The following is a 72,089-nucleotide window of genomic DNA, read 5'->3' as shown; positions in this document are numbered from 1 at the left end:
AACCATGCATACGTTCAATGAATGCACATGTATTCTGCATTAGGTTAGATCATTAGCCAGCTCTTGGTTAGCAAGCTGGCTAACCGGTTTAAGAAGTCTTCCAGTGCAGAGTCGGCATCATGGCCGAACAGCGAACACCCCTTCAGTTAGCGTCCCCCACATAGCATTCAGCCCGATATAACTCACCAGGACAACACATATTCACAGGTGACAAGTTCGAACAAAAAAGCTAAGGGCTATCTGAACATGAATGTATCGCTAATAAATCGGCACTTATTTACCTTTGTCCAGGGCCAGACCCCAGTTACACCTCCAACATTGGCAAACACTAAAGAGAACTGATGGATCTAGGAACAGACCACATCACAATTCCGGGCAAAATTATTATATTCGACACCGAAAATGTGATTTTTGCACACAGTAAGTACACCTGCATGTTGCGTGTTACTTTGTCACCATTGCAAGAGGTCGTACGCGCCAGGTAGGCACTGATAGAAGCGTTGTGATATGTTTGATGACACCCGTTTCTCCAGTGAGAATGGTTCAGTCTTGCTTCCAGCGGGGTACACAGCTGAGCTGAGACCATCACAATCAATGTAGTCATCAAGTTCATTTAGCCATGCATGTTACGGAATTACTATATTTATAGCAATGTCAGCTGAATGATTATAATAATATTGAATTGTGTTGGGGTTTATTAATGATAGGCTTAATGTAATTCATTTTAAGTTAGAAATTATCAACTTTGAGTGACTAGTGACTTAGCGAGAATGCAATGTTTCTGTTTCATATAACTTGTTTGCCTAATAGAAAGAATACTTGGAAATGTCAAATTTGGAATATGTCACAAGAACTTGATGCACTCTGTTGTTGTGCTTAATGATTACTTAGAAATGGGTTAAGCTTCCTCCTTAGACATTGAGGACTGGAGGAGCAGGTCAGCTCTTCATTGGAGCCTGTGCTGATCCGTTGACCATTGAGGAGCAGGTCAGCTCTTCATTGGAGCCTGTGCTGATCCGTTGACCATTGAGGAGCAGGTCAGCTCTTCATTGGAGCCTGTGCTGATCCGTTGACCATTGAGGAGCAGGTCAGCTCTTCATTGGAGCCTGTGCTGATCCGTTGACCATTGAGGAGCAGGTCAGCTCTTCATTGGAGCCTGTGCTGATCCGTTGACCATTGAGGAGCAGGTCAGCTCTTCATTGGAGCCTGTGCTGATCCGTTGACCATTGAGGAGCAGGTCAGCTCTTCATTGGAGCCTGTGCTGATCCGTTGACCATTGAGGAGCAGGTCAGCTCTTCATTGGAGCCTGTGCTGATCCGTTGACCATTGAGGAGCAGGTCAGCTCTTCATTGGAGCCTGTGCTGATCCGTTGACCATTGAGGAGCAGGTCAGCTCTTCATTGGAGCCTGTGCTGATCCGTTGACCATTGAGGAGCAGGTCAACTCTTCATTGGACCCTGTGCTGATCCGTTGACCATTGAGGAGCAGGTCAGCTCTTCATTGGAGCCTGTGCTGATCCGTTGACCATTGAGGAGCAGGTCAGCTCTTCATTGGAGCCTGTGCTGATCCGTTGACCATTGAGGAGCAGGTCAGCTCTTCATTGGAGCCTGTGCTGATCCGTTGACCATTTTCAAATCAAATCAAATCAAATTTTATTGGTCACATGCGCCGAATACAACAGGTGCAGACATTACAGTGAAATGCTTACTTACAGCCCTTAACCAACAGTGCATTTATTTTAAACAAAAAAAGTAAGAATAAAACAACAACAAAAAAAGTGTTGAGGAAAAAAAGAGCAGAAGTAAAATAAAGTGACAGTAGGGAGGCTATATATACAGTAAAATAAAGTGACAGTAGGGAGGCTATATATACAGGGGGGTATATATCATTTTACCAAGTAGAATGTGCTTTATACATACACAAAAGTACTGTCCCCTGTAGCTCAGTTGGTAGAGCATGGCGTTTGCAACGCCAGGGTTGTGGGTTCGTTTCCCACGGGGGGCCAGTATCAAAAATATATGCACCCACTAACTGCTCTGGATAAGAGCGTCTGCTAAATGACTAAAAAATTAAAAATATGTGGACACCCCTTCAAATTAGTGGATTCGGCTATTTCAGTACCACCCGTTGCTGACAGTTACAGTTGGTTGGAGTCATTAAAACTCATTTTTCAACCACTCCACAAATTTCTTGTTAACAAACGATAGTTTTGGCAAGTCGGTTAGGACATCTACTTTGTGCATGACACAAGTAATTTTTCCAACAATTGTTTACAGACAGATTTTTTCACTTATAATTCACTGTATCACAATTCCAGTGGGTCAGAAGTTTACATACACTAAGTTGACTGTGCCTTTTAAACAGCTTGGAAAATTCCAGAAAATGATGTCATGGCTTTAGAAGCTTCTGATAGGCTAATTTACATCATTTGAGTCAATTGGAGGTGTACCTGTGGATGTATTTCTAAGGCCTATATTTCGGCGTGGAAGAATTTGACTGACCTGCACAGAGCCCTGACCTCAACCCCATCGAACACCTTTGGGATGAATTGGAACGCCGACTGTGAGCCAGCGCCTAATCGCCCAACATCAGTAATGCTCTTGTGGCTGAATGGAAGCAAGTCCCCGCAGAAATGTTCCAACATCTAGTGGAAAGCCTTCCCAGAAGAGTGGAGGCTGTTCTAGCAGCAAAGGGGGGGGACCTACTTTATATTAATGCTGGTGACTTTGGAATGAGATGTTCGACGTAGCAGGTGTCCACATACTTTTGGTCATGTAGCGTATTTAAAGACACATGTTTTTTTTATACGTTTTCTCTGTAGAGAATCCAGGTCCGCAGTCCTTCATTTCACAGGACATAGACATACATTTCAAGTAACATGTCTTATCCTGCCGTTGTGCCCTTGAGCAAGGCACTTAAACCCTCACACTGCTTATAGAGCGCTGCCCTCTGCTCCAACCTGTGTGTGTGTCGTTCGGAGCGGTTGGTATCAAATCAGGAGACACTTTTTCTGTGGACTGCAAGGAAAATGGATAAATAAAGTATTTTTATTCTAACAAACTGCAGGCTATTTCAATAAAAAGGCAGTACATATCTCATACTGGACTGATGGGTGAAAAAGTGAATCAAAGACATTAGCTGACAATAATGGCAAGCTGAAATGAATGGTTGGTCTTAACCTGGGGACTTTCTAGACATGTCTGGAGGCTAAAGAAATGCACACCTGTTTAGGTGAGGTGCTGGCTAGCGGAGTAGAACACCTGTTTAGGAGAGGTGCTGGCTAGCAGAGTAGAACACCTGTTTAGGAGAGGTGCTGGGTAGCAGAGTAGAACACCTGTTTAGGAGAGGTGCTGGCTAGCAGAGTAGAACACCTGTTTAGGAGAGGTGCTGGCTAGCAGAGTAGAACACCTGTTTAGGAGAGGTGCTGGCTAGCAGAGTAGAACACCTGTTTAGGAGAGGTGCTAACAGAGTAGAACACCTGTTTAGGAGAGGTGCTGGCTAGCGGAGTAGAACACCTGTTTAGGAGAGGTGCTGGCTAGCGGAGTAGAACACCTGTTTAGGAGAGGTGCTGGCTAACAGAGTAGAACACCTGTTTGGGAGAGGTGCTGGCTAGCAGAGTAGAACACCTGTTTAGGAGAGGTGCTGGCTAGCAGAGTAGAACACCTGTTTAGGAGAGGTGCTGGCTAACAGAGTAGAACACCTGTTTAGGAGAGGTGCTGGCTAGCAGAGTAGAACACCTGTTTAGGAGAGGTGCCGGCTAGCAGAGTAGAACACCTGTTTAGGAGAGGTGCTGGCTAACAGAGTAGAACACCTGTTTAGGAGAGGTGCTGGCTAGCGGAGTAGAACACCTGTTTAGGAGAGGTGCTGGCTAGCGGAGTAGAACACCTGTTTAGGAGAGGTGCTGGCTAGCGGAGTAGAACACCTGTTTAGGAGAGGTGCTGGCTAGCAGAGTAGAACACCTGGTTAGGAGAGGTGCTGGCTAACAGAGTAGAACACCTGTTTAGGAGAGGTGCTGGCTAACAGAGTAGAACACCTGTTTAGGAGATGTGCTGGCTAGCAGAGTAGAACACCTGTTTAGGAGAGGTGCTAACAGAGTAGAACACCTGTTTAGGAGAGGTGCTGGCTAACAGAGTAGAACACCTGTTTAGGAGAGGTGCTGGCTAGCGGAGTAGAACACCTGTTTAGGAGAGGTGCTGGCTAGCAGAGTAGAACACCTGTTTAGGAGAGGTGCTAACAGAGTAGAACACCTGTTTAGGAGAGGTGCTGGCTAGCAGAGTAGAACACCTGTTTAGGAGAGGTGCTGGCTAGCAGAGTAGAACACCTGTTTAGGAGAGGTGCTGGCTAACAGAGTAGAACACCTGTTTAGGAGAGGTGCTAACAGAGTAGAACACCTGTTTAGGAGAGGTGCTGGCTAGCAGAGTAGAACACCTGTTTAGGAGAGGTGCTGGCTAGCGGAGTAGAACACCTGTTTAGGAGAGGTGCCGGCTAGCGGAGTAGAACACCTGTTTAGGAGAGGTGCTGGCTAGCGGAGTAGAACACCTGTTTAGGAGAGGTGCTGGCTAACAGAGTAGAACACCTGTTTAGGAGAGGTGCTGGCTAACAGAGTAGAACACCTGTTTAGGAGAGGTGCTGGCTAACAGAGTAGAACACCTGTTTAGGAGAGGTGCTGGCTAGCGGAGTAGAACACCTGTTTAGGAGAGGTGCTGGCTAGCGGAGTAGAACACCTGTTTAGGAGAGGTGCTGGCTAGCGGAGTAGAACACCTGTTTAGGAGAGGTGCTGGCTAGCGGAGTAGAACACCTGTTTAGGAGAGGTGCTGGCTAGCGGAGTAGAACACCTGTTTAGGAGAGGTGCTGGCTAACAGAGTAGAACACCTGTTTAGGAGAGGTGCTGGCTAGCAGAGTAGAACACCTGTTTAGGAGAGGTGCTGGCTAGCGGAGTAGAACACCTGTTTAGGAGAGGTGCTGGCTAGCAGAGTAGAACACCTGTTTAGGAGAGGTGCTGGGTAGCAGAGTAGAACACCTGAAAAAGAAATGGAGAGTCACTCTAGGAGCTCAGATGGAATAATTTATAACCAAAGTTTGGACACACAAGCTGTCTTCACCAGGGTATTAATGACAAACACTGCGGGTCACTAGTTTATATAGTGTCAAAGGACACACACAGGTGTCTAATCATGGCCGGGTGTGGCCTGATATCATTGGTTAATTTACAGATATAAATAGAACAAACAAAAACATGAATGGATAACGATCATAGATACAATTTGGCTACATAGGCCTACAAACAAACATTTACAATGAATAGCAAAACCACAAGAATGGCTTCAGATCAAAGTCTATGTTGAGACCGAAGGGAGCAATGGTCTTTAAAATTAAAGATCCAGGCAGCATCTCGTTTTAACAATAAATTGTAGAAGTCACCCCCTCTCCTAGGGAGGGTGACGTGTTCCATGCCGCAACTGGGTATGTCGAGTTTTTGCACCTAATGGTGCTACGATGCTCCGAGATTCGTACATTTAATTCACGCTTCGTTTTACCCACATAATTTTTACCACAAAGACAAGTTATAAGATAAACACCTTTGATTGGGATCTGTTTCCCTGTTTGGGGGTGTTTGAAGGATCTACATTTGTAAGTGCCATTGCATTGAGCGCAGCCATTACACTTGTAGTTTCCATCCGGTAGAGGAGCAAATAGACGTTGTGCAGGGATATTTTGGGGTGGTAAATCAGAGTTTACCAATTGATCTCTGAGATGTCTGCCCCGCGAGAATACGACCAAGGGAGGGTCCGAAAACACATTACCAATACTGTCATCGGATTTTACAACGCGCCAATGTTTGTGAACGATTCCCTTAATTTGTTCAGAGCACTTTGAATAGCGGGTAGTAAGAATGCTTCTTTTTGTGAGACTGTCCCTTGAAAGAGATCAGGTCTCGATTTGTTTGGAATTTTCTCAATGGCAGTATTAATCTGACCATTTTTGTACCCCGTCTCCTTGAATTTTCTTTCGAAATCTGATTGTTTTTGGCATATTATTTTGCTTCGACAGAATTGGCTGTAGGGAAAACAGTTTTTCAAGGGAAGCGGGTGACAACTATCAGCCCTCAACCAACTGTTACGATCAGTAGGTTTCCTGTAAAGATCAGTGTATAGAACATTATCCTCACACAAAATCAGAAGATCAAGGAAACTGATTTGACGTGTGTCAGATTGCACAGTAAATCTCAGGCGCTCAGAAGAAGAGTTTTAAATAAGCATGGAATGCCTGGAGCTGTTTTGCATCACCCCTATATAGAACAAAAATATCATGAATGTACCGTTTCCAAATAATAATGTTAGGCAAGAAAACATTTTTTAGAGGATTGAAGATTGACTGTTTCTCCATTTTTAAGTAACCCACATACAAATTATCATAGTTAGGAGCCATAGGGGATCTAGCTGTACCCTTCGTCTGAATAAAGAAATCATTAAAAAACATGAAGTAGTTGTGTGTGAGTACTATTTCAACCAATGTTATAATGCATGCACTGGAAGGACGTTCATTTGGGTCACGCTGCTGAAGAAAATGTTCCATGGCTTCAATAACGCTTTCGTGTGGCATATTAGTGTATAACGACTCAACATCAAAAGTAACTAACAATGTATTATCAGGGAGAGGATCGAGAGATTCAACAATAGAGATCATACTGCTGGTGTCCTTTACAAAGGAGGGGAGCTGTTCTGCGAGTGGTCTAATAAAAAAGTCAACAAAGGTTGATAAAGGGGCTGTTACTGCATCGATGCCTGCTACAATATGGCGCCCTGGAGGTTTTGTAACGTTCTTGTGTAATTTCGGCAAAGTATAGAATGTGGCAATTTTAGAGTGTTGAATTGTCAAAAAGTCGTGTTCCTTTTTGGTAATTTGACCAGAACTTAAATACTCATCTACGACAGTAATGATAGTGTTCTGAAATTGGGAAGTGGGGTCACTTCTGAGTTTCTTGTAAATGCTGTTGTCAAGCAGTTGTCTGTGACACTCATTTATATAAACTGTCCTATGCAACCGACCCACCCTTTTCAGCAGGGCGTGTAAGGACTGACGTATCGGATTGTAAATCAAGCAAAGCTTGTTTTTCATCCATAGGTAAATTATGGGGGGAAAAAATGATTTTCCAAAAAACTTAAAAAATGTCTACCTTAACATCGAAATCATTGCACTGAGTTGTAGGCACAAAATATAACCCTTTATTAAGCAAGGAGACATGGACTGGGCTCAATATCTTGCTTGATAAATTAAAGACACCGCGGCCACCTCCGCGCTTCTGTCGGCCCAGTCTCTCGTTGGATAAAAAAACTGGCACTGTAAGCAGATGAGGCGCTGGTTGTAGAGCGCTGGTCAGATGGGAGTGGATAGAAGTTAGCGGCCTCCCTCCTGCGTCTGTCATGGAGAGCAGGAGCAGAACCTCTTGTCAGGGTTTCTCCAGAAGTAGACTTTGTCCTCGGCCTTGTCTTTTTTTGTCTCGGTTGAATTTCTTGATTTTAAGCTCCTTTCCTTCTGTAGACAACGTGTCCTCCTGGAGCGCTTGGTTAGTTTTCATCAGTTCATAATGAACAGCTCCTTGCAGAGCTGTGCGTTTCTCTGCTGGTCATTTCTAGACATGACCAACAGATGGTGCCAATATATCACGTTTCCCTTATTGGGCCTACCCCGCCTTCAGAAAGTATTCAAGCCACTAAACATGTTGTGTTACAGCCTTCATTTAAAATGGATTAAATTTAGATTTTGTGTCACTGGCCTACACACAATACCCCATAATGTCAAAGTGGAATTATGTTTTTAGAAAATGTTCTTGAGTCAATAAGTATTCAACCCCTTTGTTATGGCAAGCCTAAATAAGTTCAGGAGTAAAAATGTGATTAACAAGTTACATAAGTTGCATCGACTCACTCTGTGTACATTAATAGTCTTTAACATAATTTTTGAACGACGACCTCATCTCTGCACCTAACCCACACATAGTATTATATGCAAGGTCCCTCAGTCGAGCAATGAATTTCAAACACAAATTCAACCAGAAAGACCAGGGAGGTTTTCCAATGCCTCACAAAGAAGGGCACCTATTGGTAGATGGAAAAAATAAATAAAAAAGCAGACATTGAATATCCCTTTGAGCATGGTGAAGTTATTAATTACACTTTGGATTGTGCATCAATACACCCAGTCACTACAAAGATACAGGCGTCCTTTAACTCAGTTGCCAGAGAGGAAGGAAACTGCTCAGGGATTTCACCATGAGGCCAATGGTGACTTTAAAACACAGTTTAAAAGGCTGTTATAGGAGAAAACAGAGGAATGGATCAACAACATTGTATTTACTCCACAATACTAACTTAAAATGACAGAGTGAAAAGAAGGAAGCCTGTACAGAATACAAATATTCCAAAACATGCATCCTGTTTGCAATAAGGCACTAATGTGCTAAATAAATTAACTTTGTCCTAAATACAAAGCATTATGTTTGATAAAATCCAACAACACATCACTGAGTACCACTCTTCATATTATCAAGCATGGTGGTGGCTGCATCATGTTATGGGTATGCTTGTCATCGACAAGGACTGGGGAGTTTATTAGGATAAAAAGAAACAGAATAGAGCTAAGCACAGGCAAAATCCTAGAGGAAAACCTGGTTCAGTCTGCTTTCCAACAGACACTGGGAGACAAATTCCCCTTTCAGCAGGACAATAACCTAAAACACAAGGCCAAATATACACTGGAGTTGCTTACCAAGATGACATTGAATGTTCTTGAATGGCCTATTTACAGTTTGGACTCAAATCGGCTTGAAAATCTATGGCAAGACTTGAAAATGGCCGTCTAGCAATAATCAACAAGAATAATTTTAAAAAGAATAATGTGCTAATATTGTACAATCCAGGTGTGCAAAGCTCTTAGAGACTTACCCAGAAAGACTCACAGCTGTAATCGCTGCCAAAAGGTGATTCTAACATGTATTGACTCAGGGGGTTGAATACTTATCTAATCAAGATCTTATTTTTATATATATATATATATATATATATATATATATATATATATATATATATTTTTTTTTTTTTTTTTTTTTTTTACAAATGTTAGAATTTTTCTTCCACTTTGACAGAGTATTTTGTGTAGATTGACCAAAAATTACAATTAAACCCATTTTAAATGTGGCCCGCATTGTGGAGTTTCCTATGATTCACTGACAGCAAGGTGCCATAATAACACTAAGTCTGTCTCACCCTATTCCCTTAATGGAATCAAATCAGATCAGCAAAGTGTGAGACAAGGATGAATTAAAAGTGAATCTCTGCTTTTTTTTTATTATTATTGTTTATTAAAATGAACAGACACCTCTGACAATGTACATCTCAAAATATATTAGAAATATAACATTGCAACCCTCATTGGTGTTGATTAATCACAACAATCTGCAGGCCAAGAATCCAAACCACATTAAAAAAGGAAAAAAATAGACCCTAATAAAACCAGTAAGACAAAAGAGAGACACATCCGAACCATGTTGACCCATCCACTCCTGGTTTTCGACATTTCCACTGATCTGTGGATGCAGGCTTTTTGCCCCCTGCACTAATACCATAATGTGACAGACTGTGGCTTACTTCCCAAATTGCACCCTATTCCGTACGTAGTGCACTACTGTTGACCAGGGCCCATACTCTGGTCTAAAGTAGTGCACTATGTAGGGAATAGGGTGCAATTTGGGAAGTAAGCCACAGTCTGTCACAATCAACTACTGTTTGTCAACACCAGGAAGCAGATAACCCTTCTGCAGTGTCATACATTGGTTAAATAGATAAGACGCCTTTATATAGTAATAAATACGGTTCCTAGATACCAAATGTACCCCGGTCATATCTACAACACATTCACTGACTCAAGAGGTTTCATATTGTGAAGAAATAACTCCTCTATAGACCCAAAGGAAAAGAGAACCAGATATAATACAAACAACCCGTGATGGGAGGAAGTATTTCTGAATGGATGGCGACAGGACACAACTATAGTAATGGAGTGATTGAAGTCAGAAACGACAAGAGATCTGCTGCAACACACAGGCTGGTCGCGTCCCAAATGTCACCCGATGATTCTCTTTATAGTGCACTACTTTTGACCATGGTACACATGGCTCTGGTCTAAAGTAGTGCACTATATAGGGAATAGGGTGCCAATCTCTGGTCTAAAGTAGTGCACTATATAGGGAATAGGGTGCCAATCTCTGGTCTAAAGTAGTGCACTATATAGGGAATAGGGTGCCATTCTCTGGTCTAAAGTAGTGCACTATATAGGGAATAGGGTGCCAATCTCTGGTCTAAAGTAGTGCACTATATAGGGAATAGGGTGCCATTCTCTGGTCTAAAGTAGTGCACTATATAGGGAATAGGGTGCCATTCTCTGGTCTAAAGTAGTGCACTATATAGGGAATAGGGTGCCATTCTCTGGTCTAAAGTAGTGCACTATATAGGGAATAGGGTGCCAATCTCTGGTCTATAGTAGTGCACTATATAGGGAATAGGGTGCCAATCTCTGGTCTAAAGTAGTGCACTATATAGGGAATAGGGTGCCATTCTCTGGTCAAAAGTAGTGCACTATATAGGGAATAGGGTGCCATTCTCTGGTCTAAAGTAGTGGACTATATAGGGAATAGGGTGCCATTCTCTGGTCTAAAGTAGTGCACTATATAGGGAATAGGGTGCCATTCTCTGGTCTAAAGTAGTGCACTATATAGGGAATAGGGTGCCATTCTCTGGTCTAAAGTAGTGCCCTATATAGGGAATAGGGTGCCATTCTCTGGTCTAAAGTAGTGCACTATATAGGGAATAGGGTGCCATTCTCTGGTCTAAAGTAGTGCCCTATATAGGGAATAGGGTGCCATTCTCTGGTCTAAAGTAGTGCACTATATAGGGAATAGGGAGCCATTCTCTGGTCTAAAGTAATGCACTATATAGGGAATAGGGTGCCATTCTCTGGTCTAAAGTAGTGCACTATATAGGGAATAGGGTGCCATTCTCTGGTCTAAAGTAATGCACTATATAGGGAATAGGGTGCCATTCTCTGGTCTAAAGTAGTGCACTATATAGGGAATAGGGAGCCATTTGGGATGCAACCCTACAGCCTCTTAGTCACAGTTGAGGGCTGCTGATTCCATCCCATAGTAACCATGGTAACAAGGTGTAGATGTGTTTGTTTCCCAGTACAGAAATAACAGCACAAAATTAACTGCATAAGTTTAAACTATTAATAATCAAGCAAAACGTCTGAAGTTCGAGAACAACTTGGAAAGCAAAGCATAAAACCCAATAGTACTGAGTGCAAAACATATATATATTGCAAGGAAATCATTTTGAAATGCGAACAAATGAATTTCAAAAAAGTTTTCAGTGAAACATTTTAAAATGATCACTTGATTGTGTTCAAACACCTCCGTCTTTGCCTGATGCCCCTACTGGCCCTCCAGCAGCATCTGGTCTCCCATCCAGGGACCGACCCTGCATAGCTTCAGAGGCAAACCAGAAGTGGGATGCAGGGTGCTATGTCGCTGCAATGAACGTGCCAAAACGTGAAAAAATTAATAAAATAACTGAATTCATTTGTTCGCACATTTCAAAATTATTTCCTTGCAATATATATATATATATATATATTTTTTTTTTTTTGCTCTCAATACTTTTGGGTTTATGCTTTGTTTGCAATATCATCATTTTAGTTTGCAAAACTAAGAATTTTGTTTTAGACTTCAGAAGTTTTGCTTGATTTTAATGGCACAAACGGGCATATAAACTCAGCAAGAATCTCTACAGTTAAACTACCAACCTGGTCAGAGAAACAGTAGTTGTGTTGTTGAAAACTAACCGTACACATCCTATTGACCAGAAACATCGCAGAGAAACTCAAAGTAATAAAGCGATCCTATTATAGTCACTCTAATTAGTAAAAATAAAAACATGAACGCACCCATTTCTAACTTCCGTAATACCGTCATCTCTACAATTTGTTAAGACATATATAGAATCGTTTCATACGTTGTGATTTCACAACATAAGTCTCTTTTTGGTGAAAATATAGTTAAATGCAAAATATCTGATAGGATATATTTTTCAGAGGTGATCTCGTATTGAAAAAGTACCTGAGCCAATCTCTGACCGGGGGAATCCGTGTAGCCTAGCCAATCTCTGACCGGGGGAATCCGTCTAGCCAATCTCTGACCGGGGGAATCCGTCTAGCCAATCTCTGACCGGGGGAATCCGTCTAGCCTAGCCAATCTCTGACCGGGGGAATCCGTGTAGCTTAGTCATTAACAACAGTTTTCACACTATTCCTTTCACCATTACTACCACTCTGGAGATGAAAATAGAGATTTTAAATTAAATACACAACTCCCCCTTTAAAAAGTGTCAGCTAGCTGTAAAACAGTACAAAAACAACTCAAGACAAACATCGTAAAAATCAGATAAATGTTTCTAGAAGATTAAAGCATTAATCTCATCAAAAACAAACCAAACCAAGGTATCATACAAATGGATCACAACAACAGACATACACCTCTGGGCTTTACATGGAAGTGATGTTTTCATACACCTCTGGGCTTTACATGGAAGTGATGTTTTCATACACCTCTGGGCTTTACATGGAAGTGATGTTTTCATACACCTCTGGGCTTTACAGAATGGACTAGCAAACACCATTAAATGACTTCAGCCCATATTATTCTAGAGAGGTACGTAACAGTCCTTCAGTGAACGAAATAGTTCTAACCATCGTTCTGGTGTCAACCTGTTCAGTACCAACACTTAGACCAGACAAATACACAACTTCTCAAATCAAGTCTGTCCTTGGAAGATGGAAGGCGGAGAGGAAGTACTGCTCTTGATTTTAAGGGTTAAAAGTAAAGCAACTTAAAACCCTATTATCCCCTGAAAACAGGAAGTGGTGATGTTTGTGGTTTTACAGTAGAAGTTAACTGCATGTCTGGAATAACTAACATTGAGTGGTACCTCTAGATTTTTTTCACAGTGCATTTAATTTCAGTAAAAACAAAAAGATGAAGCATTTTCTTGGGGTTAAGATGCTCAGATCCTCTTCCTGGTATAAGATGCTCAGATCCTCAGTCCTGGTATAAGATGCTCAGATCTCTTCCTGAAATAACGTCTTTGTAGGCCCAAGCATGCATCCACCATTGTTATTTTTACACAACACACGATGACAACCTTTAAATGTACCCAAACAAACACAAAAGGAAATAAGAATCTTCTTAAAACAATAATAATATAATATTAATCTCACTACAAAACCATTTCTATCGCTGGCCACATAACCTTTTTGCCAAAACAATCCATTGTTGGTACATATAAATATTCCTTTATTTTCTCATTTTGTATATTACAACTGGCTAAAACATGCACCCAACTGCCCAATGGGAAATGCAGTTCAAAAAGAGTCTCCGGCGCATCATGGTGTCCATTGTTCCAGTCAAAGGTCAGAGTTCAGTGACTGTATGATTAAAAAGTGCTTTATGTGGATCAGTATGACTTCTTTCTTCTAGGACGATTACAAAGTTAGTACATTAGCATGTATCATCTGGGAAAGAAAACACACACACACGCAAACACACACACACACACACACGCAAACACACACACAATTTCACTATCAAATACATGGACATTATTATATTCATTCATCCTAATAGAATCTGTAGTTCAGTGTTGGATTTTGAGTATTGGATTTATGTACATTCCCATTAACGAGACAGGATAACCATTCTAATAGGATTTATGAACATTCCCATTAACTAGACAGGATAACCATTCTAATAGGATTTATGTACATCCCCATTAACTAGACAGGATAACCATTCTAATAGGATTCATGAACATTCCCGTTAACTAGACAGGATAACCATTCTAATAGGATTTATGAACATTCCCGTTAACGAGACAGGATAACCATTCTAATAGGATTTATGAACATTCCCATTAACTAGACAGGATAACCATTCTAATAGGATTTATGTACATCCCCATTAACTAGACAGGATAACCATTCTAATAGGATTTATGTACATTCCCGTTAACTAGACAGGATAACCATTCTAATAGGATTTATGTACATTCCCATTAACTAGACAGGATAACCATTCTAATAGGATTTATGTACATTCCCGTTAACTAGACAGGATAACCATTCTAATAGGATTTATGAACATTCCCGTTAACGAGACAGGATAACCATTCTAATAGGATTTATGTACATTCCCATTAACTAGACAGGATAACCATTCTAATAGGATTTATGAACATTCCCGTTAACGAGACAGGATAACCATTCTAATAGGATTTATGTACATTCCCATTAACTAGACAGGATAACCATTCTAATAGGATTTATGTACATTCCCATTAACTAGACAGGATAACCATTCTAATAGGATTTATGTACATCTCCATTAACTAGACAGGATAACCATTCTAATAGGATTTATGTACATTCCCATTAACTAGACAGGATAACCATTCTAATAGGATTCATGAACATTCCCATTAACTAGACAGGATAACCATTCTAATAGGATTTATGTACATTCCCATTAACGAGACAGGATAACCATTCTAATAGGATTTATGTACATTCCCATTAACGAGACAGGATAACCATTCTAATAAGATTTATGAACATTCCCATTAACTAGACAGGATAACCATTCTAATAGGATTCATGAACATTCCCATTAACTAGACAGGATAACCATTCTAATAGGATTTATGAACATTCCCATTAACTAGACAGGATAACCATTCTAATAAGATTCATGAACATTCCCATTAACTAGACAGGATAACCATTCTAATAGGATTTATGAACATTCCCATTAACTAGACAGGATAACCATTCTAATAGGATTTATGAACATTCCCATTAACTAGACAGAGTAACCATTCTAATAGGATTTATGAACATTCCCATTAACTAGACAGGATAACCATTCTAATAGGATTTATGTACATCTCCATTAACTAGACAGGATAACCATTCTAATAGGATTTATGTACATCTCCATTAACTAGACAGGATAACCTTTCTAATAGGATTTATGTACATTCCCATTAACTAGACAGGATAACCATTCTAATAGGATTTATGTACATCCCCATTAACTAGACAGGATAACCATTCTAATAGGATTTATGTACATTCCCGTTAACTAGACAGGATAACCATTCTAATAGGATTCATGAACATTCCCATTAACTAGACAGGATAAACATTCTAATAGTAATAGGTAAACATAACGTCTGTGTGAGGATGGAATGGTTTAACCCTTTTACATATTAAACACGGTTATCTAAATAACTGGCTACAACAGAGGACGTAACCTAACTACTCACCGTGATACCACCATTTTGTCTTCTTTGGATTTTTGTTACATGTTCTTACGTAAAAGGAGTTATCAGGGGGCCGTCTCTGCAGAGAGACAATCATCATCATCATCATCATCATCATCAGAGAAGTGCTGGCATAAACATGGCATGTAGAGGACAACGTCATTCAGAGCGTGAAGTTGGCCTCTAAGACACTGGAAACTCCAGCGTGGACATTTAGATTGAGGTTCAAATAGTGCAGAGACGTCTTTATTCTGATTCAGCCTTTACTAAATCATCCCTCTACTTCACGCGTCAAACTCATTCCAGAGGGCCGTGTGTGTCTGCCGGGTTTTTGCTCCTCCCTTGTACATGATTGATGAATTAAAGGTCATTGATTAGTTAAGGACCTCCCCTCACCTGGTTCTAAAGGTGTTAATAGTCCACAGATTGAAAGGACAGAGCTTAAAGCCGCCGACACTGGGCCCTCCCATGGAGTGACCGTGACATCCCTTCTGTCCTATGGAGTGCTGTGTCAACGGGGCATGCTTAAAATGATGTATACTGAACAACAATAAAACGCAACATGCAACAATTTCAACATTTGACTGAGTTACAGTTCATAAGGAAATCAGCCAATTGAAATAAATTAATTAGGCCCTAATGTATGGATTTCACATGACTGGGAATACAGATATGCATCTGTTGGTCACAGATACCTTTAAAAAAAAAAAGGTTTGTGGATCAGAAAACCAGTCAGTATCTGGTGTGACCATTTGCTTCATGCAGCGCGACACATTTCCTTCGCATAGAGTTGATCAGGCTGTTGATTGTGGCCTGTGGAATGTTGTCCCACTCCTCTTCAATGGCTAAGTTGCTGGATATTGGCGAGAATTGGAACACGCCGTCGTACACGTCGATCCAGAGCATCCCAAAAAATGCTCAACGGGTGACATGTCTGGTGAGTATGCAGCCCATGGAAGAATTGTGACATTTTTAGCTTCCAGGAATTGTGTACAGATCCCTGCGACATGAGGCTGTGCATTATCATGCTGAAACATGAGGTGATGGCAGTGGATGAATGGCACGACAACGGGCCTCAGGATCTCGTCATGGTATCTCTGTGCATTCAAATTGCCATCGATAAAATGCAATTGTGTTCGTTGTCCGTAGCTTATGCCTGCCCATACCATAACCCCACCGCCACCATGGGGCACTCTGTTCACAACGTAGACATCAGGTCTGCGGTTATGAGGCCGGTTGGACGTACTGCCAAATTCTCTAAAACGATGTTGGAGGCGGCTTATGGTAGAGAAATTAAAATGTAATTCTCTAGCAACAGCTCTGGTGGACATTCCTGCAGTAAGCATGCCAATTGCACGCTCCCTCAAACTTAAGACATCTGTGGCATTGTGTTGTGTGACAAAACTGCACATTTTAGAGTGGCCTTTATTGTTACCAGCACAAGGTGCACCTGTGTAATAATCAGCTTCTTGATATGCCACACCCGTCAGGTGGATGGATTATCTTGGCAAAGGAGAAATGCTCACTAACAGGGATGTAAACTAATTTGTGCACAACATTTGAGAGAAATAAGCTTTTTGTGCATATGGAACATTTTCTGGGATATTTTTTCATCTCATTTTAACGTGGGACCAACACTTTACCATTTTGCGTATATATTTTTGTTCAGTGTATAATGAACTAACCCCTGTAACAGTAACATTATACCAGGCTTTTATAATATTATATGATTTGGCGTTCCCAAAGGGAAAGGCTGTTGCCCACTTACCTTTTCTTTGCAGCTGGACAGCATGCTGATAATGCTGAGACAGACTGATTGCACTGACAGGGCTGGTGACCAGTCTTCTGTTAGTATTGAAAGACAGATGTGACCGTTGCTATAAACGTGAGGATGGACAGGTATATTCTCTCCCATGAACATTACCTGAAATGGAAAACCAACAACGAGATTAGACACATTCCTAATCAATTTTCCTTGTTAAAGAGAGATCCATCTACTATATACAGTGTATTCGGAAATTATTCAGAACCCTTGACTTTTTCCACATTTTGTTACGTTACAGCCTTATTCTAAAATTGATTAAATAAATAAGAATCCTCATCGATCGACACACAATACCCCATAATGACAAAGCGAAAACAGGTTTTTTGAATTTTTTGCACATTGGCAGTAGGGACGGGGTGGTGATGGGGAGAGAGGAGAGGAGAGGAGAGGAGAGGAGAGGAGAGGAGAGGAGAGGAGAGGCCTCTACAGCGCTGCTGTACGTACAAAGGGTGCATTCAGTCAGGGATTTTTCTGACATTGAAATCCTTGGACTTTTTATTATTCATTTTTGGGATGGAAAAACGCTTTCAGTGTAAACTTAACCGACTAAAACCAGATATAAAGTATGTAGAAAGATAATGGACCTATATATTTTTTTATCATATAATCTTTGAAAACTAACAATCACCAAAATAAAAGCTAGACATTTAGTGAGAATTGAAAATTCCAAAAACAAGGAATTTAGCAGTATTGAAAAAGAACACAGAATTAGCCATGGCAAAATGCATAGAATTGCAGGAAATTAGCTTTAAAACTTCAAAATGTTCTCTCAACTCCATGGCAAATGTGTAGAATTGCAGGAAATGTGTTTTTAATTATGCAACAGAACGTGACAACAGTAATTACTGAGGCAGTCTAGACAGAGCAGGTGAGGACAGGTAGGGTAGACAGAGCAGGTGAGGACAGGTAGGGTAGACAGAGCAGGTGAGGACAGGTAGGGTAGACAGAGCAGGTGAGGACAGGTAGGGTAGACAGAGCAGGTGAGGACAGGTAGGGTAGACAGAGCAGGTGAGGACAGGTAGGGTAGACAGAGCAGGTGAGGACAGGTAGGGTAGACAGAGCAGGTGAGGACAGGTAGGGTAGACAGAGCAGGTGAGGACAGGTAGGGTAGACAGAGCAGGTGAGGACAGGTAGTGTAGACAGAGCAGGTGAGGACAGGTAGGGTAGACAGAGCAGGTCAGGACAGGTAGGGTAGACAGAGCAGGTGAGGACAGGTAGGGTAGACAGAGCAGGTGAGGACAGGTAGGGTAGACAGAGCAGGTGAGGACAGGTAGGGTAGACAGAGCAGGTCAGGACAGGTAGGGTAGACAGAGCAGGTGAGGACAGGTAGGGTAGACAGAGCAGGTGAGGACAGGTAGGGTAGACAGAGCAGGTGAGGACAGGTAGGGTAGACAGCAGGTGAGGACAGGTAGGGTAGACAGAGCAGGTGAGGACAGGTAGGGTAGACAGAGCAGGTGAGGACAGGTAGGGTAGACAGAGCAGGTGAGGACAGGTAGGGTAGACAGAGCAGGTGAGTACAGGTAGGGTAGACAGAGCAGGTGAGGACAGGTAGGGTAGACAGAGCAGGTGAGGACAGGTAGGGTAGACAGAGCAGGTGAGGACAGGTAGGGTAGACAGAGCAGGTGAGGACAGGTAGGGTAGACAGAGCAGGTGAGGACAGGTAGGGTAGACAGAGCAGGTCAGGACAGGTAGGGTAGACAGAGCAGGTGAGGACAGGTAGGGTAGACAGAGCAGGTGAGGACAGGTAGGGTAGACAGAGCAAGTGAGGACAGGTAGGGTAGACAGAGCAGGTGAGGACAGGTAGGGTAGACAGAGCAGGTCAGGACAGGTAGGGTAGACAGAGCAGGTGAGGACAGGTAGGGTAGACAGAGCAGGTCAGGACAGGTAGGGTAGACAGAGCAGGTGAGGACAGGTAGGGTAGACAGAGCAGGTGAGGACAGGTAGGGTAGACAGAGCAGGTGAGGACAGGTAGGGTAGACAGAGCAGGTGAGGACAGGTAGGGTAGACAGAGCAGGTGAGGACAGGTAGGGTAGACAGAGCAGGTGAGGACAGGTAGGGTAGACAGAGCAGGTGAGGACAGGTAGGGTAGACAGAGCAGGTGAGGACAGGTAGGGTAGACAGAGCAGGTGAGGACAGGTAGGGTAGACAGAGCAGGTGAGGACAGGTAGGGTAGACAGAGCAGGTGAGGACAGGTAGGGTAGACAGAGCAGGTGAGGACAGGTAGGGTAGACAGAGCAGGTGAGGACAGGTAGGGTACAGAGCAGGTGAGGACAGGTAGGGTAGACAGAGCAGGTGAGGACAGGTAGGGTAGACAGAGCAGGTCAGGACAGGTAGGGTAGACAGAGCAGGTGAGGACAGGTAGGGTAGACAGAGCAGGTGAGGACAGGTAGGGTAGACAGGGCAGGTGAGGACAGGTAGGGTAGACAGAGCAGGTCAGGTAGGGTAGACAGAGCAGGTGAGGACAGGTAGGGTAGACAGAGGAGGTCAGGACAGGTAGGGTAGACAGAGCAGGTGAGGACAGGTAGGGTAGACAGAGCAGGTGAGGACAGGTAGGGTAGACAGAGCAGGTGAGGACAGGTAGGGTAGACAGAGCAGGTCAGGACAGGTAGGGTAGACAGAGCAGGTGAGGAAAGGTAGGGTAGACAGAGCAGGTGAGGACAGGTAGGGTAGACAGAGCAGGTGAGGACAGGTAGGGTAGACAGAACAGGTGAGGACAGGTAGGGTAGACAGAGCAGGTGAGTACAGGTAGGGTAGACAGAGCAGGTGAGGACAGGTAGGGTAGACAGAGCAGGTGAGGACAGGTAGGGTAGACAGAGCAGGTGAGGACAGGTAGGGTAGACAGAGCAGGTGAGGACAGGTAGGGTAGACAGAGGAGGTCAGGACAGGTAGGGTACATTTACATTAGGGTACATTTACATTTACGTCATTTAGCAGACGCTCTTATCCAGAGCGACTTACATTATTATAATTTTTTTCATACCCCCTGTGGGAATCGAACCCACAACCTTGGCTTGCAAACGCCATGCTCTATCAACTGAGCTACATCCCTGCCGGCCATTCCCTCCCCTACCCTGGACGACGCTGGGCCAATTGCGCGCCGCCCCATGGGTCTCCCGGTCACGGCCGGCTACGACAGAGCCTGGATTCGAACCAGGATCTCTAGTGGCACAGCTAGCACTGCGATGCAGTGCCTTAGACCACTGCGCCACTCAGGAGACAGAGCAGGTGAGGACAGGTAGGGTAGACAGAGCAGGTGAGGACAGGTAGGGTAGACAGAGCAGGTGAGGACAGGTAGGGTAGACAGAGCAGGTGAGGACAGGTAGGGTAGACAGAGCAGGTGAGGACAGGTAGGGTAGACAGAGCAGGTGAGGACAGGTAGGGTAGACAGAGGAGGTCAGGACAGGTAGGGTAGACAGAGCAGGTGAGGACAGGTAGGGTAGACAGAGCAGGTGAGGACAGGTAGGGTAGACAGAGCAGGTGAGGACAGGTAGGGTAGACAGAGGAGGTCAGGACAGGTAGGGTACATTTACATTAGGGTACATTTACATTTACGTCATTTAGCAGACGCTCTTATCCAGAGCGACTTACATTATTATAATTTTTTTCATACCCCCTGTGGGAATCGAACCCACAACCTTGGCTTGCAAACGCCATGCTCTATCAACTGAGCTACATCCCTGCCGGCCATTCCCTCCCCTACCCTGGACGACGCTGGGCCAATTGCGCGCCGCCCCATGGGTCTCCCGGTCACGGCCGGCTACGACAGAGCCTGGATTCGAACCAGGATCTCTAGTGGCACAGCTAGCACTGCGATGCAGTGCCTTAGACCACTGCGCCACTCAGGAGACAGAGCAGGTGAGGACAGGTAGGGTAGACAGAGCAGGTGAGGACAGGTAGGGTAGACAGAGCAGGTGAGGACAGGTAGGGTAGACAGAGCAGGTGAGGACAGGTAGGGTAGACAGAGCAGGTGAGGACAGGTAGGGTAGACAGAGCAGGTGAGGACAGGTAGGGTAGACATAGCAAGGTGGTTGCTGCCCTGTTCCACCCCTTTATGCTAATGTATTCATATTAGGGTTGGGCGGTATCCAAATCTTCATACCGTTTCTGTACCATACCGAAGTATGCGCTATTACCGGAAGTGCACACAAGGGGCGCTATTTCACCAAAACAGTTTAGGGGTTCAGGGACCTTCATCCAGGAGAGGCTTGAATGTCTCTAGGCTGGGAACCAGTCTTTTTAGCTAACATTCCACTGCTTGCCGCTCCATGTCATTGTCAAAGAGACTGGCCTTTCGTCAATCTCAACATTCAATATGCAGCTGGAATTATGGTGGAGTTGCTCATTGGTTGCTGGAAATAACATGAATATTTTCCATGACAACATGTGGAGCCTGGAAAATAGAATCAGAATGATAAAGTCCAAAACAAACATTCAGCTGTTAGCTAGGCAAGCTGTTGTATTTTGAGGCTTAGAATTGTATTTAGAAATGCATTTAGTTTGAGAATTTAGACGTGAACTAGCAACTTTTGACAGACTGGTTTAGTTTGGACAAACAAAAAAATTGTTACTTAGCAACCGGATACCAAGGTGTTCTGTGGAGAAGAAAAAAAGTGATAGAGTTCCAATATTTGGACAATCGCTGTGATTGGAGGACGGCTGTGAGGGTTATCGAATCAGGATCAACTCCTCTGTTCTCCTCCAGCTCATTAATGATAGAATGTTCATATTTGAAAATGGCAGAAAAGGGCCAGTCTCTCTGCCAATGACAAGGACTCCTAGCTAAAGGAGACTGGTGCTCAGGCTGTCACCAAGAAGCTTGATTTTGACATCTAGCCACTTAGCGAGCAAGTTAGCAAAACCAAATGCAAAGCTGGAGCCCTCTATATAAGATGGAGCCCTCTATACATTTCTTATAGTTATACTTAACTTCTAGTTATAAGCGGTGGCATAGTACGCAGACACAAAGCCCCCCGGGTGCATCAGGGTCCTGTCACTTCTGTGGCCACAGACACCCATTATGACAAGCGTTCCTATCAGGCCTGTGTTATAATAATAACAATAATATGCCATTTAGCAGACGCTTTTATCCAAAGCGACTTACAGTCATGCGTGCATATTTTTGTGTGTATGGGTGGTCCCGGGGATCGAACCCACTACCTTGGCGTTACAAGAGCCGTGCTCTACCAGCTGAGCTACAGAGGACCACAGAAGGGAAGTTGCCCCCTAGACGCTGATCTCAGGTCAGTTTCGATACTTCCCTCTAATGTCTAAGGTTAGGATTTAAGGATTAAACTGATCCTAGATCTGAGCCTTAGTGGAACTTCTATCTGGAGCAGTGAGAAACTTAACACTAGAGGAGACTGAGTCCCATATAGAGGACCGTGTTGTGCTGGTAGTTATCTGTGGTGTGGGGCTGTTTATCTAATATTCTCCTATAAGGCAGGGCTGCTGCTGCTGATAACATTGTCACGATAAGCTAATCCCCTCAAACCAGGCCAATGGGCTTTAATACACTGGCAGGGGGGAGAAAAAAGAGAGCGAGAGAGAGAGAGAGACAGAGAGACAGAGAGAGAGGAGCTAGATAGAGCATGAGCGGAGTTGAGCGGTTGGAAATCCCCCCAGCGCTCCATGTCCTTTCTAACCACTCAGCTAAAAAAACTTTCTGTGCCCCCCCCCCCCCCCCAAAAAAAAAAAAACTGCCGCTCCAAATTCGCTCATTTGGTTTTGAAGTATTGAAACCAAACCCTATGTATTTGAATGGAGAGTATTTGAATAAACATGAAAAGGTGACTGTAAGAAGCGCTCATCATTTCAAATAGGATACACGTCATATTAAAACAGCATATAAACACTCTAAATGGGTCAGGAGTCAGACCGGGAGCCTTAATGAATTATTTAGGCTATGTTGTTATTTCAATAATTTCAAGGCTATAGCCTACAAATAAATATATTGTGGAGCATTAGCGAGTGCGACACACTAGGCTGGTAGGGACATTTAGCGCTCAGCACCTAAACAACATTTTGTTCTATTAAATCATTATAGGTCTATAAATTGTGCATTCGGTGCCTTGCAAAAGTATTCATCATCCCTTGGCGTTTATCCTATTTTGTTGCATTACAACCTGTAATTTAAATGGATTTTTATTTGGATTTAATGTAATGGACATACACAAAATAGTCCAAATTGGTGAAGTGAAATGAAAAAAAAGTACTTGTTTAAAAAAATTATACAAAATAAATAACGGAAAAGTGGTGCGTGCATATGTATTCACCCCCTTTGCTATGAAGCACCTAAATAAGATCTGGTGCAACCAATTACCTTCAGAAGTCACATAATTAGTTAAATAAAGTCCACCTCTGTGAAATCTATGTGTCACATGATCTCAGTATATATACACCTGTTCTGAAAGGCCCCAGAGTCTGCAACACCACTAAGCAAGGGGCACCACCAAGCAAGCGGCACCATGAAGACCAAGGAGCTCTCCAAACAGGTCAGGGACAAAGTTGCGGAGAAGTACAGATCAGGGTTGGGTTATAAAAAAATATCGGAAACTTTGAACATCCCACGGAGCACCATTAAATCCATTATTAAAAAATGGAAAGAATATGGCATCAAAACAAACCTGCCAAGAGAGGGCCGCCCACCAAAACTCACGGACCAGGCAAGGAGGGTATTAATCAGAGAGGCAACAAAGAGACCAAAGATAACCCTGAAGGAGCTGCAAAGCTCCACAGCAGAGATTGGAGTATCTGTCCATAGGACCACTTTAAGCCGTAAACTCCACAGAGCTGGGCTTTACGGAAGAGTGACCAGAAAAAAAGCCATTGCTTAAAGAACAAAATAAGCAAACACGTTTGGTGTTCGCCAAAAGCCATGTGGGAGACTCCCCAAACATATGGAAGAAGGTACTCTGGTCAGATGAGACTAAAATTGAGTTTTTTGGCCATCAAGGAAAACGCTATGTCTGGCGCAAACCCAACACCTCTCATCACCCCGAGAACACAATTTTTCCATCGGCAGGGACTGGGAAACTGGTCAGAATTGAAGGAATGATGGATGGCGCTAAATACAGGGAAATTCTTGAGGGAAACCTGTTTCAGTCTTCCAGAGATTTGAGACTGGGACGGAGGTTCACCTTCCAGCAGGACAATGACCCTAAGCATAATGCTAAAGCAACACTTGAGTGGTTTAAGGGGAAACATTTAAATGTCTTGGAATGGCCTAGTCAAAGCCCAGACCTCAATCCAATTGAGAATCTGTGGTATGACTTAAAGATTGCTGCGGATACACCAGCGGAACCCATCCAACTTATTATTTTTATTATGCCATTTAGCAGACGATTTTATCCAAAGTGACTTACAGTCATGCGTGCATACATTTGTGTGTATGGGTGGTCCCGGGGATCGAACCCACTACCCTGGCGTTTCAAGCGCCGTGCTCTACCAGCTGAGTTACAGAGGACTCGAAGGAGCTGGAGTAGTTTTGCCTTGAAGAATGGGCAAAAATCCCAGTGGCTAGATGTGCCAAGCTTATAGAGACATACCCCAAGAGACTTGCAGATGTAATTGCTGCAAAAGGTGGCTCTACAAAGTATTGACTTTGGGGGGGTGAATAGTTATGCACGCTCAAGTTCTGTTTTTTTGTCTTATTTGTCTAATGTTTCACAATTTTTTCTATTTTGCATCTTATGTAAATCAAATGATACAAACCCCCAAAAAAGCAATTTTAATTCCAGGTTGTAAGGCAACAAAATAGGAAAAATGCCAAGTGGCGTGAATACTTTCGCAAGCCACTGTATAGGCTGTGATTTACTTAAAATTTAATACAAATGAAACTAAATGACTTTCGTGCCTTTGAATTCATTTTTAGGATTAATTTTTAGTTTTCTGCTAACAATGCCTGTACCGCGGTCGGCTTTGAACTTCCGTGGCTTCAATGAGGGGGAGGGGGGGGGGCAGTCGTTCTCCCCCGTGTGATGCCGCCCTGGAACACGTCGCGAGTTCAGGTTGCAAAAATACGCATCTGAGATGCATGCGCTTTGCGATTTGCAGACCAGGTGGAGTCAGCGTGCATTATCTGCAGCTGGATGCTTCTCGCCCTGCTTGATAAAACAGCAAACATCCATCTTCTAACTGAACTCAAGTCAGTCTAGTTCTTATGCTGTGTTTAAAACAGTGTCGTAGAGCGGAACCCTCTATCTTACAGAATAAAAAATAAATAAATAAATAAAGTTCTCATTTACAACTGCGACCTGGCCAAGATAAAGCAAAGCAGTGCGATAAAAACAACAACAACACAGAGTTACATATGGGGTAAACAAAAACGTACAGTCAATAACACAATAGAAAATCTATATACAGTGTGTGCAAATGTAGTAAGTTATGGAGGTAAGGCAATAAATAGGCTATAGTGCAAAATAATTACAATTAGTATTAACACTGGAGTGATAGATGTGCAGAAGATGATGTGCAAATAGAGATACCGGGGTGCAAATGAGCAAAATAAATAACAATATGGGGATGAGGTAGTTGGGTGGGCTAATTTCAGATGGGCTGTGTACAGGTGCAGTGATCGGTAAGCTGCTCTGACAACTGATGCTTAAAGTTATTGAGGGAGATAAGAGTCTCCAGCTTCAGAGATTTTTGCAGTTCGTTCCAGTCATTGGCAGCAGAGAACTGGAAGGAATGGTGGCCAAAGGAGGTGTTGGCTTTGGGGATGACCAGTGAGATATACCTGCTGGAGCGCATACTACGGATGGGTGTTGCTATGGTGACCAATGAGCTAAGATAAGGCGGGGATTTGCCTAGCAGTGATTTATAGATGGCCTGGAGCCAGTGGGTTTGGCGACGAATATGTAGTGAGGGCCAGCCAACGAGAGAGTACAGGTCACAATGGTGGGTAGTATATGGGGCTTTGGTGACAAAATATCCACCCTCTTCATTAGACCAGTAGACTGGAACCATCTCTACCTTACAGAATGATTTCCACCATCTTCATTCAGTTCGATAAATGACCCATTACTAAGCAACATGCCCACTCAGCGTCCTCACAGAGCATGGATGGATCTTGTGTCATTGACAGTGTCCTAAGCTTGCTGATTCAATAGTCACTAAGCTATACAGCACTATTCATCAATGAGGAGGCGCTAGGCTAGCTAGTAGCTACAGTACTCATCAATGAGGAGGCGCTAGGCTAGCTAGTAGCTACAGTACTCGTCAATGAGGAGGCGCTAGGCTAGCTAGTAGCTACAGTACTCAATGAGGAGGCGCTAGGCTAGCTAGTAGCTACAGTACTCATCAATGAGGAGGCGCTAGGCTAGCTAGTAGCTACAGCACTCGTCAATGAGGAGGCGCTAGGCTAGCTAGTAGCTACAGTACTCATCAATGAGGCGCTAGGCTAGCTAGTAGCTACAGTACTCATCAATGAGGCGCTAGGCTAGCTAGTAGCTACAGTACTCATCAATGAGGCGCTAGGCTAGCTAGTAGCTACAGTACTCATCAATGAGGCGGCGCTAGGCTAGCTAGTAGCTACAGCACTCGTCAATGAGGAGGCGCTAGGCTAGCTAGTAGCTACAGTACTCATCAATGAGGAGGCGCTAGGCTAGCTAGTAGCTACAGTACTCAATGAGGAGGCGCTAGGCTAGCTAGTAGCTACAGTACTCATCAATGATGAGGCGCTAGGCTAGCTAGTAGCTACAGTACTCAATGAGGAGGCGCTAGGCTAGCTAGTAGCTACAGTACTCAATGAGGAGGCGCTAGGCTAGCTAGTAGCTACAGTACTCAATGAGGAGGCGCTAGGCTAGCTAGTAGCTACAGTACTCATCAATGAGGAAGCGCTAGGCTAGCGAGCTAGTAGCTACAGTACTCAAGAGGCGCTAGGCTAGCTAGCGAGCTAGTAGCTACAGTACTCAATGAAGAGGCGCTAGGCTAGCTAGCGAGCTAGTAGCTACAGTACTCAATGAAGAGGCGCTAGGCTAGCTACTTACCTGAGGTGAATCGAAAGGATACCGACTACTGAATTTGAAAAGCAGCTGAAATTTCTCTCCTTCATAGAGCGTGCCCGTGGCTCCTTCCATATCTACAATCCATCTGGAAGACAAGACACAACAGATACCATTTTAAAGGATTATATATTACTGTATATTTGACTCTCCAATATAAACAAACAAGTGTGTGTGTTCACACGTGCGTGTGTGTGTGTGCATGTATGGTCTGAGTCGTAGGTCAATCAGAGATGGAGAGGATGGGATCGGTCCCTGGCCTGGTCAACATGCCTGAGGATAATCCATTCAATTAGTGATCATTCTGAAAGTGAGATGGCTTGTGTGCGGCTGCTCGGCCATGGAAACCCATTTCATGAAGCTCCAGACGAACAGTTATTGTGCTGACGTTGCTTCCAGAGGCAGTTTAGAACTCGGTAGTGAGTGTTGCAACCGAGGACAGACGATTTTTACGCGCTACGTACTTCAGCACTCGGCGGTCCCATTCTGTAAGCTTGTGTGGCCTACCACTTTGCGGATGAGCCGTTGTTGCTCCTAGACGTTTCCACTTCACAATAACAGCACTTACAGTTAACCGGGGCAGCTAAAGCAGGGCAGATATTTGACGAACTGAGTTGTGGACGGTGCCACATTGAAAGTCACTGAGCTCTTCAATAAGGCCAATCTACTGCCAATGTTTGTCTATGGAGATTGCAAGGCTGTGTGCTCGATTTTATACACCTGTCAGCAACGGGTGTGGCTGAAATAGCCGAATCCACTAATTTGAAGGGGTGTCCACATACTTTTGTATATATGGAATACTTGACTTAATTGATTTAATCTGTTGTTAAATGTGTGAAATTTGTTTTGGTATAGTTTAGGTTCAGTTTCGAGGCAATTTTCGCAGTGATTATCAACTGGGCACCGCATATTCCTCTGTCAGGAGAATGATCAGAGCAGCCCCTACTGTCAGGATCAGGAGGGGCAACGGGGGAAAATCATTTTAAAAAATGACACGCCCTCATAAAACTGGTTGTAACTCAAGTTATGTTTGTGCTGCTTGCAATACCCCATAATGACAAAGCAAAAAAATAAATAAAAATAAAAAACTGGTTTTTAGAACTTTTTGCAAAAATAATAATAATTTGAAATATCACATTTACATAAGTATTCAGACACTTTATCAGTACTTTGCTGAAGCACCTTTGGCAGCCTTGAGTCTTATTGGGTATGACACTACAAGCTTGGCACACCTGTATTTGGGGTGTTTCTCCCATTCTTCTCTGCAGATCCTCTCAAGCTCTGTCAGGTTGGATGGGGAGCGTTGCTGCACAGCTATTTTCAGGTCACTCCAGAGATGTTAGATCGGGTTCAAGTCCGGGCTCTGGCTGGGCCACGCAAGGACATTCAGAGACTTGTCCCGAAGCCACTCCTTCGTTGTCTTGGCTGTGTGCTTAGGGTCGTTGTCCTGAAGGTGAACCTTCGCCCCAGTCTGAGGTCCTGAGCGCTCTGGAGCAGGTTTTCATCAAGGATCTCTCTGTACTTTGCTCCGTTCATCTTCCCCTCGATCCTGACTAGTCTCCCTGTCCCTGCCGCTGAATAACATCCTCACAGCATGATGCTGCCACCCCCATGCTTCACCGTAGGGATGGTGCCAGGTTTCCTCCAGACGTGACGCTTGGCATTCAGGCCAAAGAGTTCAATCTTGGTTTCATCAGACCAGAGAATCTTGTTTCTCATGGTCTGAGAGTCTTTAGGTGCTGTTTAGGTGCTGTCATGACTCTCTCCTTGGTGAGGATCAAAGGTGCCAGATCAACTTGGCAAATGGCTCCCACAGGACAGGAGAGGAGAAGGGGGAGTTGGGATGGTTTTATGACTTAACAGCCCATCATAAATAGTTTGCAGAAAAGGACTCCTTCTGGTCTCTAGTATGGGAAGACTGAGATTTTCTTTGTTCCAGAGACTCTTTGCAGCCTAAAAACACTTACGTCAATAAAAGTGGACATTGGAACATTATTCCTGACCTCCAAATGTTTGGAATGGTCAGTGGGGACCTAAAGAATAATAATGTCATATTGTTTATTAGTTTGTGATGTCATTAAGGATGGTATAATGGAATAACTAACTCTGAAGGTGTACACGTTCGATTTATCAAGTTTACATCTAAATGTTGTATAAAATATATGATTAAGTATGAGAGTACTTTTGTGAAGATAGCAATGTGATTTTATTCTTTTAATGAGAGAATTGTTCTATATAAACTTTTGCCCAGTCAGTAACCACGCCCAAGTGAGCACAGACATTGGGTCGGCGTGATGGAACGCCCCCTTTTTTACCCGAGGATAGTTAGTTACCTTGGTAATGAAATTTATATTTAGACCAGAAAAACGTGAGACTACACGTTTAGAATGGTTAGAGCTTTGAATGAGAAAGACGAGGAAGCGTGGAGCTGTGGCTACACGGCTTAAAAATGGTTAGACCAGAAAGACCAGCCGACGTGCAGCGATGGTTGACACTCTAAGACCAGGAAGCGTGGAGCTGTGGCTACACGGCTTAAAAATGGTTCGACCAGAAAGACCAGCCGACGTGCAGCGGGAGCTGAACGTTACAAATGGTTGACACTAAGACCAGGAATCGTGAGACGTTCGTCCACAAGTTCGAAATCGTGAGAAAATCTGAAAACTCTCTACACAAGAAACTCATTAGACCGTAGCGTCACCAGTCTGCAGCTGGTATGTAAAGTAGTCTAGAACTTTCCATCTCAGACAAACATTGGTACATCTGAAGTATCTATTCTAACGAACACTCCACTAGAAGACAAGCCGAGTCTCACCGAAGTGGGATAGGACACTCAAGCCCTTTTTGGGAAAAGTGGTTCAACAGAGAGCCGACGATCAGGGACAGCTACGTGTAAATATACATTGCATTTCTTATCCGAATGAGCTAAGTTTAGGTTAGGGTGCTAAGTATTATGATTACTGTAAGCGTAGTTTCAAAATGTAACAACGATACATTGAATCTTTGTCTCTGCCTTTCACTCTCTTTCTATTGACCCCTCCTTCCCCTAACCCATGCAGTCATGCTGTTGTTAGTCCGCTAGGGACTTTTCTCATGTTTAAAGTATGTACAGTTGAAGTCGGAAGTTTACATACACCTTAGCCAAATACATTTAAACTCAGTTTCTCAATTCCTGACATTTAATCCTAGTAAAAATTCCCTGTCTTAGGTCAGTTAGGATCACCACTTTATTTTAAGAATGTGAAAATGTCAGAATAATAGTAGAGAGAATGATTTATTTCAGCTTTTATTTATTTCATCACATTCCCAGTGGGTCAGAAGTTTACATACCGACGTGGTCAAAAGGTTTGAGAATGATACAAGTATTGGTCTTCACAAAGTTTGCTGCTTTCTAGATATTTTTGTCAGATGTTACTATGGTATACTGAAGAATAATTACAAGCATTCCATAAGAGTCAAAGGCTTTTATTGACAATTACATTAAGTTTATGCAAAGAGTCAATATTTGCAGTGTTGACCCTTCTTTTTCAAGACCTCTGCAATCCGCCCTGGCATGCTGTCAATTAACTTCTGGGCCACATCCTGACTGATGGCAGCCCATTCTTGCATAATCAATGCTTGGAGTTTGTCAGAATGTGTGGGGTTTTGTTTGTCCATCTGCCTCTTGAGGATTGACCACAAGTTCTCAATGGGATTAAGGTCTGGGGAGTTTCCTGGCCATGGACCCAAAATGTCGATGTTTTGTTCCCAGAGCCACTTAGTTATCACTTTTGCCTTAAGGCAAGGTGGTCCATCATGCTGGAAAAGGCATTGTTCGTCACCAAACTGTTCTTGGATGATTGGGAAAAGTTGATCTCGGAGGATGTGTTGGTACCATTCTTTATTCATGGCTGTGTTCTTAGGCAAAATTGTGAGTGAGCCCACTCCCTTGGCTGAGAAGCAACCCCACACATGAATGGTCTCAGGATGCTTTACTGTTGGCATGACACAGGACTGATGGTAGCGCTCACCTTGTCTTCTCCGGTCAAGCTTTTTTCCAGATGCCCCAAACAATCGGAAAGGGGATTCATCAGGGAAAATGACTTTAACCCAGTCCTCAGCAGTCCAATCCCTGTACCTTTTGCAGAATATCAGTCTGTCCCTGATGTTTTTCCTGGAGAGAAGTGGCTTCCTCGCTGCCCTTCTTGGGCACTCACACCTGCATGCTGCCATTCCTGAGCAAGCTCTGCACTGGTGGTGCCCCGATCCCGCAGCTGAATCAACTTTAGGAGACGGTCCTGGCGCTTGCTGGACTTTCTTGGGCGCCCTGGAGCCTTCTTCACAACAATTGAACCTCTCTCCTTGAAGTTCTTGATGATACAATAAATGGTTGATTTAGGTGCAATCTTACTAGCAGCAATATCCTTCCCTGTGAAGCCCTTTTTGTGCAAAGCAATGATGACGGCACGTGTTTCCTTGCAGGTAACCATGGTTAACAGAGGAAGAACAATGATTTCAAGCACCACCCTCCTTTTAAAGCTTCCAGTCTGTTATTCTAACTCAATCAGCATGACAGAGTGATCTCCAGCCTTGTCCTCGTCAACACTCTCACCTTTGTTAATGAGAGAATCACTGACATGTGGCAGGGCTGAAATGCAGTGGAAATGTTTTTTGGGGGATTAAGTTCATTTTCATGGCAAAGAGGGACTTTGCAATTAATTGCAATTAATCTTATCACTCTTCATGACATTCTGGAGTATATGCAAATTGCCATCATAAAAACTGAGGCAGCAGACTTTGTGAAAATGAATGTGTAATTCTCAAAACTTTTGACCACGACTGTACACTCAATTCGTATTTGATAGCATTGCCTTTAAATTGTTTAACTTGGGTCAAACGTGTCAGGTAGCCTTCCACAAGCTTCCCACAAAAAGTTGGGTGAATTTTGGCCCATTCCTCCTGACAGAGCTGGTGTAACCGAGTCAGGTTTGTAGGCCTCCTTGCTCGCACACGCTTTTTCAGTTCTGCCTACACATTTTCTATAGGATTGAGGTCAGGGCTTTGTGATGGCCACTCCAATACCTTGACTTTGTTGTCCTTAAGCCATTTTGACAACTTTGGAAGTATGCTTGGGGTCATTGTCCGTTTGGAAGACCCATTTGCAACCAATCTTTAACTTCCTGACTGATGTCTTGAGATGTTGCATCAATATATACACATACTTTTCCTTCCTCATGATGCCATCTATTTTGTGAAGTGCACCAGTCCCTCCTGCAGCAAAGCACCCCCACAGCATGATGTTGCCACCCCGGTGCTTTGCGGTTGGGATGGTGTTCTTCGGCTTGCAAGTGTTCCCCTTTTTCCTCCAAACATAACGATGGTCATTATGGTCAAACAGTTCTATTTTTGTTTCATCAGACCAGAGGATATTTCTCCAAAAAGTACAATCTTTGTCCCCATGTGCAGTTGCAAACCATAGTCTGGCTTTTTTATGGCGGTTTTGGAGCAGTGGCTTCTTCCTGTCGATTTAGGACTCGTTTTACTGTGGAAATAGATACTTTTGTACCTGTTTCCTCCAGCATCTTCACAAGGTCCTTTGATGTTGTTCTGGGATTGATTTGCACTTTTCGCACCAAAGTACGTTCATCTCTAGGAGACAGAACGCGTCTCCTTCCTGAGCGGTATGACGGCTGTGTGGTCCCATGGTGTTTATACTTGCGTACTATTGTTTGTACAGATGAACGTGGTACCTTCAGGCATTTGGAAATTGCTCCCAAGGATGAACCAGACTTGTGGAGGTCTACAATTATTTTTCTGAGGTCTTGGCTGATTTCTTTTGATTTTCCCATGATGTCAAGCGAAGAGGTTCTGAGTTTGAAGGTAGGCCTTGAAATACATCCACAGGTACACCTCCAATTGACTCAAATTATGTCAATTAGCCTATCAGAAGCTTCTAAAGCCATGACATCATTATCTGGAATTTTCCAAGCTGTTTAAAAGGCACAGTCAACTTAGTGTATGTAAACTTCTGACCCACTGGAATTGTGATACAGTGAATTATAAGTGAAATAATCTGCCTGTAAACAATTGTTGGAAAAATTACTTGTGTCATGCGCAAAGTAGATGTCCTAACCGACTTGCCAAAACTATAGTTTGTTAACATGAAATTTGTGGAATGGTTGAAAAACAAGATTTAATGACTCCAACCTAAGTGTATGTAAACTTCCGACTTCAACTGTATGTATTCTGTGTTATTATTTAGTTAGCTAGTAAATAAATAATTAAGCCAATTTGTGCATTGCTGATTCATCAATAAGGTTAGGGTTCTTGCAGATTTCAATAAGTATGCGACGTTCAGAATGAGACTGATATGAGGTAATGATTTAATAAGTGACTGTTATCGATATACAACATATAAGATATATATCTTCTTACGAGTTTAATTCGGGAGATGGTAACTCGTTAAACAACTTCTTCCGTGTTGCCCCAAATTCCTTATGAGTTAATTGTTACCTGATTAATAAAAAAAAAAATATTGGGTAATAATTAAACATAGTTAGTTCATTCGATAAAGAACAGTCATCACATTAATGAAAGTCACGTCACAACAGTGCCTTATGGCAATCTCCAAGCGGGCTGTCATGTGCCTTTTACTGAGGAGTGGCTTCCGTCTGGCCACTCTACCATAAAGGCCTGATTGGTGGAGTGCTGCAGAGATGGTTGTCCTTCTGGAAGGTTCTCCCATCTCCACAGAGGAACTCTGGAGCTCTGTCAGAGTGACCATCGGGTTCTTGGTCACCTCCCTGACCAAGGCCCTTCTCCCCCGATTGTTCAGTTTGGCCGGGTGGCCAGCTCTAGGAAAAGTGTTGGTGGTTCCAAACTTCTTCTATTTAAGAATGATGGAGGCCACTGTTCTTGGGGACCTTCAAAGCAGCAGAACATTTTTGGTACTCTTCCCCAGATCTGTGCCTCAACACAATCCTGTCTCGGAGCTCTACGGACAATTCCTTCGACCTCATGGCTTCGTTTTTGCTCTGACATGCACTGTCAACTGTGGGACCTTATATTGACAGGTGTGTGCCTTTCCAAATCATGTCCAATCAATTGAATTTACCACAGGTGGACTCCAATCAAGTTATAGAAACATCTCAAGGATGCTTAATGGAAACAGGATGCACCTGAGCTCAATTTCAAGTCTCATAGCAAAGGGTCTGAATATTCATGTAAATAAGGTATCAGTTTTTTTTTTTTAATACATTTGCAAATATTTCTAAACATCTGTTTTCACTTTTTCATTATGGGGTATTGTGTGTTGATTGCTGAGGGGAAAAAGTATGTAATCAATTTTAGAATAAGGCTGTAACGTAACAAAATGTGGAAAAATTCAAAACAGACAGACAAAAACATTCAGCCAAAAACATTCAGCCAGGCACGCGGAGTATTGCTAAGCTGATGCTCCAATAACAACAAAGCCACACCACCGGGCCGTACCGCCCTAAAACAAGGATCTACCAAAAATAAGATCCAGTTCAACAGGTTCTGGAATGTTGTCATTCCAGTGATTCAAGCCATTCTTGACAGATGGAGATCTGCGATGTATTCATTGTTGCATTGCATATCGTAGCAAAACGTTGCAAAACGTTTTGCAATGAAAATAAGAGTTTCTATTGGACAAATGTCTCCTTATGCAATGCAGAACAGCTGAAACAACTACTGAACTCATTCTGCTCAGCAGCATTCAGTCTATCCATCATCCCCTCCGTTTCCCCCCAGACGCTCTGATCCAGAGCCACTACAGTAGTGAGTCATTTAGCAGACTCTCTTATCCAGAGCCACTACAGTAGTGAGTCATTTAGCAGACGCTCTTATCCAGAGCCACTACAGTAGTGAGTCATTTATCAGACGCTCTTATCCAGAGCCACTACAGTAGTGAGTCATTTAGCAGACACTCCTATCCAGAGAGACTACAGTAGTGAGTCATTTAGCAGACTCTCTTATCCAGAGCCACTACAGTAGTGAGTCATTTAGCAGACGCTCTTATCCAGAGCCACTACAGTAGTGAGTCATTTAGCAGACGCTCTTATCCAGAGAGACTAACAGTAGTAAGTGCATACATCGAACCCACAACTGTTCAGTTCACATCATTCCTCGCTAGGTTGAAGATAAAGTTTAAGAAAAGATCAGTACACCATAGCTTTCTAAACACAATAATACAATTCACTCCCTACCACATTGGTTAGGCCACAATATTTCTCACACTTAAATGAATCACAACAACTGCTATAGCCAACAGCTACGGTGAAGAGGAGGGGGATGTGCCTATTCAAACCCTTTTATGGCTAAATCACCAGACTGCACAAGAAAACACTGTCACCACATTCCTGCATTAGAGCATCAGCTATTAGGCCTACCACCACAACATTAGACCTTGACTAATGATTTTTCACAAACGCCACAGGTCTACCCTCACTACACTGTTACACTACCCTCACTACCCTGTTACACCACACTGTTACACTACCCTCACTACACTGTTACACTACCCTGTTAAACTACCCTCACACTACCCTGTTAAACAACCCTCACACTACACTACCCTCACACTACACTGTTACACTACCCTCACTACACTGTTACACTACCCTCACTACACTGTTACACTACCCTCACTACACTGTTACACTACCCTCACTACCCTCACTACCCTGTTACACCACACTGTTACACTACCCTCACTACACTGTTACACTACCCTCACTACCCTGTTAAACTACCCTCACTACACTGTTACACTACCCTCACTACACTGTTACACTACCCTCACTACCCTGTTACACTACCCTCACTACACTGTTACACTACCCTCACTACACTGTTACACTACCCTAACTACACTGTTACACTACCCTCACTACACTGTTACACTACCCTCACTACACTGTTACACTACCCTCACTACACTGTTACACTACCCTCACTACACTGTTACACTACCCTCACTACACTGTTACACTACCCTCACTACACTGTTACACTACCCTCACTACACTGTTACACTACCCTCACACTACACTGTTAAACTACCCTCACTACACTGTTAAACTACCCTCACTACACTGTTACACTACCCTGTTACACTATCCTCACACTACACTGTTACACTACCCTCACTACACTGTTAAACTACCCTCACTACACTGTTACACTACACTGATACACTATCCTCACACTACACTGTTACACTACCCTCACTACACTGTTACACTACCCTCACTACACTGTTAAACTACCCTCACTACACTGTTACACTACCCTCACTACACTGTTACACTACCCTCACTACACTGTTACACTACCCTCACTACACTGTTACACTACCCTCACTACACTGTTACACTACCCTCACTACACTGTTACACTACCCTCACTACACTGTTACAGTACCCTCACTACCCTCACTACCCTGTTACACTACACTGTTACACTACCCTCACTACCCTCACTACCCTGTTACACTACCCTCACTACACTGTTACACTACCCTCACACTACCCTCACACTACACTATTACACTACCCTCACTACCCTCACTACCCTGTTACACTACCCTCACTACCCTCACTACCCTGTTACACTACCCTCACTACACTGTTACACTACCCTCACACTACACTATTACACTACCCTCACTACCCTCACTACCCTGTTACACTACCCTCACTACACTGTTACACTACCCTCACTACACTGTTACACTACCCTCACACTACACTGTTACACTACCCTCACACTACACTGTTAAACTACCCTCACTACACTGTTACACTACCCTGTTACACTATCCTCACACTACACTGTTACACTACCCTCACTACACTGTTAAACTACCCTCACTACACTGTTACACTACACTGTTACACTATCCTCACACTACCCTCACTACACTGTTACACTACCCTCACTACACTGTTAAACTACCCTCACTACACTGTTACACTACCCTCACTACACTGTTACACTACACTACCCTCACTACACTGTTACACTACCCTCACTACACTGTTACACTACACTACCCTCACTACACTGTTACACTACCCTCACTACCCTGTTACACTACCCTCACTACACTGTTAAACTACCCTCACTACACTGTTACACTACACTGTTACACTATCCTCACACTACACTGTTACACTACCCTCACTACACTGTTAAACTACCCTCACTACACTGTTACACTATCCTCACTACACTGTTACACTACCCTCACTACACTGTTACACTACCCTCACTACACTGTTAAACTACCCTCACTACACTGTTACACTACCCTCACTACACTGTTACACTACCCTCACTACACTGTTACACTATCCTCACTACACTGTTAAACTACCCTCACTACACTGTTACACTACACTGTTACACTATCCTCACTACACTGTTACACTACCCTCACTACACTGTTACACTACCCTCACTACACTGTTAAACTACCCTCACTACACTGTTACACTACCCTCACTACACTGTTACACTACCCTCACTACACTGTTAAACTACCCTCACTACACTGTTAAACTACCCTCACTACACTGTTACACTACCCTCACTACACTGTTACACTACCCTCACTACACTGTTACACTACCCTCACTACACTGTTACACTACCCTCACACTACCCTGTTAAACTACCCTCACACTACCCTGTTACACTACCCTCACTACACTGTTAAACTACCCTCACACTACCCTGTTAAACTACCCTCACACTACCCTGTTACACTACCCTCACTACACTGTTACACTACCCTCACTACACTGTTAAACTACCCTCACACTACCCTGTTAAACTACCCTCACACTACCCTGTTACACTACCCTCACTACACTGTTAAACTACCCTCACACTACCCTGTTAAACTACCCTCACTACACTGTTACACTACCCTCACTACACTGTTACACTACCCTCACTACACTGTTACACTACCCTCACTACACTGTCAAACTACCCTCACTACCCTGTTACACTACACTACCCTCACACTACCCTGTTAAACTACCCTCACACTACCCTGTTAAACTACCCTCACACTACCCTGTTAAACTACTATATTTTATGAGGATGAACATTAGAGATGCTCTACTGTTGGCCTTCATGCCGTGTTCACGTGTTAGTGGGAACTAGGACATTTCCAACTTGCTAAATGGTTGAACGCGGTACGTGTATAACTACAACCAGTAAGTATGTCTGACATTTCCGAGTTTCCTAGTTACGACTAGCACGTGAACGCGACAATAGCTAGTCTACAAGTCACTGGGTCTGGGGATGACCTCGTTTACTCCACAGGCCAGCAGCGTGGCCGTGGCTAAAGAAGCAGTCCGCTTCCTTATCGCTGGGTGTATCTGAAGAGGACCATAGACATGCTGGACAGGTACTGGCATCCAGGGCTTCGTAACTGAAGATGTATCAGTTAACAAGCCATCTACCCACCTGTCCCTGGGACGGGTGTACTGTGTTTTCCTCTATACAAGATGGATAGATCCATACTGACGACGCTGAGTACTGAGCAGGTACTTGGTTTGTACTGTGAGTTTCTCTTCTTCACAACGAAATGAGCCAGTGGGAAATGTTACAGACCTGTGCAACAAAGCAAGACATGCATATCCACACCAGCACATAACTCAGCAAGCTGATGGTACACTCACTGTGTGATGGCGTTCTGTACGCTTTTCTCATTGAGCGTCATTCCAGGGGGCGGATCATTTTGCAAAGCCATTAGTTCCTTTTGTAGTCTTTTCTATAAGAGAAGAAAAAAAACAAGTTTAAGCTGTAGCTAGATTACAATATTGAGGTTCAATTTCAGATTTTCATGAAAATTGTTAACATGAAACATGTACAGTTGAAGTCGGAAGTTTACATACACCTTACCCAAATACTTTTAAACTCAGTTTTTCACTATTCCTGACATTTAATCCTAGTAAAAAATTCCCTGTCTTAGGTCAGTTAGGATCACCACTTTATTTTAAGAATGTGAAATGTCAGAATAATAGTAGAGATAATTATTTATTTCAGCTTTTATTTCTTTCATCACATTCCCAGTGGGTCAGAAGTTTACATACACTCAATTAGTATTTGGTAGCATTGCCTTTAAATTGTTTAACTTGGGCCAAACATTTCGGGTAGCCTTCCACAAGCTTCCCACAATAAGTTGGGCGAATTTTGGCCCATTCCTCCTGACAGAGCTGGTGTAACTGAGTCAGGTTTGTAGGCCTCCTTGCTCGCACACACTTTTTCAGTTCTGCCCACACATTTTCTATAGGATTGAGGTCAGGGCTTTGTGATGGCCACTCCAATACCTTGACTTTGTTGTCCTTAAGCCATTTTGCCACAACTTTGGAAGTATGCTTGGGGTCATTGTCCATTAGGAAGACCCATTTGCGACCAAGCTTCAACTTCCTGACTGATGTCTTGAGATGTTGCTTCAATATATCCACATAATTTTCCTTCCTCATGATGCCATTTATTTTGTGAAGTGCACCAGTCCCTCCTACAGCAAAGCACCCCCACAGCATGATGCTGCCACCCCCGTGCTTCACGGTTGGGATGGTGTTCTTCAGCTTGCAAGCGTTCCCTTTTTTCCTCCAAACGTAACGATGGTCATTATGGCCAAACAGTTCTATTTTTGTTATGGTGGTTTTGGAGCAGTGGCTTCTTCCTTGATGAGCGGCCTTTCAGGTTATGTCGATATAGGACCCGTTTTACTGTGGATATAGATACTTTTGTACCTGTTTCCTCCAGCATCTTCACAAGGTCCTTTGCTGTTGTTCTGGGATTGATTTGCACTTTTCGCACCAAAGTACGTTCATCTCTAGGAGACAGAACGCGTCTCCTTCCTGAGCGGTATGACGGCTGCGTGGTCCCATGGTGTTCGTACTTGCGTACTATTGTTTGTACAGATGAACGTTGTACCTTCAGGGGTTTGGAAATTGCTCCCAAGGATGAACCAGACTTGTGGAGGTCTACACATTTTTTTCTAAGGTCTTGGCTGATTTCTTTTAATTTTCCCATGATTTCAAGCAAAGAGGCACTGAGTTTGAAGGTAGGCATTGAAATAGATCCACAGGTACATCTCCAATTGACTCAAATGATGTCAATTAGCCTATCAGAAGCTTCTAAAGCCATTACATCATTTTCTGGAATTTTCCAAGCTGTTTAAAAGGCACAGTCAACTTAGTGTATGTAAACTTCTGACCCACTGGAATTGTGATACAGTGAATTATAAGTGAAATAATCTGCCTGTGAACAATTGTTGGAAAAATTACTCGTGTCATTTACAAAGGAGATGTCCTAACCGACTTGCCAAAACTATAGTTTGTTAACAAGAAATTTGTGGAGTGGTTGAAAAACGAGTTTTAAATGACTCCAAACTAAGTGTATGTAAACTTCAGACTTCAACTGTAGCTAAACTGACGCAACCCAGACGAGATGATAATCTCCTGTCAGTGCTCATAGACAAGTAAGATACAAATCTAGCCAGCTGGATGTCCTCTAGCTTGGAGCTAAATAAAGCCTGTTGAATGTTCCCAGTCTAAACAGTTCACGCATATGACGACATTTTGTGGTGTTTATGTTTGTTTTGGTGTTTGGCTGTGTTTTTTTGTGTGTTTTTTTGTGGGGGGGCGGGGTCTGTTCACACACACAAGCTCAATATCCCTAGTCTGTGATTGGTCAACAGTACTACTCCTAGTAGGAGTGGGAACTATGGAAGGGATTCTTCAATTAAAGCTGCAATATGTAACTTTTTAGGCAACCCACATAGATCTGTCATTCTCATTGAAAGCCAGTCTAAGAAGCGGTAGATCTGTTCTAGATGCTATTTCTATGCTTCCCGTTCTTAAGTTTCGTTTTTGCATCTTTTACTTTCGGTTTTGTAAACCAGCTTGAAACAGCTGAAAATACAATATTTTTGATTATGGAAAATATATTTACATTTACATGACATTTTAGTCATTTAGCAGACGCTCTTATCCAGAGCGACTTACAGTTAGTGAATACATATATATATATATATATATATATATATTATTATTTTTTATACTGGCCCCCCGTGGGAATCGAACCCACAACCCTGGCGTTGCAAACGCCATGCTCTATCAACTGAGCTACATCCTTGCCGGCCATTCCCTCCCCTACCCTGGACGACGCTGGGCCAATTGTGCGCCGCCCCATGAGTCTCCCGGTTGCGGCCGGCTACGACAGAGCCTGGATTCGAACCAGGATCTCTAGTGGCACAGTGAGCACTGCGATGCGGCGCCTTAGACCACTGCGCCACTCAGTGGGAGGAGCAGTTTAGCCTCTCCACAACATTATTTATTGTTTTGTCACATAAACTGAAATTAGGCGAACTATTAGAATTTTAGCAACCAGGAAATGGCGGAGCGAATTCTCCATTGTGCATCTTTAAGTTGTTGTCATTCTAGTAGTTTTCATGCAAAAAAAATGTACTTGAGAAATACTGCACCAAACATCTTAGTTAGATGTAAAATTGAGCGACTAAGATCTCCTCTGAAAAAAAAAATTCAAAATTAATTACAGATTTCGTGACTATTTTGAGGACGTTTTATGGCTCAAGAGGGTCAAACGGTAATATTGACGCTTTTTTCTAGTTTTCCAAGCGACGGTCTTTAGGGAAGAAGAAGAAGAATTAACAGATGTTCACCTAGCCGAGTTCTGCTAGGAGCAAACCGAACATACACTACATGACCAAAAGTATGTGGACACCCACTCGTCGAACATCTCATTCCAAAGTCACCAGCATTAATATGGAGTTGGTCCCCCCTTTGCTGCTATAACAGCCTCCACTCTTCTGGGAAGGCTTTCCACTAGATGTTGGAACATTGCTGCGGGGACTTGCTTCCATTGAGCCACAAGAGCGTTAGTGAGGTCGGGCACTGATGTTGGGCGATTAGGCCTGGCTCGCAGTCGGCGTTCCAATTCATCCCAAAGGTGTTCGATGGGGTTGAGGTCAGGGCTCTGTGCAGGCCAGTCAAGTTCTTCCACACCGATCTCGACAAACCATTTCTGTATGGATCTCGCTTTGTGCAGGGGGGCATTGTCATGCTGAAACATGAAAGGGCCTTCGCCAAATGGTTGCCACAAAGTTGGAAGCACAGAATCGTCTAGAATATCATTGTATGCTGTAGCGTTAAGATTTCCCTTCACTGGAACTAAGGGGCCTAGCCCAAACCATGAAAAACAGCCACAGACCATTATTCCTCCTCCACCAAACTTTACATTTGGCACTATGCATTCGGCCAGGTAGCATTCTCCTGGCATCTGCCAAACCCAGATTTGTCCGTCGGATTGCCAGATGGTGAAGCGTGATTCATCACTCCAGAGAACGTGTTTCCACTGCTCCAGAGTCCAATATCGGCGAGCTTTACACCACTCCAGCCTACGCTTGGCATTGCGCATGGTAATCTTAGGATTGTGTGCGGCTGCTCAGCCATGGAAACCCATTTCATGAAGCTCCCGACGAACAGTTATTGTGCTGACGTTGCTTCCAGAGGCAGTTTGTAACTCGGTAGTGAGTGCTGCAACCGAGGACAGACGATTTTTACGTGCTACGGGCTTCAGCACTCGGATGGTCCGTTCTGTGAGCTTGTGTGGCCTACCACTTCGCGGCTGAGCCGTTGTTGCTCCTAGACGTTTCCACTTCACAATAACAGCACTTACAGTTGACCGGGGCAGCTCTAGCAGGGCAGAAATTTGATGAACTGACTTGTTGGAAAGGTGGTATCCTATGACGGTGCAACGTTGAAAGTCACTGAGCGCTTCTGTAAGGCCATTCTACTGTCAATGTTTGTCTATAGAGATTGCATGGCTGTGTGCTCGATTTCATACCTGTCAGCAACGGGTGTGGCTGAAAGCTGAAATAGCCGAATTCACTAATTTGAAAGGGTGTCCACATACTTTTGTATATACAGTGTATGTATACGGACGCGTTAACCTTGCTTCTGCTCCTCTCATTAGCGCTCTGTCTACACTAGCAGTAATATAACTAACGTTACACAGCTATTAGCTTATAAGTGTCCTCTGTAGCTCAACTGGTCCTCTGTAGCTCAACTGGTAGAGCACGGCGCTTGTAACGCCAGGGTAGTGGGTTCGATCCCCGGGACCACCCATACACAAAAATGTATGCACGCATGACTGTAAGTCGCTTTGGATAAAAGCGTCTGCTAAATGGCATATTATATTATATTATAAGTGTTTAGCTACTATCATAACAGCTAGCTAACATTTTGACAACCAGTTGCCTGGATAGGGTTTCAGCTGGATAAGGTTTCAGAACACAGAGCTAGCTAATCCACTTCATGAATTCAGACAAGCTTACCCAGCCACCTGACGTAGCGAACAACTTTAGCTAGTTTGTCTGCTAGCTAGCTGCTTATGTTGCTCTCTGCCATGTCACTGCACTCATAACTACCGGTAGCTATGTTTGTTAGTTAAGTTTGCTAGCTAACTACTTCAAACGAGCAACTGAGAGTCCAACGGAGAGTATTTAACAAGCTAGCTTGCTAACGTCGTTAGCAACTCTCTTTTTCCTAGCTGTTGATGATAACTAGTTAGGTGCAGCCGTTGAAACCATTGAGGTATAAACTAACGATATAAAATAACGGTTGAAACGAAAACTCGCCCATACTGATTTAAAAATGTGTTAACTGACTTGAAATAACAGAGAAAAAGATGAACATTAGAATAAAAGGAGATCACTGTCAGTATAATGTTTTACCTGCATCGACGCCATGATGGAAACCCCCCTGCATCACAGCAAAGCAACGCAGAGCGAAAGCTACGTCAGGCTATCACATGGGATGCGTTGTGTTGACGGAACACAAACTAAACACAAGTGCGCTGATTGCGGCAAGCGTCATGAAAATGTAGTCGGACAATTATTTCCCTTCCCAGTAGGTACTGTGTAGGGCAACATAAAATGTAACCAAAGACGCTTGAATTGAATCCAGAGCAGCGCATTTGATCTGGAAATGTAAATTCAATTGAGATGTCACTCGATGGACTAGAAACTGTAATGAAAAAAAGCAAACTGAAAGGTCACTGACCTCATGTAGTTGCGTCAAGATAAATAAAGGGCTCTTTCACACTGTTTCTCATATTCCACAGATTTTCCTGTAGATAATCATAACCACTTTTAGGTGTGGAAAAGTGAATAACATTGATGGTTTTATTACAGACTGTTGAATACCAGCCCACCAACACACTCATTATCATACTGTACCTCAGTCAGCACACACTGAGCCATTTTTTATGATCACAATTTCCACAACAAAAATCTGTTTTGGGTCACATTCACACATACCAGATATTATCTTGTTTCATTCTGAACATAATTATTTTCTGGATGAACCAGTGTGTTTAGATACTAAGACTATTCCTCCTATTCACGTCCCCGTGAGCAGAATGGATCCATGTCAGCAGTGTTATTGCAGAGCGCCTGATAATCTGACTCCCAAATGACCTTTTTAGGTCATAGACACAGCCTCTCCTCTGCTGGGAGGGAGCCAGGAGCGCTGGCCAGATGCCTGAAAGGCTTCAGTGAAATTGGTGCAGGGATAAAACACTCACCCTTCTCCTCTGAGGGAGCACATCACTACAACGATGAATAGCATATTCTTCCTCTCACATAAAAGGAATGATCATGATCCATTTGACATCTTTATTGTCATCATGATATTGTTTTGGCCATTGCCAAAACACCCACCCGCAATTGCTAATAACTAATCCGCAACCGCCCGACTGTGATAAAGTGAAAATCTGAGGCCCACACCCAACCCTAACCCAACCCTAACCCAACCCTAGCCCAACCCTAGCCCAACCCTAACCCAACCCTAACCCAACCCTAGCCCAACCCTAACACAACCCTAACCCAACCCTAACCCAACCCTAGCCCAACCCTAACCCAACCCTAACCCAACCCACACCCAACCCTAACCCAACCCTAACCCAACCCTAACCCAACCCTAGCCCAACCCTAACCCAACCCTAACCCAATCCTAGCCCAATCCTAACCCAACCCTAGCCCAACCCTAGCCCAACCCTAACCCAACCCTAACCCAACCCTAACCCAACCCTAGCACAACCCTAACCCAACCCTAACCCAACCCACACCCAACCCTAACCCAACCCTAACCCAACCCACACCCAACCCACACCCAACCCTAACCCAACCCTAACCCTTATTTTTTGACAGGGGTTGCAGGACTTGTTTTTGTTGCCTGATCTAGATGTTTCTGATTATAATTTTCAACATTTTGCTATTTGTTAGTCAACTTGTCTATAATTAGATACATGTAGCTTCTCTTCTGTCATTATATGTTACCCTAGAAGACTAAATAAACCTTTACTCAGCAGAATAATGTGTAATGGATTATAGAATGAATGCTACAGTCTAGTTGACATCGGTGAAGTTTTCTCTGCCATCTTTCACGGAGCAAAAGACGTTTAGGGACCGGGGAGAAAATACAATAATAAAAATAAAAAAACGGGAAAGATTTTCTGTGCAGAATGTCCAAATGACATCAGTTTGACCGGTTGTAAGGAAAAACAAAGCTGTGAAAACGACCCAACCTGTTTCTGATAAATTATCTTAAAGCTCGTACCCTTTTTTTCAATTTTCGCCTAAAATGACATACCCAAATCTAACTGCCTGTAGCTCAGGACCTGAAGCAAGGATATGCATATTCTTGGTACCATTAGAAAGGAAACACATTGAAGTTTGTGGAAATGTGAAATTCATGTAGGAGAATATAACACATTAGATCTGGTAAAAAGATAATACAAATGTAACAGTGTTGCTTCTGTCCCTCTCCTCGCCCCTACCTGGGCTTGAACCAGGGACCCTCTGCACACATCGACAACAGTCACCCTCGAAGCACCGTTACCCGTCGCTCCACAAAAGCCGCGGCCCTTGCAGAGCAAGGGAAACAACTATTTCAAGGTCTCAGAGCAAGTGACGTCACCGATTGAAACGCTACTAGTGCACACCGCTAACTAGCTAGCCATTTCACACCGGTTACACAAACAAAAAAACATGCGTTTTCTATTATTATTTTTTTGCATCCTCTTTGAAATGCAAGAGAAAGGCCAGACAGTGATGTAGGAATATAGATGTCATTTAGATTTTGTCCACAAGATGGCAGCATTGTGTGTACAAAGTTTCAGACTTATCCAGTGAAGAATTACATTACTACACAATATGTTGTATGAAGTCTGCCAGGAGTTTTCCCAAATTTTCCGAAATTGGTCAATTTATACATTTTCATGTGCATAACTATAGAGAACATACAAAAATGCTATGGTAATAACACATTTAAGTTTACACACTCCCAGGAATGTCATACATGATGGATCATTAGCTTCCCTACCGAAAGTACATTAACCTTCACACATTACATTTACATTTTACATTTTTGTCATTTAGCAGACGCTCTTATCCAGAGCGACTTACGATTTTAGTGAGTGCATACATTTTTTTATTTTTATTTTATTTTTATTTTTATTTTCCATACTGGCCCCCTGTGGGAATCGAACCCACAACCCTGGCGTTGCAAACGCCATGCTCTACCAACTGAGCTACATCCCTGCCGGCTATTCCCTCCCCTACCCTGGACGACGCTGGGCCAATTGTGCGCCGCCCCATGGTTCTCCCGGTCGCGGCCGGCTACGACAGAGCCTGGATGTAAGCCTAGTGTAAGTACATTATTTACCATCAGAGGTGAATGTATCAAACCAGTTGCCGTGACAAAAGTGTTTTGTTGTTGTGCACTATCCTCAAACAATAGCATGGTCTTTTTCTGCTGTAATAGCTACTGTAAATTGTACACTTCTGTTAGATTAACAAGAATTTAAGCTTTCTGCCCATATAAGACATGTCTATGTCCCGGAACATTCTAGTCACATATCACATGTTGGTCAGCAACCGTCCCAGTATAAGGACACTGATCCAGTCGAAGATAAGATTTCAGTTCAGCTTGGATGCATATTTTATATGGTTGAAATACTATCAGCTTTTATGATGCTTTTACGATGACGACAGATTCCTACAGATTCCATTCTCTCAAGATGCTCAAACCGCGAGCAACACCTGTCAACTCAAACTAATTTCTCTCAAAACACAGGGATGTCTATTCACACGGGACTAGTATTATCAGAGGACTTTGGAGTTTGCCAAAAAAAACAGTAGGATATTCTGGTTAGTCAATGTCCAGATTTCAGTTTCCAGTTAACCCATCTAAACCGAACCCACAATCATCACACATAACAATCATCACACTGCTATCATCCTCTTTTACCACTTCACCAAATCTTTCCCCAAACATTACTTTTCTGGCCCTCCCTTCTCTTTATTTTCAACTCTTCTTTCGCAGCTTTTGTCTTATTGAATTAAACTTCGACAATGTCCTTTATTGCCTTTGTGGATTGACGTTAACTTGTTCTGCCCTTCCCAAAAAGCATTACTTGGCGATTGGCTGTGTAGGCTATATGGCGCATGTACAGTTAAGCCCTAAAGTTTAGGTTTATGCAGTAATTCCATATAGACTAAACCAATGAAAGAAAAACCTCAATGTTGCCTATATAAATTGCACAATAATTATACATTTATAGATTTTTCAAGGTAATGATTGTCTTTATTCAACCGGCCCTAAACCCCGTCAGCCCTGCGGATATAACCGCCGGGACTGCGGGTTATGAGTCAACCCCTGCATCACAAGGCAAGCGTCCAACCCCACCGGTTGCGGATACAGGTGCCAAAAAAAGCAAGTTTAGTCAAGCGACTAAATGATACGGCTCAGGGAAAAAACCAGAGTTAATAGGTAACAATTTTAATGGCTGGAGAAAAGTTATGGCCCTAAAAGGGCTGAAGTCTGATGCTGATACGGCCTGTTTTCTGCTCGACAGGTAACGTTACCAAGACGTGGCGCCAGCTAGCTACAGTAGCTAGCTGTGATGTTGGTGCTTGGAGAATCCGGGTTAGCTTTATACTGTAATGAAACAGGCAGGGGAGCAGGTCTCGAACCCTCAACCTTCTAGCCCGAAGTCCAGCGCGCCATCGACTGTGCCCCCAAAACCATGCTCCTGTGGCAGAGTCGATATCCGCGTTTATATAAACCCAGGGTCGTTACACAACTCCCTCCCGCTATCTTACTACTCAATACTGTAACGACCCTGGGTTTATAAGACCGGATATCGACTCTACCATATCGATGGCGCGCTGGACTTCGGGCTAGAAGGTTGAGGGTTCGAGACCTGCTCCCTGCCTGTTTCACCGCGCTGGACTTCGGGCTAGAAGGTTGAGGGTTCGAGACCTGCTCCCTGCCTGTTTCATCACAATAATATCTAAATGATATGGCTGTCTTGGTAAATAACTAGGGTGTACATGGTATTTACGATCTAAAACCAGTCAGGATATTGACATTAAGCGTGTGTTTTTGAGAGTCGTGATCATTTAGAACCTACTTACATTTTGCATTGGCGGATAGCGAACGTTTCATGTGCATTTCTCTGTTTGAGAGTGATAGAACTGTAATGGCGCTCAGCTGTGACGTTGGCAGCTGTGATGGTGCTCGGCAGTATAGTTGCCTCGCCTTTTTGAGACTTCCAAAGGGACTAAAGTTATCACATAACATTTCTGAAACAATGTTAGCTAGCTAACTAACATTATATAGCTTGGTGGAGAGTTGACAAGCAAGCTCACTAGCTAGGATTTGTGACATACATTAGCAAGCTAGCTAGCTAACATTATATAGCTTGGTGGAGAGTTGACAAGCAAGCTCACTAGCTAGGATTTGTGACATACATTAGCAAGCTAGCTAGCTAGATATTATGTGACATGCCTGGCATAATAATGGGACATGCGCGAAATATGAAAAGGTCCCACCACAATCCACTCCAAGGAACGTGTTACCTCAGCAGCCTGCTTTATCAAGCATTGGAGTGGCATCCAGCACCACACTGTCAGATAGCTGAGAACACATGCTTGATTTCAATAGGAGAATAGCTAGATACCCTTTTTCCTATTATTTTCAATGATGGCTATTGGGTAGTGTGATCTTTCTTGTGTGTGCATCATTTATGGTTGGTTTCTGTGTTTTTACGTCCCTTTCTTTGTGCTTGGCTTCTTTGAGTAGCCGATGTGGGGGTGTATCTCTCTGGTACTGTCATGTCTCCCTCTCTAGTATTCAAAATGTTAGCCAGTAATGAAGATGCTGTATGCTTGGAGTATAACCTGGAGGCGCCTGGAGTGGTTGAGCTAGATGGGAGCACTGTGGAGGAGCCTGGAGTGGTTGAGCTAGATGGGAGCACCATGGAGGAGCCTGGAGTGGTTGAGCTAGATGGGAGCACCATGGAGGAGCCTGGAGTGGTTGAGCTAGATGGGAGCACCGTGGAGGAGCCTGGAGTGGTTGAGCTAGATGGGAGCACCATGGAGGAGCCTGGAGTGGTTGAGCTAGATGGGAGCACCACGGAGGAGCCTGGAGTGGTTGAGCTAGATGGGAGCACCATGGAGGAGCCTGGAGTGGTTGAGCTAGATGGGAGCACCGTGGAGGAGCCTGGAGTGGTTGAGCTAGATGGGAGCACCATGTAGGAGTCTGGAGTGGTTGAGCTAGATGGGAGCACCATGGAGGAGCCTGGAGTGGTTGAGCTAGATGGGAGCACCACGGAGGAGCCTGGAGTGGTTGAGCTAGATGGGAGCACCATGTAGGAGCCTGGAGTGGTTGAGCTAGATGGGAGCACCGTGGAGGAGCCTGGAGTGGTTGAGCTAGATGGGAGCACCGTGGAGGAGCCTGGAGTGGTTGAGCTAGATGGGAGCACCGTGGAGGAGCCTGGAGTGGTTGAGCTAGATGGGAGCACCGTGGAGGAGCCTGGAGTGGTTGAGCTAGATGGGAGCACCTTGGAGGAGCCTGGAGTGGTTGAGCTAGATGGGATCACCGTGGAGGAGCCTGGAGTGGTTGAGCTAGATGGGAGCACCACGGAGGAGCCTGGAGTGGTTGAGCTAGATGGGAGCACCACGGAGGAGCCTGGAGTGGTTGAGCTAGATGGGAGCACCACGGAGGAGCCTGGAGTGGTTGAGCTAGATGGGAGCACCGTGGAGGAGCCTGGAGTGGTTGAGCTAGATGGGAGCACCACGGAGGAGCCTGGAGTGGTTGAGCTAGATGGGAGCACCATGGAGGAGCCTGGAGTGGTTGAGCTAGATGGGAGCACCGTGGAGGAGTCTGGAGTGGTTGAGCTAGATGGGAGCACCATGGAGGAGCCTGGAGTGGTTGAGCTAGATGGGAGCACCACGGAGGAGCCTGGAGTGGTTGAGCTAGATGGGAGCACCATGTAGGAGCCTGGAGTGGTTGAGCTAGATGGGAGCACCGTGGAGGAGCCTGGAGTGGTTGAGCTAGATGGGAGCACCGTGGGAGGAGCCTGGAGTGGTTGAGCTAGATGGGAGCACCGTGGAGGAGCCTGGAGTGGTTGAGCTAGATGGGAGCACCATGGAGGAGCCTGGAGTGGTTGAGCTAGATTGGAGCACCATAGAGGAGCCTGGAGTAGTTGAGGTAGATGGGAGAACCATGGAGGCAACAGAAGGCCAAAACAGGCTAAACTAAATATTATTTTCATTAACTATTCCCAGACATCATCACCCTATATGTGTATTGCCATTGTTGACAAGATCTTATTCAGTAAATTAACTTTTTTTGTTATGTTCCATGACTTCTATTTAGCCTGATGAATATGAGCATCTCTGAAGACACCATAGAAGTAAATGAAGATGAGGTCAATGACCTAATGAATAGTGTGGAAGCTTTGTATTAGTATTTGTGATGTGCCAGTGTGCATACTTTTGTTGTTTGTATTTACAATTTACCATTATATTATTGTTCTGTCTCATTTGTGATAGCATCGATTGGGATGATGAAATTGGTGCTGACGAGACCTGGAGTCCCTCAAAGGAATCACAGGTGGATGAAGATTCTGATGAAGAGGAGTCTGACCAGTTTGAAGATTCTGGGGACAGCAGCTCGAACGAATAATACATTCCTTCACTTTGGTGTGGTCCCTGAACGCAACACTTCCTCTCTCTGTCGGTCAGCATCTCCCTGCAGTTACCAAGGTGTCTGGTCCCTGAACGCAACACCTCCTCTCTCTGTCTGTCAGCATCTCCCTGCAGTTACCAAGGGGTCTGGTCCCTGAACGCAACACTTCCTCTCTCTGTCGGTCAGCATCTCCCTGCAGTTACCAAGGGGTCTGGTCCCTGAGCGCAACACCTCCTCTCTCTGTCGGTCAGCATCTCCCTGCAGTTACCAAGGGGTCTGGTCCCTGAGCGCAACACCTCCTCTCTCTGTCGGTCAGCATCTCCCTGCAGTTACCAAGGGGTCTGGTCCCTGAACGCAACACTTCCTCTCTCTGTCTGTCAGCATCTCCCTGCAGTTACCAAGGGGTCTGGTCCCTGAACGCAACACCTCCTCTCTCTGTCTGTCAGCATCTCCCTGCAGTTACCAAGGTGTCTGGTCCCTGAGCGCAACACTTCCTCTCTCTGTCGGTCAGCATCTCCCTGCAGTCACCAAGGGGTCTGGTCCCTGAGCGCAACACTTCCTCTCTCTGTCTGTCAGCATCTCCCTGCAGTTACCAAGGTGTCTGGTCCCTGAGCGCAACACTTCCTCTCTCTGTCTGTCAGCATCTCCCTGCAGTTACCAAGGTGTCTGGTCCCTGAACGCAACACTTCCTCTCTCTGTCTGTCAGCATCTCCCTGCAGTTACCAAGGGGTCTGGTCCCTGAGCGCAACACCTCCTCTCTCTGTCGGTCAGCATCTCCCTGCAGTTACCAAGGTGTCTGGTCCCTGAACGCAACACTTCCTCTCTCTGTCTGTCAGCATCTCCCTGCAGTCACCAAGGTGTCTGGTCCCTGAACGCAACACTTCCTCTCTCTGTCTGTCAGCATCTCCCTGCAGTTACCAAGGTGTCTGGTCCCTGAGCGCAACACCTCCTCTCTCTGTCGGTCAGCATCTCCCTGCAGTTACCAAGGTGTCTGGTCCCTGAGCGCAACACTTCCTCTCTCTGTCTGTCAGCATCTCCCTGCAGTTACCAAAGGGTCTGGTCCCTGAGCGCAACACTTCCTCTCTCTGTCGGTCAGCATCTCCCTGCAGTTACCAAGGGGTCTGGTCCCTGAGCGCAACACCTCCTCTCTCTGTCGGTCAGCATCTCCCTGCAGTTACCAAGGGGTCTGGTCCCTGAGCGCAACACTTCCTCTCTCTGTCGGTCAGCATCTCCCTGCAGTTACCAAGGGGTCTGGTCCCTGAGCGCAACACTTCCTCTCTCTGTCGGTCAGCATCTCCCTGCAGTCACCAAGGGGTCTGGTCCCTGAACGCAACACTTCCTCTCTCTGTCTGTCAGCATCTCCCTGCAGTCACCAAGGTGCAGGTGGTGTCTCACCATTCCGCCGCCGGTAAATCTCTAGGACATCAAAAACCAAACCCTGTCTCTCGCTGAAACATCAGCATCACCACCTCCCTGTTGTCTGTATCACCCAGATCCCTGAGGATGACTTCCTGACTGAACACACGCACACATAGCCTATTATCAGTAAGGAAGAATGGGATATTTCTCTCCACGCCGCAATAAAGGTATTTCTCATATTTTTGTATTTGTTTTATTTAACCTTTATTTAAACAGGGAGTCACATTGAGATTAAAATCTATTTTACAAGAGAGCCCTGTATACATTACAATAAAAACGGAATAATAAAACAACATACATATATGTGTATAAAACAATATCATTCAGCACACAATAACAAAATAAACATATTTAATAAAAACTAATCACATTCGACTACATAGAGGTCCTCAATCACTAATTTAAACTGGCTGAGTGGCACCAGCACATCGAACTGCAGTGAACTCTGCAGATTGTTCCACAAATTAGGGGCAAAAATACTAAACGCAGATTTCTGAGAGACTGAAGGGATCTTTAGTGTTATCCATTCCTGAGAACGGATTCGGTAACTTATGATTCTTAACTTAATTAATGAAGTTACATATGAAGGGAGTTTCTGTCAGATTGCTTTGTAAATAAATAAAAGAGAATGCAGCTCTCTTCTTACAGACAGAGAGGTCCATTCCACATTTTTATACAGACTACAATGCTGAGTCCTAAAATTGTCCCCTGTGATAAAACGTATTGCGGAATGTTACAAGTATTAACAGTGTTAAGATGAACAATAATGGACCCAAAATAGAACACTGAGGAACATCTTTTTGAATCTCAAGAAATTCAGATTTAACCCCATCTGTCAAGATGGCCCGAGTTGTGTCGCTAAGATCATTCTGAAACCATAAACAGGCTGTATATCCCAGGCCCATTCTTGATAACGTCTTCAGCAAAACAGATCAACAGTGTCAAACGCCTTTGACAGGTCAATAAACGAGGCAGCACAGCTCTTTTTATCATCCAAGGCATTGAATAAGATCCTTAACAACTAGCGTGGTTGCCGTGGTAGCACTATGCCCAGGCCTAAACCCTGATTGGTTTATATTAAAAATACAATTATCAGATAAAAAGGAACGAAGTTGTACATTATCCAAGGGTTCACGAATCTTAGCTGAACAAGGTAGTCTTGAAATGGGGCGATAGTTGTCCAGATCATTTGTTTCCCCACCCCTTATGGAGTGGCAGAATATTTTTTGCGGATTTCCATGCTTTTGGAATACTTCCTGATAACAACGTTAAATAAAAAAACGTGGGCTACTGAGCCGGCAATAAAGGGAGCTGCACACTTAAGCAGACCAGGCTCCAGATGATCAGACCAGGCTCCAGATGATCAGACCAGGCTCCAGATGATCAGACCAGGCTCCAGATGATCAGCCCAGGCTCCAGATGATCAGACCAGGCTCCAGATGATCAGACCACAGGCTCCAAATGATCAGACCAGGCTCCAGATGATCAGACCAGGCTCCAGATGATCAGACCACAGGCTCCAAATGATCAGACCAGGCTCCAGATGATCAGACCAGGCTCCAAATGATCAGACCAGGCTCCAAATGATCAGACCAGGCTCCAGATGATCAGCCCAGGCTCCAGATGATCAGACCAGGCTCCAGATGATCAGACCACAGGCTCCAAATGATCAGACCAGGCTCCAGATGATCAGACCAGGCTCCAGATGATCAGACCAGGCTCCAGATGATCAGACCACAGGCTCCAAATGATCAGACCAGGCTCCAGATGATCAGACCAGGCTCCAGATGATCAGACCACAGGCTCCAGATGATCAGACCAGGCTCCAGATGATCAGACCACAGGCTCCAGATGATCAGACCAGGCTCCAGATGATCAGACCAGGCTCCAGATGATCAGACCAGGCTCCAGATGATCAGACCAGGCTCCAGATGATCAGCCCAGGCTCCAGATGATCAGACCAGGCTCCAGATGATCAGACCAGGCTCCAGATGATCAGACCAGGCTCCAGATGATCAGACCAGGCTCCAGATGATCAGCCGCTGTAGATTTATCTTTGTCTAATGTTAGCAAGACTTCTTTATCAGTGAATTTCCGAAAAGAAAACTCCTGAACAGCGTTTTCAGTATCATTCAAAAGATTTTCACCATCAACATCCACACTACTCTTTTCAAGATCTGGCTTTGAAATACATTCAAATATATATATATATACTGTATATAGCCCACAGAGATAAAATGGTGATTAAATGCATTAATGATATCCATTCTGTCAGTAATAGGGCCAGAATCTAAATTAATTCCTTGGGGGAGAGAAGAGGAGACGCAACCCTTCAGTGACGTAACAGCTTTCCAAAATGTACCTGGGTTCCCTGTACATTCAGATAGTGTATTAACATGATCATCTGATTTTGCTTTTTTAACTAGTTTTACACTCAGATTTCTCAAATCGTCTGAGAGACTGCCAGTCTGGACCCCGAGTCAGTGAATCTATCTTTGGCCCAGGCAGCATCTCTGACTTCAGATAGCTCTGGACTGAACCAAGGGCAAGACCTATTTTTAATTCTCTGTTTTTTAAAGGGAGCATGTTTATCTACAATACAATTGAAAACATTTGAGGAGTGGTTCAGAGCCAACTCTGGGTCAGGTATAGAAGCAATACAATCAAAGTCACCAAAATAAAGGTCACAAAAAAAGGCCTGAAATTTTTAAAATTCCTCGTTGATAAAACGAGGTTTGGATCGAGGCATCCGTATATCCCTGACACATACCATGGGACAGTGGTCACTAATATCCAAAGCAAATACCCCACTCCCAGCAGATTTCTCTGGAGTATTTGTAAATATGAGGTCAAAGTCGATTTCTTAGGGTCCTTTAAGTTTGGACGAGTAGGCTTTATAATCAGCTGGGTCAAATTTAGATTAGTACAAAAATCATTTAAACAGTCAGCATTCTGGGACTAAACACCTCCCTCTGCAACTGGATCCTGGACTTCCTGACGGGCCGCCCCCATGTGGTAAGGGTAGGTAACAACACATCTGCCACGCTGATCCTCAACATGGGGGCCCCTCAGGGGTCCATGCTCAGTCCCCACCTGTACTCCCTGTTCACCCATGACTGCATGGCCAGGCACGACTCCAACACCTTCATTAAGTTTGCCGATGACACAACAGTTGTAGGCCTGATCACCAACAATGATGAGACAGCCTATAGGGAGGAGGTCAGAGACCTGGCCATGTGGTGCCAGGACAACAACCTCTCCCTCAACGTGATCAAGACAAAGGAGATGATTGCAGACTACAGGAAAAAAAAGAGGACTGAGCACGCCCCCATTCTCATCGACGGGGCTGTAGTGGAACAGGTTGAGAGCTTCAAGTTCCTTGGTGTCCACATCACCAACGAACTATCATGGTCCAAACACACCAAGACAGTCGTGAAGAGGGCACGACAAAGCCTATTCCTCCTCAGGAGACTGAAAACATTTGGCATGGGTCCTCAGATCCTCAAAAAGTTCTACAGCTGCACCATCGAGAGCATCCTGACTGGTTGCATCACTGCCTGGTATGGCAACTGCTCGGCCTCCGACCACAAGGCACTACAGAGGGTAGTGCGTACGGCCCAGTACATCACTGGGGCCAAGCTTCCTGCCATCCAGGACCTCTATACCAGGCGGTGTCAGAGGAAGGCCCTCAAAATTGTCATAGACTGTTCTCTCTGCTACAGCACGGCAAGCGGTACCGGAGCGCCAAGTCTAGGTCCAAAAGGCTTCTCAACAGCTTCTACCCCCAAGCCATAAGACTCCTGAACAGCTAATCATTGCTACCCAGACAATTTGCACTGCCCCCCCACCCCATCCTTTTACGCTGCTGCTACTCTGTTAATTATTTATGCATAGTCACTTTAACTCTACCCACATGTACATATTACCTCAACTACCTCAACTAGCCGGTGCCCCCTCACATTGACTCTGCACTGGTACCCCCCTGTATATAGCCTCCCTACTGTTATTTTATTTTACTGCTGCTCTTTAGTTATTTGCTTTTATTTTTTTTGCTTAACACTTTTTATTTGTTTTACTTTGCATTGTTGGTTAAGGGCTTGTAAGTAAGCATTTCACTGTAACGTCTACACCTGTTGTATTCGGCGCATGTGGTAAATAAAATTTGATTTGAACTAAAATTCAAAACTGATCCTGGATCAGCACATTTTGTGTGCGTTACTTTTTACCCCCTTTTTGTGATATCCAATTGGTAGTTACAGTCTTGTCCCTTCGCTGCTACTCCCGTACGGACTCAGGAGAGGCGAAGGTCGAGAGCCACGCGTCCTCCGAAACACGACCCTGCCAAGCCGCACTGCTTCTTGACACACTGCTCGCTTAACCCAGAAGCCAGCCACACCAATGTTTCGGAGGAAACACTGTACAACTGGCGACAGAAGTCAGCGTGCGTGCGCCCGGCCCGCCACAAGGAGTCGCTAGAGCGCGATAGGACAACGACTTCCCGGCCGACCAAACCCTCCCCTAACCGGGACAACGCTGGCCACCTCATGGGTCTCCCGGTCAGCCTTCGTCCGCTGCAGCACCCAGGAGGCCCCTAGATCAGCACTTCTACGCAGCAGCTTTGTGAATAGAGATTGAACACTTTACTGTTTATGTAGGTTCACAGGTATGACCTAATGAACATCTAATCAGGAGCAGATAACTCAACTCCCTGCTGTGAAAAATCACAACAGTGAGGCAAGACTGCTCTGCCAGGCCCACAGATAAATGGATGTGATGAACACAACAGCCTCCCTGACGAAGGCCATGCAGCCGAAACGCGTCGGATTTAAAAAAAAACTTGCTTCTATTGAACATGTCATACTAATAAAGGCATTTTAATTAATTATGAAGAGTGCCTCGGTCCTCCTTTCTTTTTGATCAACAGCTATTCTGTTCTAATGTAATATAAACCTGTAAATGCTCATCACACAAGGGACCCATTTAGCACCAAAACACTCAAACATACTTTATTGTGGTGTGGAGGTAAGGAATGATTGTGTACGAGGGGGTCGCCACATTCTGGAGCAACTGGTGCAGCCATTTCAGTTTATTATATTCAAATGAAAGTCTTTACTACCAATTAAAATTGGACATAAAGCCTGTGGCAATTTTTTTTTTATATAAACAAAGCTTACAAAGCATACTGACAAAGTACTAATCATTCACTTTGTTTTATATCTGAAGCAACATGGCAAACAAGTTAAATAGTCAAAACAAATATAAAAGAAAAAATGTTTAAGTTGCTACATTTCTTTGAGTTTTAACAATCCAAGAAGTTTGCAGCCATGAGCAACTCCAGAGCGATCTCGGGGGCGATGGGAAATTCTGGAATTTCTGTAGAACTGTTGGTGTAACGGACCTTGTAGGTGAAGTACATGCACACCTTGGACAGGACATGGGAGGGGATCTCTCGGAAGTTCACTTCGTTGGTTTCATTCTCTGCAAACTGACCTGGGGGGGGGAAAAAAGTAAGTGATACGTTTGTTAGTTTGATACACAGAACGAGGTTTTATTGATCTGAGATTTGGTTCAGAACTAACATTTCTGTTTATTCAAAATGACTAACCGTTGGCACTCCCAGCCTACAAGCATTGAGATCAAGTTGGGAACAGGATTTCAACTAATATTTGGGATTATATTAAAGAAAGTAATGGAAATGCCAACACTTTGAACCTATTATGAGCAGGTTGAACATTTAAAATGTGTGTACAGCTAATTCAATGGATGTACAGTATGTGATTCATTGGACTAGCAAGCTGTTTCAGTCATGGGCTTCTTTGACCGCACACCCTTTGCATTCTTCATGTAAAATCAAACATGTTGTCCTGTCCTGCCTCAACAGTTTGAATGTCTGCTTACCTGGCCCTCTCAACAGATTAGAATATGAGATGAGGAGATGGATGAATGGGCTACAGGAGAGAAATTTAGTGGAAGAATAGGGTATTGAACCACTGCCTCCAGGGGCAGCAGCTCTACCACTAGGCCAGCCCCCCGCAGATTCTTTGCTATATCAATCAAACACCACTTACATGGTCCAGTCAACATGGCGTTGATGGTCCATGAGGTCAAGGGCTTACCTGGTTCACTCAAACATGGTTTTGATGGTCCCTGAAGTGAAGGGCCTTACCTGGTCCACTCAACATGGCTTTGATGGTCCCTGAGGTCAAGGCGTGTTCTCTCTTCACTATGAACTCATGGCCATCAGAGGAGATCAGCTTGACATACATGGCATCTGGGCCTTCACAGCCACCGTAGGTCTTCTCTTCACCATCTAATGAGTGGATGAGGAAAAAGTGAGACTGTTGAACTGCGTTTCAATTTATAGGTAATTTATGCCTATTCTTTACACTCCATTAGTTTTTTTTCTTCCATTAAGTTGGTGACATGCAAAAAAAAAAATGTCGCCTTAACATTCTCTCACCCATTTTGTCTTGAAATCCGAAACTCTTGTCCCTGAAACATACGACATTTATTAAAATCACTTCGGCCACATTTAAAAAATGTCTCATTTCAGGTGACTAGCTAGCTAACGTTAGTTGGCTGGCTAGCTAGCTGACAAACATTGTCGTAGCATTGAACTAGCTAGACACCTAGCTATAGGGGACAGTACTAAACATTTAACATGGCATGCCCCAAATACTTGAAACCCTGAATCAGAGACACGCCATCAAGTACCTAACCGTACAAACAACAGCTGAAGCCCCAAGCTATCGGAAGCTATTACGCTAGCTAGCTGTGTGCTAAGTCAGCTAGCTAGTTAACCAGTCGTTGCCTTCCAGTTTGACGAACAATCAACGTACCAAAAAATACAGCTCGTTATATAATCAGATTACGAATACACCTTACAATATAGTGTCATAAAATGATAGTTATTTTCTTTACCACACAGTAGTTGAATGTGGATACTTTTCGTTCCGGCTAGCAAGATCCTTTGACACAGGAAACAGTTCCGGTAAATAGCAGTGCGCGTATGTTATCCCTTCCGTAGGATACCACACACTACGTTATGAGGTTCCGCTTAAACTTGTTCCTGTCTGACTTTTGTCAAGGGTTGATATCAACCTAATCTGGTGGTGGAATGTATCAAATATCGTTAATAGAGGTGTGCATACAACCAAACAAAAAATAAAGAGTAGGGTCTCACCTTTCAACTTCATTTCAAGATACAGTATCTGTTGCATGGTTTTGCGATGAAGAATGGGACAACACTGCCTCTTTGTGGACACATTTAATATTACAACACTGTCATAGAACCAAAAAAAAAAAAAGCAGCAACAACACATCAAAAATAAAATAGAGGAAACAGCATACTAGTTATTCCCTGTAGCAGTTGTCTCCATATGATTATAATAAATGTCCTTCATTGGACCATCAATATGGTTTATCCAAGTTTGTTTCATTTCAATATCCCCTATATGTCACAATTTTATTAAACTGTGCTGCAGTGCAGTAATAGGATTGCTAATCCTGCCGTCTATCCAGGGGGCACCTTAGCCTCTACTCTGAGAGGGCTTGGTGTCCATTCCAAATGGCACCCTAATCCCTACATAGGGCACTAAGCCCTATGGTCCCTGGTCAATAGTAGTGCACTATAAAAGGAATAGGGTTTCATGTGGGACGTGGCCTTGGTCTGGCTACGCCAACACGCTAATGTAGCACTAGCACTGCTGTCCAGGCCTGTCAGTCCCGGTTCTGACAGGGGACAGCAGCTGCTGGCGGACAGACACATGACCCCAAGCCCCGTACCCAACCAAAGGACCTATCAATCTAGCCCTGAGAGAGAGAGAGAGAGAGAGAGAGAGAGAGAGAGAGAGAGAGAGAGAGAGAGAGAGAGAGAGAGAGAGAGAGAGAGAGAGAGAGAGAGAGAGAGAGAGAGAGAGAGAGAGAGAGAGAGAGAGAGATGGGACAGAGAGGAGAGAGAATGAGAGAGAGAGAAGGGGATAGGGGGGAGAGGGAAGAGGGAAGAGGGAAGAGAGAGAGAGAGAGAGAGAGAGAGAGAGAGAGAGAGGAGGGAGAGAGAAAAAACTATACATACCTCGGCCTAAACATCAGCGCCACAGGTAACTTCCACATAGCTGTGAATGATCTGAAAGACAAGGCAAGAAGGGCCTTCTACGCCATCAAAAGGAACATAAAATTTGACATCCCAATTAGGATCTGGCAAAAAACACTTGAATCAGTTATAGAACCTATTGCCCTTTATGGTTGTGAGGTCTGGGGTCCGCTCACCAACCAAGAATTCACGAAATGGGACAAACACCAAATTGACACTGCATGCAGAATTCTGCAAAAACATCCTCTGTGTACAATGTAAAACATCAAATAATGCATGCAGAGCAGAATTAGGCTGATACCCGCTAATTATCAAAATCCAGAAAAGAGCTGTTAAATTTCTACAACCACCTAAAAGGAAACGATTCCCAAACCTTCCATAACAAAGCCATCACTTACAGAGTCCTGGGTCTCTGTTCGCAAACACAAACAGACCCCACAGAGCCCCAGGACAGCAACACAATTAGACCCAACCAAATCAAGAGAAAACAAAAAGATAATTACTTGACACATTTGAAAGAATTAACAAAAAAACAGAGCAAACTAGAATGCTATTAGGCCCTAAACAGAGAGTACACAGTGGCAGAATACCTGACCACTGTGACTGACCCAAAATTAAGGAAAGCTTTGACTATGTACAGACTCAGTGACCATAGCCTTGCTATTGAGAAAGGCTGCCGTAGGCAGACCTGGCTCTCAAGAGAAGACAGGCTATGTGCACACTGCCCAAAAAATGAAGTGGAAACTGAGCTGCATTTCCTAACCTCCTGCCAAATGTATGACCATATTAGAGACACATACTTCCCTCAAGTTACACAGACCCAACAAGGAATTTGAAAACAAATCCAATTTTGACAAACTCCCTTATCTACTGGGTGAAATACCACAGCGTGCCATCACAGCAGCAAGATTTCTGTGATGTAAAAAGGGCTTTATAAATAAATGTGATTGATTGATTTGTGACCTGTTGCCACAAGAAAAGGGCAACCAGTGAAGAACAAACACCATTGTAAATAAAACCCATATTTATGTTTATTTATTTTCCCTTTTGCACTTGAACTATTTGCACATTGTTACAACACTGTATGTAGACATAATATGACATTTGAAATGTCTTTATTCTTTTGGAACTTTTGTGAGTGTAGTGTTTACTGTTAATATTTATTGTTTATTTCACTTTTGTTTATTATCTGTTTCACTTGCTTTGGCAATGTTAACATATGTTTCCCATGCCAATAAAGCCCTTAAATTGAAATTGAATTGAGAGAGAGAGAGAGAGAGAGAGCGACAGAGAGAGAGAGAGAGAGAGAGAGACATCTGAAAGGGGAGAGGGTGAGAGAGAGAAAGAGAGAAAATTATGTGTTATGCCTGCATCCACATGCCTGCATCCTGGGAATAGGGGACTGTGTACTTACGTTTGGCCCTGCCTGCGTGGTCGTGCTCAAATCATTTTGATGCACTATGAGAGGTAGGCACGCTTTTTCTGTCGTCTTCAGAAAAGTTAGATTCCTTTAAGCACAAAGTCATGACACACAGTGTTTTGTTCATGAATAATGTTGTATATTTAGAGTTTACTCATAAGTGGATGGTATTGTTAAGATGCAATTGTACTTTTTAGGATGATATTAACATTGTGAATTCAACATGTGGTTACTAGCTAGCTAAGGTATTGTATGTGTGAACGATGGCTAGGCTCCTCCACTGATCCCAGTTCAGTTCAACATGTGGTTACTAGCTAGCTAAGGTATTGTATGTGTGAACGATGGCTAGGCTCCTCCACTGATCCCAGTTCAGTTCAACATGTGGTTACTAGCTAGCTAAGGTATTGTATGTGTGAACGATGGCTAGGCTCCTCCACTGATCCCAGTCCTTTGTATTGTCCGTCGATGTTGTAGAAAGAGGCGACAACGGGCAGAACATGTTTGTGCTCTACAAATGTTTTGTCTTTTCTTTTGGATGCAGAGAGAATTCTGATTCATTAAAACAGCCTGATCTCCGAAGTCCACGTCTATAGTCCCAATCAATCACACACAACGCAGAGATACAGCCGTGCAGTACAGCACCGGTTACACATACATATAAATACATATACATACATATATATATATATATATATATATATATATATATATATATATATATATATATATATATATATATATATATATATATATATATATATATATATATATATACATATCCTTTAAAATATATATATTTTCCTTTATTACTTTCCAACCCCACCACCCCTCCCCTAATTGGAGTAAACTAGTGAACAACAATGCTTAGGCCTCTACTTCCAGCTTATACATACTATATACATTTTATGGACACAGTCTATTTTACAGTAGTTCTATTTTGTTTGTCCTCTACCTCTCCGATCTGTTTCTGATGTCCATCCGGTTTGATTTCTATTTGTCATATCTTTCAAACTGTGCTCTTTCACAAAAGTTCTTAACCTATAACCTATATATGTTTTACAGACACAATATGTTTTACATTAGTTATCTTGTTGTTATTAGTTGTTATTAGTCCCATCCTTCAGCTCCATTCAACACCCCCCATCTATCTCTTAACACCATCCATATTGGATTTCTATTTGCCATATATTTTTCAACTGTGCTGTGATGTTTCACAAACGTTCTGAACCTTTCTATTCTCATTGTTTCTACAGATTTTTGCTAAAAGTATTATTATATTATTGATCGATTGACTATGACTTTTCAGATCACCCAGTAGTGCTATCTGCAGGGTTAGCTCCACATAAATATTGCAATTCTTCAGCCATTCCTGGACCTGTGACCAAAAACAAGCTATATATGGACAGTCCCAAAACAAATGATCTAATAATTCTGTCTCTTTGCAGCTAAATCTGCAGAGCTGGGAAGGTTGTATCCCCCATATAAATAACATTCTATTGGTTGCAAGAATTTTCTATAATCATTTAAATGGAACAATTCTAAGTTTTGAATCCGGCGTCGTTTTGTGTATCAGTTCATAAACACTATGCCATGGGATCGGTACGTCAAAAATCTCTTCCCAACTATTTTGCAATCTATATGGGACGGCTGTCAATTTTTTGGTCCTTTTTTGAAACTGGTATACCTTTTTATTTATCACAATTTTCTTTAACCAATTATGTTCTTTAATGCAGGGCAGACAGACAAGTTCCTTACTTTTCCCCCTTCCACTTTCCTCTTCCATTTTTGCGGTAATGCTGCGATTAGTTGGTTGTAATTTTGGGTAGAGTAGACATTTCCAGATATTTTTGTTAGCTGCATGTGCGACAACTCCACCAGTCCTATCTATGATATCATTAACGAAGATTATACCCTTTTTATACATTTTTCAAAAAAGTATGGTTTTTTATCAATTAGTATATTTGAGTTTAACCACAATATTTGTTGCATTATTTGTTCTGTCCTTTCTGGTGGATTAAATTGAAATTGCAACCAACTTTCTATAGCTTGTTTTAAAAATAGCGATATTTCTGAGATTATTTCCTTTTCAATGATAAAGACCAAAGCAGGTGGGAGTATCGTTGTCGAGGACAGTGGTGTCTCTCTATCACACGTGAAGGATCTTTTAAACAAACAAAAAGAGTTCTACAAGCAGTTGTTACAACAACAAGAAAATAGCTTCAAGTGTTTTGTCCAAATACTGGTGGATTCAACTAATAAAAGACTGGACGACCTGACCAGAGAGGTCCAGGACCTGAAGAACAGTTTGCAGTTCTCCCAGGGTCAGATCAATGAGGTGAAACAGGAGAACGGCAAGATTACAGCAATCTGTAAGTCATTGAGAGAGGACATCAGTTCTGTCTGTGAATCCATGATAACAATGACGGATAAATCAGACTATCTCAAGGGACAATCAAGGCGGAACAACATGGTTGTGGACGGAATTGCAGAATCTCCACATGAGACATTTACATTTACGTCATTTAGCAGACGCTCTTATCCAGAGTGACTTACAGTTAGTGCATACATTATTCTTTTTTATTTTCATACTGGCCCCCCGTGGGAATCGAACCCACAACCCTGGCGTTGCAAACGCCATGCTGTACCAACTGAGCTACCTCCCTGCCGGCCATTCCCTCCCCTACCCTGGACGACTTGTGCGCCGCCCCATTGGTCTCGGTTGCGGCCGGCTACAGCAGAGCCTGGATTCGAACCAGGATCTCTAGTGGCACAGCTAGCACTGCGATGCAGTGCCTTAGACCACTGCGTCACTCGGGAGGATACACACTCGGGAGGAGACCTGGACGGAGTCTGAGGACAAAGTGAGGGAAATGATCTCTGAGAAATTGAAGATGGACCACAGGAAGATTGAGGTGGAGCGCGCCCACAGGACTGGAAAACCTACCTCCGGCCCAGGTGACAGGCCCAGGCCGATAGTGTCCCCTGTACTGGTAGAGCATGGCACTTGCAACGCCAGGGTTGTGGGTTCGTTTCCCACGGGGGGCCAGTATGAAAATATATGCACTCACTAACTGTAAGTCGCTTTGGATAAGAGCGTCTGCTAAATGACTAAAATGTAAAATGTAATAGTGGTCAAGTTCCTGAGGTTCAAGGACATGTTGGAGGTTCTGGAAAGAGCCAAGAACTTGAAAGGAACGTATATCTTTCTCAATGAGGACTCTCCTGAAGCTGTGCGCCAGATGAGGAAATTACTTATCCTAGCCATGAAAGCTGCCAGAGCGCGTGGGGACATTGCTTGCATCCGATATGACAGGCTCATTGTCCACCCTCCCTCCCAGAAGCCTGGAAGGGATGAGAGAGCCAAGCCTATGGGTTTATAGCTTCAACCCCGCAGCACATACATACACTTACACACACCAATTGATTAATGGACTGCTGAATGTATGTTTTCTTATCTTGCTTTGTTTGCTCTTTCCAGTATTATGTCTATCTCTGATAAGCTACCCAGGAAAGGGCTGAAAATAGCCCATATTAATATATGTAGCCTTAGAAATAGGGTTCATGAAATCAATAACTTGCTAACATCAGATAACATTCATATATTAGCCATTTCTGAGACGCACTTAGATAATTAATTTGATGATACAGCAGTAGCAATACAAGAATATAACATCTATAGAAGAGACAGAAATGCTTATGGGGGAGGTGTTGCTGTATATATTCAGAGCCATATCCCTGTAATGCTTAGAGAAGATCTTATCTCAAGTGTTATTGAAGTGTTGTCTTTGCAGGTTCACTTGCCACATCTAAAGCCAGTCAGTATCTAAATAATATGTGTGAAATGCTTGATAGTGTATGTGATGTAAATAGAGAGGTCTACTTTCTTGGGGACCTGAATATTGACTGGTTTTCATCAATCTGTCCGCTCAAGAGGAAGCTTCTCACTGTAACCAGTGCCTGTAATCTGGTTCAGGTTATTAATCAACCTACCAGGGTGTTTACAAACACTACAGGAACAAGATCATCCACATGTATCAATCACATTTTTACTAATACTGTAGAACTTTGTTCTAAAGCTGTATCCGTACCCATTGGATGCAGTGATCACAATATAGTGGCTATATACAGGAAAGCCAAAGTTCCAACAGCTGGACCTAAAATAGTGTATAAGAGATCATACAAAAGATTTTGCAGTGACTCATATTTTAATGATGGAGAACATATTTGTTGGTCTTATGTGGTTAATACGGAGCATCCAGATGCTGCACATGATGCATTTATGAAATTGCTTCTTCCAATTATTGATAAACATGCACCTGTTAGGAAACTGACTGTTAGAACTGTTAAGGCTCCATGGATTACTACTGAGGATGTTAGCTAACTCTATAGAGGAAAGTCTTTGTCCTCAGGCCTGGAGGGAAGCCAAAGTAATTCCGCTACCCAAGAATGGTAAAGCGGCCTTTACTGGTTCTAACAGTAGACCTATAAGCTTGCTGCCAGCTCTCAGCAAACTGTTGGAAAAAATTGTGTTTGACCAAATACAATGCTATTTCTCTGTAAACAAATTAACAACAGACTTTCAACATGCTTATAGGGAAAACCACTCAACATGTACTGCACTGACACAAATGACTGATGATTGGTTGAAAGAAATTGATAATAAGAAGATTGTGGGAGCTGTACTGTTAGATTTCAGTGCAGCCTTTGATATTATTGACCAAAACCTGTTGTTGAGAAAACGTATGTGTTACGGCTTTTCAACCTCTGCCATATCGTGGATTCAGAGCTATCTATCTAATAGAACTCAAAGAGTTTTCTTTAATGGAAGCTTCTCTAATGTCAAACATGTAAAGTGTGGTGTACCACAGGGCAGCTCTCTAGGCCCTCTACTCTTTTCTATTTTTACCAATGACCTGCCACTGGCATTAAACAAAGCATGCGTGTCCATGTATGCTGATGATTCAACCATATATGCATCAGCAACCACAGCTAATGAAGTCACCGAAACCCTTAACAAAGAGTTGCAGTCTGTTTTGGAATGGGGTGGCCACTAATAAACTGGTCCTGAACATCTCTAAAACTAAGAGCATTGTATTTGGTACAAATCATTCCCTAAGTTCTAGACCTCAGCTGAATCTGGTAATGAATGGTGTGGCTAAATTAATTGGTGTTACCTTAGATTGTAAACTATCATGGTCAAAACATATAGATTCAATGGTTGTAAAGATGAGGAGAGGTCTGTCCGTAATAAAGAGATGCTCTGCTTTTTGACACCCCACTCCAAAAAGCAAGTTCTGCAGGCTCTAGTTTTGTCTAATCTTGATTATTGTATAGATTGGAAGGTAAGGGTGCTCTCGAGCGGCTAGATGTTCTTTACCATTCGGCCATTAGATTTGCCACCATCTCTGTATACCCGTCGCAAGACCCACTGGTTGATGCTTATTTATAAAACCCTCTTAGGCCTCACTCCCCCCTATCTGAGATACCTACTGCAGGTGTGGGGCAAATGGGGTCGACCCAGGGACATGTGTGCATTGGGGACCTTTAACATACAACACCCGTTCTGCCAGTCACATTCTGTTAAATGTCCCCAAAGCGCACACATCCCTGGTTCGCTCCTATTTTCAGTTCGCTGCAGCTAGCGACTGGAACGAGCTGCAAAAAACATTCAAACTGGACTAAAAGTAACCATCTCTTCATTCGAAGACTCAATCATGGACACTCTTATTGACAGTTGTGGCTGCTTCGCGTGATGTATTGTTGTCTCTACCTTCTTGCCCTTTGTGCTGTTGTCTGTGCCCAATAATGTTGGTACCATGTTTTGTGCTGCTAACATGTTGTGCTGCTGCCATGTTGTGTTGCTACCATGTTGTGCTGCTACCATGTTGTTGTCATGTGGTGTTGCTACCATGCTGTGTTGTCATAAGTTGTTGTCTTAGGTCTCTCTTTATGTAGTGTTGTGGTGTCTCTCTTGTCATGATGTGTGTTTTGTCCTATATTTTTATTTTAAATCCCAGCCCCCGTCCCCACCGGAGGCCTTTTTGCCTTTTGGTAGGCCGTCATTGTAAATAAGAATTTGTTCTTAACTGACTTGCCTAGTTAAATAAAGGTTTTTAAAAAATAATACCCCCAAAAACATGACCCCATTTGCCCCATGTAGGTGGGCAAGGTGGGTACGGCCTAGCCCACACCAAGCCCACACCAGCTCAACAAGGGATAGCCCACACTTAGCCCAACACAGGCTAGCCCACACCTAGCCCACACCTAGCCCAACACAGGCTAGCCCACACCTAGCCCACACCTAGCCCAACACAGGCTAGCCCACACCAAGCCCACATCAGCCATCCAGGACCTCTACACCAGGCATCCAAGCCATAGACTGTTCTCTCTGCTACTGCACGGCAAGCGCTAGCAGGGCACCAAGTCTGGAACCAAGAGGACCCTGAACAGCTTCTACCCCCAAGCCATCAGACTGTTAAACAAGACTGCGAAATAGTTAATCAAATGTCTACCAGGACTACCTGCATTGACCCTTTTTTGCACTGACTCTCTTGCACTGACTCTACGCACACACACACACACACACACACACACACACACACACACACACACACACACACACACACACACACACACACACTCACACACTCACACTCATCACATACGCTGCTGTTACTGTCTATTATTTATCCTGTTGCCTAGTGACGTTACCCCTACCTACAGTATATGTACATATCTACCTCAATTACCTTGTACCCCTGCACATCGACTCGGTACTGGTACTTCCTGTATACAGCCATGTTATCACCTGGTACCCCTGCACATCGACTCGGTACTGGTACTTCCTGTATACAGCCATGTTATCACCTGGTACCCCTGCACATCGACTCGGTACTGGTACTTCCTGTATATAGCCATGTTATTACCTCGTACCCCTGCACATTGACTCAGTACTTCCTGTATGTAGCCATGTTATTACCTGGTACTTCCTGTATAAACAAGACTGCGAGCCCACACCAACCCAACCCAACACAGGCTAGCACACACCAAGACCCAACACAGGCTAGCCCACACCAAGCCCACACTAAGCCCAACACAGGCTAACCCACACTAAGCCCAACACAGGCTAGCCCACACCAAGCCCACACCAGCCTAGCCCACACTGCCCAACACATGCTAACCCACACTAAGCCCAACACATGCTAACCCACACTAAGCCCACACCAATCCCAACACAGGCTAGCCCACACTAAGGCCACACCAGCCCACATCAAGCCCAATACAGGCTTGCCTACACCAGCCCAACACGGGCCAGCCCACATCAAGCCCAATACATTTTTTTTATTTTAGTCATTTAGCAGACGCTCTTATCCAGAGCGACGTACAGTTAGTGAGTGCATTAATTTTTTCATACTGGTCCCCCGTGGGAATCGAACCCATAACGCTGGCGTTGCAAGCGCCATGCTCTACCAACTGAGCTACACGGGACAAGCCCAACACAGGCTAGCCCACACTAAGACTGCACCAGCCCAACACATGCCAGCCCACACGAAGTCCAACACAGTCTATCCCACACGAAGCCCACACCAACCCAACACGGGCTAGCCCACACCAAGTACACACCAGGCCAACACAGGCTAGCCTACAACAGCCCAAAACGGGCTAGCCCACACCAATCCCAAAATGGGCGAGCCCACACCAAGCCCAACACGGGCCAAACCACCCCAAGCCTAACACGGGCCACACCACACCAAGCCCAACACGGGCCACACCACACCAAGCCCAACACAGGCCAGCCACACCAAGCCCAACACAGGCCAGCCACACCAAGCCCAACACGGGCCAAACCACACCAAGCCCAACACAGACCAGCCACACCAAGCCCAAACCAAGACCAACACAGGCTAGCCCACACTAAGCCCACACTAAACCTAACACAGGCTAGCCCACACTAAGACCGCACCAGCCCATCACGGGCCAGCCTACACCAGCCCAACACGGACCAGCCACACCAAGCCCACACGAGAACAACACGGGCAAGCCCAAACCAAGACCAATACAGGCTAGCCCACACTAAGCCCACACTAAACCCAACACAGGCTAGCCCACACTAAGACCGCACCAGCCCATCACGGGCCAGCCTACACCAGCCCAACACGGACCAGCCCACACCAAGCCCAAGACAGGCCAGTCCACACCAAGCCCGACATGGGCCAGCCCACACCAAGCCCGACATGGGCCAGCCCACACCAAGCCCAACACGGGCCAGCCCACACCAAGCCCAACACAGGTTAGCCCAGACCAGCCCAACACAGGCCATCCACACCAAGCCCACACAAGCCCAATACGGGCCAGCCCACACCAAGCCCGACACGGGCCAGCCCACACCAAGCCCAACACAGGCCAGCCCACACCAAGCCCAACACAGGCCATCCACACCAAGCCCACACAAGCCCAACACGGGCCAGCCCACACCAAGCCCGACACGGGCCAGCCCACACCAAGCCCAACACAGGCCAGCCCACACCAAGCCCAACACAGGCCATCCACACCAAGCCCACACAAGCCCAACACGGGCCAGCCCACACCAAGCCCGACACGGGCCAGCCCACACCAAGCCCGACACGGGCCAGCCCACACCAAGCCCAACACGGGCCAGCCCACACCAAGCCCAACACAGGTTAGCCCAGACCAAGCCCAACACAGGCCATCCACACCAAGCCCACACAAGCCCAACACGGGCCAGCCCACACCAAGCCCGACACGGGCCAGCCCACACCAAGCCCAACACAGGCCAGCCCACACCAAGCCCAACACAGGCCATCCACACCAAGCCCACACAAGCCCAACACGGGCCAGCCCACACAAGCCCAACACGGGCCAGCCCACACCAAGCCCAACACGGGCCAGCCCACACCAAGCCCAACACGGGCCAGCCCACACCAAGCCCAAGACGGGCCAGCCCACACCAGCCCAGCACGAGCCAGCCCATACCAAGCCCAACACAGGCTAGCATACACCAGCCCAACACAGCCTGTTTGGACAAACCTACTCATTCAAGGGTTTTTCTTTATTTGTACTATTTTCTACATTGTAGAATAATAGTGAAGACATCAAAACTATGAAATAACACATATGGAATCATGTAGTAACCCAAGAAAGTGTTAAACACTAAAAATATATTTTGATATGTTTAACACTTTTTCAGTTAATACATGATTCCATATGTGTTATTTCATAGTTTTGATGTCTTCACTATTATTCTACAATGTAGAAAATAGTACAAATAAAGAAAAACCCTTGAATGAGTAGGTGTGTCCAAACTTTTGACTGGTAGTGTACATAGTTTAACACATTATACTCCCAACACATTATACTCCCAACACGTTATACTCCTAACACTGTCACGTTCGTTCATGTACGGGATGGACCAAGGCGCAGCGTGATGTGCGTACATGTTTATTAAATATTAAACACAACGACAAAACAACAAACAAAATGAAACGTGTCCAAGGCAGCACAACACAACATACCTTAACTGGAACAAGATCCCACAACCCACTAGTGCCAATAGGCTGCCTAAAAATGGTCTCCAATCAGAGACAACGAGCGACAGCTGCCTCTGATTGGGAACCACACCGGCCAACATAGAAATACACAATAGAACACCAACATAGAAATACACAACATAGAACATACACACCCTGACTCAACATTTAAGCGTCCCCTGAGTCAGGGCGTGACAGTACCCTCCCCCCCAAAGGTGCGGACTCCGACCGCGCAACATAAACATAACAGGGTAGGGGCCGGGTGGGCATTCCG

At 44.1% G+C, this 72,089-nt stretch overlaps 3 protein-coding genes across 3 annotated transcripts in view; all 3 read right to left on the bottom strand.

Annotated features, from left to right (window-relative positions):
• Positions 1-352, bottom strand: part of LOC311114467 (double-stranded RNA-binding protein Staufen homolog 2-like) — a gene marked incomplete at its 3' end in the record, with an annotated part of 7,141 nt that extends 6,789 nt beyond the window's left edge. Inside the window, exon 1 of the mRNA XM_084189715.1 lies at positions 282-352. The remainder of the gene's footprint in view (positions 1-281) is intronic.
• Positions 353-12,485: 12,133 nt separating this feature from the next.
• On the bottom strand, positions 12,486-44,137 carry LOC311114468 (ubiquitin-conjugating enzyme E2 W). Its single transcript, XM_084189716.1, has 6 exons — positions 44,034-44,137; positions 38,947-39,038; positions 27,239-27,341; positions 17,196-17,351; positions 15,431-15,506; positions 12,486-13,622 (listed from the first exon to the last, which is right to left on the bottom strand). Exons 1-6 carry the CDS (start codon positions 44,046-44,048, stop codon positions 13,609-13,611), a joined length of 456 nt encoding a protein of 151 aa, XP_084045842.1. The 5' UTR covers positions 44,049-44,137; the 3' UTR covers positions 12,486-13,608.
• Positions 44,138-57,803: 13,666 nt separating this feature from the next.
• LOC311114466 (elongin-C) lies at positions 57,804-59,755 on the bottom strand. The gene is made up of 4 exons (XM_084189714.1): positions 59,677-59,755; positions 59,216-59,247; positions 58,922-59,065; positions 57,804-58,245 (listed from the first exon to the last, which is right to left on the bottom strand). The coding sequence occupies exons 2-4, from the start codon at positions 59,217-59,219 to the stop codon at positions 58,055-58,057; spliced, it is 339 nt and encodes a 112-aa protein (XP_084045840.1). The 5' UTR covers positions 59,220-59,247; positions 59,677-59,755; the 3' UTR covers positions 57,804-58,054.
• Positions 59,756-72,089: the final 12,334 nt, after the last annotated feature.

Source organism: Coregonus lavaretus (assembly GCF_964263955.1).
Source record: "Coregonus lavaretus genome assembly, contig: HAP1_SCAFFOLD_2065, whole genome shotgun sequence".
Lineage (NCBI taxonomy): Eukaryota > Metazoa > Chordata > Actinopteri > Salmoniformes > Salmonidae > Coregonus > Coregonus lavaretus.
This window is presented reverse-complemented; position numbering and strand designations above follow the sequence as displayed.

Excerpts from the sequence above, each read along its gene's own strand:
- LOC311114468 (XM_084189716.1), bottom strand. Across the intron at positions 17,352-27,238 it reads ATCCTTTCGATTCACCTCAG|GTAATGTTCATGGGAGAGAA; the intron begins GTAAGTAGCTAG and ends TTTCCATTTCAG. Across the intron at positions 15,507-17,195 it reads TGTCCAGCTGCAAAGAAAAG|AGACGGCCCCCTGATAACTC; the intron begins GTAAGTGGGCAA and ends GTCTCTCTGCAG.
- LOC311114466 (XM_084189714.1), bottom strand. Across the intron at positions 58,246-58,921 it reads AGCCATGTTGAGTGGACCAG|GTCAGTTTGCAGAGAATGAA; the intron begins GTAAGGCCCTTC and ends TCCCCCCCCCAG.